At 53.5% G+C, this 60,948-nt stretch overlaps 1 long non-coding RNA gene across 2 annotated transcripts; it reads left to right on the forward strand.

Annotated features, from left to right (window-relative positions):
• The first annotated feature begins 23,546 nt into the window (after window positions 1–23,546).
• LOC309867325 lies at window positions 23,547–59,221 on the forward strand. 2 transcript variants are annotated; one of them, XR_014313109.1, is made up of 5 exons: window positions 23,547–23,588; window positions 24,242–24,309; window positions 27,646–27,838; window positions 44,045–44,097; window positions 57,652–59,221. It is a non-coding gene; the product is annotated as an uncharacterized lncRNA (long non-coding RNA). The 2 variants fall into 2 exon arrangements; XR_014313110.1 differs by lacking the exon at window positions 24,242–24,309.
• The last annotated feature ends 1,727 nt before the right edge of the window (window positions 59,222–60,948 follow it).

Consider the following 60,948-nt stretch of genomic DNA (forward strand, 5'->3'; position numbering starts at 1 on the left):
TTTCTTGTCGAAATCAGTGTGTGTGTGTTTTAGAAGGATACAACCCTAGAAATAACATATTTTTAAAGTACTTGTCAAAGTTGTAGGAGGGACTGTCTTCATGGAAGATCACTCCAGGTCTTTGAATGGAGCCCCAGGTCCTTGGCCACTAGAAGACTCTCCGTGGCAGTGTCTTCCCTCGGCTTCTGTATGGACTGGCCGACTGCTCTCGTGGGCAGGATGACCACACGTGAAGCAGGCTTCCCTCCGTGGGCGAGTAGGAAGCAGGTAGTGAGATACAGAGTAGTTCTTGACTCTGCTTCCAAACCTTCCGCCTTTCCGCCTGGGAACCCAGAGGAACTCGAGAGAGTGATTTCCCAGGAAGATGCAGCGAGTGACCAGGCATGGTTATCCAGATGCTGGCCAGCAGTGGGCCTTTCCTACACTGGATGGCCTCAGTGCCCTTCTGGCTCTTCGAGAGGGAGTCTGAATGAACGTCGTACGCCCGGAGACTGGCCTTGGGTTTCTGTTTGTGTAGCCAGTCAGGCTTTAGTGGTGAAGCTTCAAGGCTGACCTTTCCTCCAGGACAGAGTGCATGCGTGGACTCCCATGCCAGCCCCTGACGTGCCTCTAGAGGAGAAGCTAGGGGCACGGAGGTCCTGTTTTCCTCTCGTGTTCCTTCTGTCTCCTCCAGGACACAGTCCAGAAGCTGAAGACAGGGAAAGGAGAGGCAAGAGGCCTGGAGGAAGAGTGGGAAGGTGGGTCCTGGCCTGACACAGGCCGCAGGCTGTGTGTGTGTGAGTGTGTGTATGTGTGCGTGCGCGCGGTTCCCTAGATCATTCTAGTGGCCGCAGCAGGCTCTATGCACGAGGTAGTTAGCGGCTGTAGGTGGCGGGTCCCAGGTTGATTTGGGTCTTGGGTTACTATTGTTTTTTTTCTTCTTCAGGAATAAAATAACCCAGTTTGGGGAGGAAATAAAAAGGAAAACCCCCCGATGGTTCTTAAAACCAGCTGCCTATTAGGTTGACCTCTATGAAATTTCTTTCTTCTAGATCTAGACTAGTCGAAGATTGATAATTTTGCGTGGTTCAGCCTAGTCCATTTCCATGCCTCTGGGCCAGCGGAGAGGGAGTCACCACTGAGTCATCCTGAGCAGCATGTTTTAAAGGGTCTCTGAGAGGTAAACCATTTGTGTTCCTCTTGGCCCTCCATACCTTGCTTACTATTTTAACTGACGGAAGAAATCACCCCAACCTGTGGATTCTGTTGCATGGGGAAAGGACACCAGGCAGCCTCCCCTGCTCCCCTGGCTTTAAGACACACCGTCTTGAAATGCAGGGTAATTAATAATGAAACACCTATGCTTCAGTATTGAAGAAAAAAAAATTTCAGAGCAATTCTGACAACCCTGAGAGCTGAGAACCCTTCCAAACTTTTCTGTCTCAAGAGGTACCTGCCTCCATCTGGATGCGTGGAACGGCGTTTTACTCCACCTCCTGCGTGGCCAGCGGTCCCGGGAGACGGGGCGAGGGAGGAGGTGGGCAGGAGCTAGCGTGCAGCCTCTCCGTAACCTTTCAGCCACCCTGGTGCTGGGCGAGCCGGACTGTGGGCTTTCTACTGAATGCGCTCTGGTCCTGCATTCATTACTCCATTGTCAGCCTGTGTGTCTGGGGCTGCCTCCGGGTGTGTGTGTTTCTTTTTGTGTCTGCGTGTCAGTGTCAGGCTGTGTGTGTCTGTTTACATCGGCCTGTCTGGGCTGCTCAGTGCGACAAGGAGCTGGGGGGGGGGTGTTGGTAGGAGGGAGGGCATTTCAAAGCCCCAGACCTAGCCCCTCGGGGATCTCGGGAGATTTATATAGATGTGTGTATATATGTACACACACACGCACGCACACACATATGTATATGGTGTGTGTGTGTGTGTGTGTGTGTGTGGTTTTCTTAATGATGCTCATTGTGTGGTGCTGCCTGAGAGGGTCCGACCAGGTGTGGTGTGAGCTAGGCTGGGTGAGCCCCATCTGCCGGGAGCCCCCAGACTCGCCCGCCCGCCCCGCCGTCCATGGGGAGCCAGTCCCTTCGCAGCTCACGGTCTCCTCTCTAATTTATTAGCTGGGAAGGAGGAGAAAATGAAACGTTGCCTGAAGACAATGGCCGAGACAGCAGGTCCCACCCCGCACAGCCGCCAGCACCTCTCCCCCCCAGCCCTGTATCCTCTGCGTTGAGGATCTGTGTGCGACACTGCTCCGTCGACAGTACGAAATGAAAAGAACCCCCAATCCTGTCTCTACAAAAACGTGTCTGGCCGTGGACACGCAGGGGTAGAACTGTTGAAGGTGGAGGTTCGAGCCGGACTTTGCTGACCACTGGCCCCGCATCCACTCTGGGGCCCCCACCTTGGAGTCCCGGGACTTCTCCCCAGCTGCCAGCCAGGCGGGGGATCGGAGGGGGGCCCAAGCAGCTGCAGGGGCTGTGTTAGTAAACACTTTCCTGGGTTCCCATTTTCTTCACTCCCCCCACCCTTCTTCTCTCCCGATGCCCCGTTACACCCCCGCACCCACCCACCCCAGCATCCCCTTTTCTGTGGCCTGCACAATGAGCTCATTGTCCTGGGTGTGATTTGAATAAGGGATCGGCGGGCCTGTTCCCAGCATTGTCCGAGGGGCTGGGAAAAACCCCAGCGCAGGCAGGAGGACCAGGCCAGACAGAGACAGATGCCTAAATTAGCAACAAAGCTTTGTGCACGTTCCCCGGACAAGGGCTCGCCTTGTTTGCGTGGACTCGAGGGTGTGGAGCTGGCCGGCTGCTCGCATGTCTCCCCATGTTAATTAGTTTTGCATGCATGTCTGAGAAGGTGCCGGGGGAGATGTGTTTGCCTTTCCCTGGGAGGGGGACCTGTTTGTGGCTGTGGGGCTGAGCGAGGCTGGGCCTACCTGGGGAGCCAGGCTCCGAGGCTGGGTGGGAGTCCCGGCTTCCTCATCCTGCTTTTCTCTCTCTCTGCCCTTTGCGGGGTTCGGGGGGAGAAGGGGGTGGCTGGCTTTGCTCCCTGTAACCCCTCCCTTCTTCCCCCACTACTTCTGAAAGTTGGTTAGCTCTGACTACAGGGAACTCACTGGCTTCTACCCAGACCCAGGCCAGTGCCTGTCCATCTGGCAGTCTGTCTCTCGTGACACAGGGCCCCCCGGGACGGGCAGCAGAAGCGGCCAGTCTGGGCTCTTCTCCGTCCCCGAGCCAGATGGCCAGTCTGCTTATCGCATTATGGCCTCCCTTGGCCCCAGACCCCTGCCGCCCACATTTGGGCCGGGATCTTATTTGGGATATGAGGGAGAAGCCCTCTTTTAGGCGCCAAACAGGAGAGGTGTCTGGTCGACAGGCACGAGGCATATCCTTGCCTCTGGCTGGCTTTGTGGCCTCGGGCGGGCCAGTTCTCCCCCGCACCCCAAATCTCAGTGTTCTCACAGGCAAAATGAGTGAGTTGAACTCAGGAATCTCTCGGTTCCTTCTCGCTCAGAAGGTCTATGACCGTGATCAATGCAAAGCTGTGTTAATGTCACAGTCCCTGGACTGTGCACAAGGACAGGAACGGGACGGGACTGGTGCCTTCTGGCCCAGGGTGAAGAAGGGTAGTGGGATTTCCTTTCCCTTGACACTGGAGTGTGGGCCACTGTTTTTGGAGTAGGTAAGGGATTGGGAGCTGGCAGAGTGTCTCTGCGCAGGCCTTCCAGACCCCCTGTTAGCAACCCAAGCCCTTCTCCTCCCGCCTGCCTGGCAGAAGGGAGCTTGGCAGTGGCAGCGAAGGAGAACTGGAGTGAGAGCAGCTGCTGGCCAGGGCCCTGGGTGTGTCCTGGTCATCCCCTACAGGCCCTGGCATGGGGGACGGGGCTGAGAAGGGGCTGGGTGCCTGCTGAACTGAGCCTTCAGACAGCTTTCTGGATCCTGCCTTCACATCTCCAGCGCTGCACAGTGACGCTGGCACGTGCAGGGGGACACGGGGCACAGCCCCTCTTGTCCAGGTACAGGGGTCTCCGGATCCAGTGACCAGGGTTCTGGCCTTCAGGCGTTTCTTCGCCTTTCCCCCTGCTCAGCCCCACTGGCCCTTCTGCCACTGCTTCCCAGTAATTGAAATGACAAGCCTGTGGTCCTCACAGTCTAGACAGCCCCGTGCCAAAACCTCCAGTTCCTTCCTGTGGGGTCTTTATCATGGATGGACCCATCCCATCTCATTTCTTACAGATCTGGTGACAGCATGCATACAGAAGGCAACCTCTTTTCCTGTGTTTGTGATTTAAATGGTTCATGATGACTTTGGTTCAGGAAATACTGGGGTCTTGAGGGAAAAGCTTTGGATGTCCCAATTCCTCCTCTCTTCCTTTGCCAGCCTCCCCCACCTCTGGCACTCCGCCCCCGGATGCCCCTCACTCTGCAGTCAGGCAGCTGGCCAAGGGTCCCACAGGGAGCCTCTGGGATTACCCTTGGTGGTGCCCAGTCCAGGCAGGGAGGCCCTGGGCCTGCCTTCCAGTGCTCACCATCCTTCCCTCCCATGAGGCTCCAGCCGGCCGCCCCCGGCCTGTACCCTTACCATCGCTGCTGCCCCCCCATCCCCTCCCCACCCAGTCTCCTGGGCTGCTCCAAGCTCCAGCTGGGTATCTGGAGGGGGGGGGGGTGAGGGGTTCGCACGAGCTCAGTGAGGAAGGGTACAGGGATTAGAGCTCATGGCAGAACAGAGAATAGGGCCCACAGTAGGAGTGGGGGAGAGAGGGCAGGGAGGGCCCTGGGAGGCTGCCCGCTGCCCTCCCTGCCCCTCCCCTCCTGGTTTTAGCTGCCTCAGCTGTAGCCTTGAGCTCCTTAATCTGGTGATCAGCGTGGTGGTGGGGGGCGGGCTGGCAGAGGCTTTAGGAGGTGACAGGGGATCCTGGGAGTCGCACTCCGCTAACCGAGCGTCACGCAAAGCCAGGGAATCACATTCCAAGCGCGGCTCCCGGTCCTGAGGCTGGACCCCACATGAGTGGTACCCAGTGGAGGGCCGGTGCACAGGCCCCACAGGCAGCCAGTGTCACCTTGTCCTTTGTTCCTCAGGAAGAGAACTCCCAAGACAGGTCCTCCGCCCTGTCTGCTTGGCTATGGTCTTAACTGTCCCCACCCTTGCCCAGCCTCCTAGTCCTCTGGCTCTCTTTTCCAGGTGGAAGTAGAAATCTGCAACGGGTAGGAATTCCTTCCTCTGGCAGCCTGTCAGGGCTGGTCAGAAGAGAGGGATTTGCTCTGGAACGAATCAAGTAGGCGGGACAGTGCGCCTTCCTGGCTCACCAGCTTTGACAGAGCAGCCCTGAGAGAGCCGGGGGAGAAAGGAAACGGAGGCAGGGATGCAGAGCCCGAACCCACATGGTTTGGAAGCTTCGGGTGCATCAGGCCAGGGTGGCCCCAGCCTGGGACTTGAGCTGGAGAGAGGGCACGGGAGGAGATGCCACGGGCCGAGGCCCAGATCCGAGCTCTGCTTCTGGCATCCCTGCGCAGCAGCGCCCCCCTGACTCTCAGAGTCTCTCAACCCTCATCTGTAAAATGGGAGGAAAGATCCTAGCTCGGAGCTGCTGTGAGGAGCGTTAAGTACATGGGAAACACCGAATAGTGTTCATTTTCCTTCTCCCTTTAGAAATGGGGCAGGTATGAAGGCGTTGAGCTCCTCAAGGTCAGTTAATACAGCTAGATTTTGAGGACCAAGGACGGTGACGATATACAGAATATTTAACCATGGGCACCGGCCAGTCCCCGTGGCAGCAGGCCCAAATCATCAGCCCAGGGGAGGGCACAGCTGGGCCGGAATAAGTTCATTTGTCTTTGTGTCTTTCTGCCCTGTCACGTGTCTGTTCATCAGCAAAGCACGCAGAATTCCCTCGAGGGCAGTCCCTGACAAGGTTGGAGGATGGATCCCCCAGTTCGCCTTTGCATTCGGAGCAGCTCAGGTCGGCCTGATGCGGGGCCCCGGAACCCCACCTGGCAGAGGACCCAACAACACAGGGTCATGAGCTGAGGTCCTTCCCAGCTTCCGTCCCTTGTTTCCTTGGGTGAAATCCTTGCCTTTGAGGGCCCAGGTGGCCTGGTAGAGTGACGAGGGCCTAGGAGGATGCGGCCCTGCTCACCTGGAAGTCAGAGACTTGGACCCCAGCCCGTGTTCCTGCTGAGTATGAATAGCCTTGGGTGTGCTGGGCCTGGACAAGGAGCACTGGATAGAATGGCATCAACGGTGCCTTTTAGCTGGGACATTTCACAATCTGGAAGTTGGTTCTGCTTTTTCTCCTCTGTTACCAGCAGTCTGTGGCCCCAGCCCCTGGGGCTCACAGGAAACACAGCTCCTGCTGTTCCCTTCAAGCTGCCCTGGGATGCAGGGAGACCCCCTTACCCGGAGGCTGCGAACAGGAAAACCCAGCTCTGTGCCGGCAAGTGACTTAAAGCTGGGTGGGGACCTGCCCTGGAGCAAGACTTGGGCCCAAGAGCACATCTGAGCCAAGTCTGTTCCCAGCCTCTGATCTGGAGCCCCCTTGGCTGTTTCTCTTTCCTCTGACCCGTGTTTACCCTGGTGGCTCTGTTTGTCCCCGGCTGACCCTCGGGGTGGTTTTGCAGTATCCTCCTTGGGGCTTAGCCCACCGTACTCCCCTGGGGCCTTTAGTCGCTGATACTCTAAGCCCACAGAAACAAAGCTTGGGGGAAAGGCTACTTCTCAGAGCCCGGCCCCTCCCCACAGCACGCCCAGCCTGGGGGCTGAGCCCTGGCGTGGGCATAAGTGTGGGCCATGGAGTCAGGTGGCTGTGGGCCTTTTATGGCCAGTGTGACCTGGGGCTAGCCCTTTACCTCTCTGAGCCTCTTTCCTTAGTTCTAAAATGAGATAACCACACCTTTTTCATCAAGTTGCAGCAAGGCCTAGAAATAATATAGGTAAAACACCTTGAAATTATAGGGTTACCCTATTTTTTTTTTTTTTTAGGGTTACTCTCTTTTACCTCCCAGTGCCAGGTGAACCCGGGGGTTCCAGAGGCCACAGACATAACCCGTTGTCTTTCCTGACCTCTTGTCTTTGAGTTTCAGGCCTGCCGTGCTGGGAAGGCTCCAGAACAATCTCAGGGGAGCTCTTCCCCTAGCCCCAGGGAGCAGAAATACCTACTTCCAGCCCTAATAATACCTGAATGAGATTTATAGGACACCTTCCTCCCCAGAGTGCAAAGCTCCTTCTCACATATTATTCTCTTATCTTTAGATCTTCCCCTGTAGTGTGATGGGACAGCCTCTTTTCAGCATCTCTGAAGATGGAGACAGAGAGGAGCTGTGGGTCTTGCCAAGGTCACAGGATTGGAGTCCAGAGCCACGTCACTCCCGGACACGGGAGGTCATCAGCAGGGGAAAAGCCAAGCAGAAGGGGAAGATGCAGGATCCGCCTTCCCAAGGCAGCAGCAGTCCGGGGCCAGGATGGATGAGGCGGCCGTGGGCAGAGACGCAAGCTCCTCCTCTCCCATCCCTGCCCATCTGGGACTTTGCAAAGGACCTGGGGAGACATACCCCGACCATCCCACAGGGTGGGGCCTTGGCCTTTGGCCTGTGGGCTCCTGTCTTTGCTGTGGTCACACCGGGTGCCTGTTCAGGTCTGAGGGCCTCTGCCCATGCCTCCAGCTCTCTGCCATCCTTATTTCCACCCCATAGGGGCAAGGGCAGCGTGCTGGGAGGTTGCCAAAGCTAGGGGCTCCAGCCTTCTAGGAGTTAACGACTCCCTCTCCCCAGCTGTCCTCCCCTTGGTGCTCCTCTTCCTCCCTCCTCCTGCTCACAGCAGGCAGGGCCTGGACCTGGGAGCCACGCCGCTGTGCTGTTGCCACGGGAGCCGGGAGGCAGACCTGAGCTATGCAGGGGAAAGGCCCGGCCTGTCAAAGTGTCTGAGATGAACCGCCGCCGTCCCTGTGCAGCTGGGCTCAGACGTGTCTCGGCTCTTGTTCTGTGCCTGAGAATGGCGAAGCCCAGTGAGGTTCAAGGGCAAACTCACTATTCATTAGTCAGGGGTTCTTGACGTCCCGTCTCTCCCAGGGATGGGATCCCCCACTCCTCTTTCTCTCCCTCCTGTAACACATTCCTGGGTGCCTTTGGTGAGGACTACACCCTCTGCCTCTGCCCAACCTTTTCTCCAGAGGCCCCTAAATAAACTCCCCCCAAGGAGACCAGGCAGGGCAGAGACAGTGGCCACAGGAAACCAGGCAGGACTCTAGCCATGCCAGCCTGCCCTCCCCCCAGCACCCCGTGGGCCCCATTCCCCTCTGACTCAGGGTACCCCTGGGCCACCGGCACACACAGGCCCGGACAGGAGGAAGCCACTGGCTGCTGCCCCGGGGACAACAGGCCCATTCTCTGAGGGCTCCTTAGTTGGCCTGCACAGCCTGAATTTCACAGCTGTCTCTTCTGGTGCCTTTCTCTACCATCACGTGTCTGTTTTAAGACACTCAAATACTGTTGGCTGGAGAATGTCAATCGTATATTCTGTAATGTGGTTGTATCAGAATGTAAAAGACATACAGACTTAGTCACAAACTACACCGTTAGGAATTTACTCTTATGGTTCTATATGTAAAATTTCCAAAATAAATGTGTACAAGGATGTTTGTCAGAGCATTTTCTTTTTAAGAATGTAAGAACATGGAAATGAACCTATGGTCTGGTCATATGGTGGAATATTATACAGCTCCAAAAAGCACTGTGGTAGGTCTCTCTGTGCTGATATGGAAGGTTGGCCAGTATGTATTGATGCATGAAGAGAATAAACTGCAGAACAGGCCACAGAGTATGATTTTATTTACATGTATTTAAAGGTGGCTCTGCCTTGGGCTCAGGCCATGATCCCAGGGTCCTGGGATAGAGCCCCGCGTCAAGCTCCCTGCTCAGTGGGGAGCCTGCTTCCCCCTCTCTCTGCCTGCCTGTCTGCCTACTTGTGATTTCTCTCTCTGTGTCAAATAAATAAATAAAACCTTAAAAAAAAGTCCTAATTGTGCTTGTATCTGAAGAGTTTCTGGAAACTTCCAGAGTTGGAAGATGGATAGATGCCTTCTTCTGTACTGTTACTTGTTCCTTCCATGCCTATGGAATGTTTTCATTGAAAAATTTAAAGACACTATTTAATATAATGGGCTTAACTTCTTTTTTGGGGGGGGCGCTTAACTTCTTTTAACCAACTTAGGATAAGAGCTCTAGGAGGATGCTGGTGGTGTTGCAGGGAAAAAAATCCCAGAAACTCTGCCATTGGCTGTTTTCAGGCCTAAGAAGCACACATCGTCGTTGTCATGTCTACTGCGGTTAATTAAAAGCTTTACTAAGTGCCAGGCTTAGTATCTCTGGGTCTTCCTTCGGTGGCTATCATTCCAATTTGACCATGTGGAAGGGTAGTTGACTGGTTGGTCTGAGCTCCTCAGCAGGGAGGGGGTGGGGGGTTCCCTGTTTTCATGGGAGCAAACCTTACCCCTCTGCCTTCCAGAGCTGCCTTTTTGGGAGAAGACCTTGGAAGCCCCCGCCTAGCTATCTCCTCCCCTACACCCCAGCCAGTCCAGTTGTGGGACTGGGCTGGGACCTATTGTTGGGGAGGGGCTGTCTCTGCTGCCTAGTAGAAGTATCATCAAGCTGGGGGGCTGGTCAGGCTGGGGCCAGCAGGGGGGAAGGAAGGGGCTGTGAAAGGCCCAATTTGCATAAGCAGCATGTTTCATGAGAGAGACATCCTCAGGAAGTGCCCAGTGCCAATCGCCTCCTCTATTTGCTTCGCCCCTGACCTTCCCCCCCAAAAAGGAAGTGGACCAGCAAGTGTCTCAGAGGAGGCAGCACGGGGTGGGCTAAACCCACTGGAGGCTGGGGCCACCTGGGCTCCCCTCAACCTCGCTCCCCCTGCTGTGGCCTGAGAGGGGCAGGGAAAGGATTGCGCTGACCCAGATGGCACAGCTGCTCAGGGATCCCTGAGGCCTGGGTGGTAGCAACGGTCACCCTGAATCAGCCATGGAGCCAGCAGAGAGAGGAGGAAAGATGCATTACGAATGACCACATGAGGAGTGGGGACTCCTTGGAACTCCGTTGGCCGTCAGTATTATTGGCACATTCATTTTAGGGGTGAGGATGGTGAGACACAGAAAAGCTAAGTCACAGGTCCCAAGCCACACACACAGTGCCAGAACTGAGGTTCCAAACCAAGTCTCTTTGATTCTGAGGTCTGTATCCTTAACCCCACGGCAGTCATGTTTGGCTGGGCCACATAAAGGAAGCCCCCAAAGCTGCAAGGTCTCCTTGCCAATCCCCATGCACAGAGACATTCACCCTTCTTCTGCAAGGTCACCACAAATGGTCCTTTGCCTGAGGTCCTCCCTCAGTTTCACCTAATGCCATCTGTCTCCTGCAGGGTGCTCAGCCCTGGCCTGGACAGTGGAGTGGAGAATGGGGTGGAACTATAGAGCCTTTCACAGTTGGGGCTTTTGTCTTGTCTGGTAGTATAACCTCTCCTCCAGGGCTGTCCAAGGGCAGTACGGTTGTCCAGATGGGCTTTCCTAAAGGTGGTGGTCTGGAGGCAAAGATGCTGCCCCAGCTGGTCAAGACAAGCCTAGCTGAGCACTGGAGAGCTGGGGCAGAGTCCTGGGGAAGGTCCAGGGTCTCCACCTGGTGGAAGTGGGAGTGGGGGAGGTCTGAGGGTTAATTAGATGTCACAGACTCACAGTCCCCTGGTTGCGGGTCATCTCTTACTCCATACTCCTACTCCTACCCCATACTCCTACTAGAGTGCTTCTGTTCTTCCTTGACTGGAAGGGGCCTACCAGGGACACGAGGATCCTCCCAGGCTCGCCCCCGTGCTTCCCAGAGGCTGACCTGATGGAAGGCTGAGGGAAAGCTGAAGGTACAGATACAGAAATGGGAGGAAAGAGGCCTCACCCAGGCAACTTGAACCACTGGGACACTCCAAGCCCAGTGGGTCCCCCTGGGTGCTCATGAGGGAAAACTAGGGCAGATTCTGGAAAAGGCCTCTTGCTATCCTGTGGACCCCCTGAGTCTGTCTTCCCAGCCCACAGTGAATGAGGTTTCTTTGCAATATCCGTGTCTCTGGTCAGTTTTTCTGGGAGGACATGAATGAGGAAAGTATGACTTAGCCACTAGCAAAGAAAAGGTATGGTGTGTGGGGATGTGGAGGGGACCTGGTGTAGACGGGAAGAGTTGGGGAAGGTCTTGGAAAGTCTGCCTCCCTGACTGGGGCAGGGTCCTTTGGGGAAGAGGATGAAGGCTGCTACCTGGTCCAGGACCTGCCTCTAGCCTTGAGGGTGGCCCTCAGAGGTACTGCTAGGTTCCAGAGAGTGAAGCCGAGCACGGTGGCCCATGGGTGCAGCTGTGGGTGTAGCCAAGATGCCCCCACGATCGCCCGTCCAGATGCCAGGCACTTAACCACTGCCCACACTGCCTCCCCGAGGGTTCCGCGGGCCACTGGCCTCGCCCTGCCTCACGCCGCCAGCGAAACGTCTCTCACACGGGCCCCACCGCAGCGGGGGCGCTTTCGGGGCCACGCGCGGCGCGGCGGGGTGTGCACCTCTGGCCGGCAGGCGGCGCTCCCTGGGGTGCCCGGCTCCCCCCTCAGACTGAGCTCCGCCGGGCAGCAGGCTCGGGCCTCAGGGCCCCGGGAGGAGCCAGGACCCCGGGCGGGAGGGAGAGGACGGAGGGGCGCGCGCGGCACAAAGAGCTTTTTATTTAAATTTGTTTAGAGTTTCGCGAATTTGCATGAAAAATGTGTGAGAAAAGCCAGCTCCGGTGACCTCATCCGCACCTGCCATTAACGTTCAATTAGCGGCTGAATAGCGGCCGCCGACGCGACGTGCAGAGAATCCGGCCAGCCCCGCGCAGCCACGGCTGCGGCCCGGGCCCACAGTGGGGTGGGAGTGGGAGGGGGGTGCGTAGGGCCCCGGCCCACGGCTCCGGGCTGGAGACCCAGAGGCCTCCTCCGCACCCCGACTCTCCCAGGGGACGCGGGGACACCAGGGTCCTGGGCTTCAAGGCACTTTGGAGCGCACGGGGCCCGCGGGATCCTGGGGATGCCAGGCTCCCATCCGGCGCCGAGGGGGACGGGCTCGCCCCCTTCCCGGGACGTGAGGTGAACGGCTGAGCCCCCGTCCTAGCTCAGATGGGTTCCCTCGCCACCTTCCGGACGAAGTGTCAAGTACAAGTTCAAGTTCAGGGCCAGGCCCGGGGGGCTCCGAGCCTTCCCCGGCTGCCTTTGTTCTTCAGGATAATCGCTCCCAAGTCCCCTCCGGGCGGGGCCCGGCAGACGCCCCCGCCCCGCCCCACCGCGCCCCGCGGGAGCCGCCTCCTCCCGCCCGCGCGGCGCCTGTCCCCTGGTCCCGGCGCCCCCGCTCGGGGCCACCGTAGGGTCTGGGGGCTCGGGGCGGGGGGAAGCGCGAGCCGCGTCCGTGGGAGCCTCCCCAGCCCCGCAGTCCCAGCAGCAAAGCAAGCTTGGTCGGACGGACGCTCGCGCTGAGGTAAGAACCCTTGGCGGGGTGCGCTCGCACCCCTCGTGCCCCGCCCCCCGCCCGGACTGTGCGGCCCGGAGGGCGGGGTGCTGCAAAGTGGCGGGGGGACTGGGCAGCCCCACTGGGCCTCCGGGGGGCGCGCTGCCGCTTCAGGGCTCTGGTTGGGGGGTTACTAGGCCTGGGGCGGGGGGCAGGGCACAGAGCAAGGGCGCCCCGTGACGGCCTGGTGAGGTCGCCGGCCTTTCCCAAGAGCCTCTAGCTCATCCACGGTCCGTTAGCCTCTTGGTCTCCACTTGGTGCGCTGCTAGATCTGGCTCTTCCTCGACTCCTCTCAGATTCTGGCTGGAGGAGCTCCCAGTTAGAATCTAGCTCCCCAGGCCCTGAGGCTCCTCCTGGAGAGCTGGAGTCAGAGGGGGGTGGGTGTTGGAGAAAGAGAGTGTGCGTGTGTCGCTCAGCTCTAAGGAGAATCAGCTGTGGGCACTCCTCGCTCCCATCTCTGGCACCAAAATTAAGGCCCTGGTCCAAACGGTGTCAGCTGGGGTGAAGGTGGGTGGGCTGTGATTTAGTGGCAGTGCAAGGGGCCAGAGCAGGCGCTTGTCTCTGAGCATAAGATCTTTTTCTGTTCCTGTGTGCCTAGCTCCTGAATTGTGTGGGGAAGGTGTCAGCCTGTACCCCACCCAACCAAGACACTGCCGGTCTGAGCCACACACAGAGCTGCTTTTGAGTGGTCTAGACCCTGTCCTCCATACCTGCCTTGCACTCTCAGTGCTCACTAGGAGGTCCTGTATGCCCCTGTGCTTTATTTTACACACAGTTCCAACATCCCCCATATTTGGTTTCTAAATGGACAGCCAATTAGAAGGAGCAAATTAAAAGGGCGGGGAGATGGCCTTTTCCCTGAAGCCACATTGCTCCCCTCTGTGTTCCTTCCCATCTTCTTGATGAGAAATCACAGATCTCTCACCTGTGGGATTTTACTCATGCTAAAGTTTCTGCCTCCAAGAGTACAAGGACCTCCTTCTCCAGGAGGTCTGCCCAGATTTCCCCCACATCACATCTCCTCCTAGCACCTTCAGCCGCACTGCCAAGTGCTTAGTGGGCACTCAAGAAATGAAATAGTTTCTGAATTAATAAAAAAAAAATCAAACACACATAAATTTGAAACGCACTGAAGATTGAGATTTTTTTTTTAAACATTAGCTCAAACTGAGATACCATCTCCCAGGGGACTCTCCCCCTCTGTTCCATTACATAAGAGATCTCATTCATAGGCAAAAGCCAGCAGGGAGAGGCTGCTCCCATGTACTCTTGTTATTTGGAAAAAAAAAAAAAAAAAAAAGACAAATTCTATGCAAGTTACTTTAAAATTTTAAAAATTTTAAAAAGAAGAGAACCCCTCCACTTCCGTAAGTCTCCTCTGTCCATTTGACCGGGTCCGAGGGCCTGGAGGGGCTGGTGTTTTGGGCACTGCTTCAAACCTTGTGCCCTCCTACAAGGCCTCAGTGGGGCCACCAGGAAGTTGACTAAAATTGGAGACTGTGACCTACCTAGTGTATGTCTTCACGCTCCCGATGATTCATCACTGACAGGCTGATGTCAGACGAGCCTGGGAAGATGTTTACATCCTTTTTAAAAAGGGAAACTGAAACGTTTTTCTGCAAAACCGTCTGCAAGCGCTCCTCTTCCTCGAGGGAACTTCTGGCCTGAGCTCTCCTCTGATTCTCCCTGAGTTATTGTGTCATCTTGGACAAACTGCTGTTTTTCCTTCTACTAGCCGAGGTTCCCAACTCGTGGAACTGGGTAGAATGAGAAAATATAAGGCAGCAGTTTGTAAAGGGCAGTGAGTTAAATTCTGCTAAATACTACACTGTCATAGACTGAGGGGAGGAAATGATATTTTATTATTAATATATAATGGCTCAGTCATTCCAGCTAAAGGAGATGGGTTTTGTTATTGGCCCCCTTTTACAGAAGGGGAAAGAGGGCATTAAGTAAATTGCCTTCGGTGCCAAACCTAGAAAAGAGGTCCCTGTGCCTTTGGCTTAGACTCAGTGTGCATGGCTAAACTACCAACATTCTAGCTTTGTTCCTAAGCTGGTTGCGGAAAATTCCTCCCAAATCACAGTCCACAGGGATTCTGCTCTCCTGGTCACCCAGAGGCAGAAGGAAGGGTGGGGGTTAGTGGTGAAAAGGATTTGGAATGTCGTGTTCAATGCCTGACTGCTAAATTAGGAGATTCAGCAAAAGTCAACCAGTTGGTAAAACTGGTTGACTTTTGCTAAATCTCCATTTCCTCATCTGTAAAATGGGCTTGCAAATGGATCTCAGGAGCTCTTTGTGAAGAAAAAGGAAGGTACTGTAATCAGCCCGTGCCTGAGATACTGTCAGTGTATCCACAAATGAGAGCTATTATTATTTTAACAGCAAACACCTTTAATGACAATGTTACCGTCACTTTGCATTTTCAAAAAACAAGGTCCTCCTCCCTCAGAAAAGAAAAAACTGACACCAGTTGGTCTCCTCGTGCTTTAAACAACAGCCAAGGAGGGACCTGGACTGTGGAAAGACGTCAGCTCTTTTCAGGAGGCAGATCACCGAGCCCCCAGGAGGTCACATGGATGCCTCAATGTCTTTGAAGGTGATCAATTAAATACAGACCCTTGCACTCTTGTCTCTTGGAGCCTAAGCACTTAGAGGTGTGTGTGTTGTGTAGAGGAAAAACATTAATAGTTCTGGGCAGTACTCTATCTCCCTCAAAGCAGGATCCCTCTTGGTGGGGATGGTTTTCATGCAGCTGTCTCATCTCTGGATGGAATTGAGGAAAGAGAAAGGGAGAGACACTGATTCCACTTCCTTCCATATCAGAAAATAAGCAAAGCGCTGGCACAAAGAGATTCCTCAAAGTGTTCATCAAGAAGGCAATATACAGGCGTCCTGCCTGCCTTCCTCCATCCCATTCCTGGGGTGCTGGCACTGGGGCAGGGACAGAAATGGTGACAGTCAGCGGAGGAAAACTGAGAAGACTTGCATCCAGGGGTCTCGCCACCCCATAGGAAAAGCCACCTGTGCCAGGCATGCTTCTAAGTGCTTTACGCGCCTGAGCCCAGTTAATTCCGCCAGCGCCCTGGAAGAAACGGGGCCGTTATTAATCTGTTTCAATGATGAAATTGAGGCACAGAGAGACTGAGTAAAGAAGCCTGAGGCCACGTGGGTAGTAAATGGCAGGTCTGGGTCCGATTTGAGCCCAGCGAGCCTGGTTCCACGGTCAGTATGCCTAACTCTCCTACCCACCCGCTTATCAAAGGACCACGTTTCAGAAAGAGATGTGCACCTTTCTCAGAGTGAAACCAAGTGCCCCCAGTGCCCTTCGAAGTCTTCAAGAGTCTCCCTGTGCTGCCTTCCCTCATGCTTCTTGGAGCCCCGGGTTAGAGATGTTAGGAGACTTCTTTACAATCCTCCTCCCTTGGGCAGATGAGGAAACCGAAGAGAGGGCAGGATTTCCCCCAGTCACTGAAGTGGACATCAAAACGGTTTCGTTGTTTTTTTGTGTGTGTGTGTGTGTGTGTTTTGTTTTTTGGCGGAGCAGGGCTGCACGTCCAGGACTTGGGGGCAAAGAACTCCTTCCCTTACTGGAGACTCTTTAAGGGTCCTGGGCCAGAGGAACCTCAGTCCTTCCTTCACAAACCCAGAGACAGCATCAGAGTTGATCAGGGAATGGTGGGCTTTCTCTCAGTTTCCCCCACGCAGGCTCCATCTTGAGGGCTGCCTTTGTCCTACTCCAGAGAGGGGCTCCCTGCGATGAGGAGGAAGCTGGGGACCGGGTGGGCAACCACACGCACCACACTCACAGGTCAAGGAGTCTGTCTTCTACCCAGAAGCCTTCTGGTCAGAACCAGTAGAGCCCACTTTACCTCAGTTACAGGCCTGGGGAGGAGGAGGAGGCCAGCTTCATGAGCTCTTCCTGGTTTTTCCAGGACGCAGAGATACTCTCAACAACCAACTGAAGTAAATGTTAAGGCGTTTGTGACATAATAGCTGGAGTAACAAAAATCCTTTAACCAGATAAGGCTTGGCATGGGTCAAAGGGTTGTGTGTGGGGCGGGGGTCTGAGTCTGAGGCCGGAATTAGGACACCCTAAGGAACAGCTCCACCCAGGCCTCCGGGTCTAGTGAGTTAGGCCTTTGGTCCCTTGGTCAGTGGGACTTCGCAAGAGTGACCTTCATGAATCAGAAGCTGGGGACGCCCATGGCGGGAGGAGGGGGCAAATGCATTTGCCCAAAAGGTTTTCCTGGAAAGAACAAAACAGACTTTCAGCTGGTGGAAGCGGACACCAGGAGCCCAGGGCCAAAGATTACATCTGGGCTTATCTGCTTCCCCAGGAATCTTATTCGTTATATCCTTCTTCTTCATCCGTAAGGTGAAGAGAATCAGTCGTGGAGTTGGTCCTGATGGCCCTGCTCCTGACCCCAGCTGCATCTTTTGGGCCGTGCCTTCAAGGGTTTGGGAATGGAAAATGTAAAAACTCCGTTGCGACGCGGCGTCTCCAGTCCCCCGACCGCACCCCGCCCCCGCCTTCCCTGCGCGAGCGTCGTTCACTTTCTGCCTAAATTCGGAGGCGCCCGCGGCGGCCGGCGGCCATCTTGCGGCGGAGACGGGAGAGGCCGCGCGGGGTCGGTCCCAGACCCAGCACGCGGTTCGCTTGCAACGCCCGGCGGTCCCGGCTCGGCGCCTTGCGGGTGCAGGGGTGGGCACGGCCCTGTCCCGCGGCCCTCGACCGCCCCGCGACATCCACCCGAGGCCGTCGTGCGGGGACGCTGCGTTCGCCGGCAGCGCCGCGGCGCCCGGGAGGGGGTCTCGGGCCCTCCGCGGCCAGCGGGTGGGTCCCGCCGTCCCCCCCGGTGTCCTCTCGGAGCAGGGGACGCAGGCTCTCGCCCGCGAGAAGCTTCCCCCTCCCACCCGAACTCAGCTCCTGGCAGGAGACAAGAGGGGAAGCCTTGCCTGTCTTGCGAGCCCTTTCCACGGAGCGCGGCCGCCCGGGCGTCCGGCCTGGGTCGGCCCGGCTGGCGGCTGTCCCGTGGAGGCGCGGGCACTGGGCTGACCTCGCCCGCTTCCCCGCCCAGCTGTTGGGGTTACCGCTTTCGGTTTGCGCTCTCGCGCCAGGGGTCGGATGTCCCCGGGAATGGGGATTATTCTATGTGCAATTTTATTCGAACCCTAAGGTTCCAAGAAAAATCGATAATGAACGTTCGTATCTACAATTTACTGGTCCGCCTGATCGAGTACGAAAGTCCTCAGGTTCTTCGTGGTGGAAAAGGAAAAAAACTGTCTCGTGGTGGGTCGTATCAGGTCCTTCTCCCTTGCTTACAGCCATGTCCGAAAGAATTTTCTTCCCGGGGCGAGGTGTGTATTGGGGGGGAAGCCCACTTGTTTGCAACACAGATTTCTCCTAATTTTGTGGACCGGAGAGAAATGATCTTAGTCGGTTCCTTCTAAGGATTAAAAAAAAAAAAAAAAAAAAAAGCAATCCGTATAGGCCCCGGGGATCAGGCGGAGAGTGCTCACCCCACGAGGGGCTCAGACCGCCCAACCTTACGCACACGAAGCACCATCGAAGCTGCTGGGGAGCAGGGAGGGGATGTCGAACCCAGGTTGTCCCGCTGGGCCGGGAGGGAAACTCTAACGCGTTCTTAGCGCAGAGGACCGGGTTCTTGGCCCCCCAGGGCCCGGGCGCCAGCTGCACTCTCTCTGCGAGCGCCCAGCCGAGGCCGCCGGTCATGGGCAAAAACTGGGGGTTCTTAAGGATTCTGGAGCCACTCCGAGGGCGAGATCGAGTTTGTCCCACGACCTTGGCGCCAGGAAGCCGTGGAAAGAGACAGACCCCAATTTTCTCCCCTTGGAGTTGAAACAAAACCTGAAAGCCCGAGGTTACCCGCACGGCCAGAGGTGGCGCCTCGGCGGCGGGGGCGGCCAGAGCTGCGTGCCCGCGTGGTTCCCAGGCTCGGGTTCTGTTTCTTTCCTAGATGTTGAGTAAGTGACTTAGCTGGTTAGCTAATCGCCTGCTCACAAGCAGCATTTACGCAAACGCCGAACCTGGCCTCACGCTGCGTCCCCGCGTCCGCCAGATCGAAAGTTGCCCGGCTGGGCTTCGGCAGGAGGGACGGAGGGAAATTCTTGGTAATTAGAGGGGAGGTTTTCCCGGGACGCCCCTCGGTGAAGTGGCCTTGGCTTCGGATGTGGAACAAAAGGCTAAGGTGCCTGCGCGCCGCGCGCCCTTGGGGCCCGGCGCGGCCCGCATTCACGCCCCTCCCCGCGCCACGGCGGCCGCGGGCTTTGTGCGCTCGGGCCGCGCGCAGCGCTGCACCTGCCCGGCTTTAAGTACCTTGGCGAGGCGGCGCGGGCGGCTGTTCTAATCGCCATCTCCAAAGTACCTGCTCATGAATAAACACCAGCCCCATTTATCAGGTACTTAGCGCTCATTGTGAAGGGGAAATTGGCCCTTTTCTGAAAGTGTCTATCCTCAGCCCATCTGCACAGTCGTGGCTGCAGAATTTCCCCCACCCTTTAGTCACACACACGCAACACGAGGCTCCTCCAGGCTAAGATAAACTCGCTTTTCTTTCGGTAAATGCGTGATTGAGCCGCCACAATAGACGGAGAGGAGGAGGCCGCTGGGTCAATTGCCCACGTCTCTCCCATTGGAGAGGAAAAGTCAGCACGGGGAATGCACGGTCTTCACAAAGCCTTGTCCTGTGCTCTGGCTACAGCGCCTGAGGACACATGTGCACAGAACCCCTGGGTTCCCCCAGACATTGGGCAAAATATTGGAAATGGTGACCCAGCGTGTCTACAGTGTCCGTCAACTTTGGCTGAATTGGTCCCAGCTGGCCTCTCTTTCCCAGCCCTTCCCTATCCTCGGCTTCCCTCTCTCCAGTAGGGCTCCACACCTTGGTCTGACCGTTAAGGAGTGGGAACGCAGGAATGCAGGACAGCAGGGATGTAAGAATCCGGGCAACTCAATTTGCAAAACCCCGAGGGCCAATGCAAGGAAAAGTGGTTCTTCTGGCTGGTCCGAATGGTAGCTTCTGGCCCACGCAGCTAGGGTTTCTCTGCCCGGAGGAAGAGACGTGGTGGCCGCCCCATGGAGGGTATAAAACTGGGGAAACAGGCATAAATGTGTAGATGTCCTCAAAGTCGCACAAGGGAGTTTATAAAGACGTTTGCTCCAGAGGGTTTGCTTGTTAGAGGACTAACTCATCCATTCCTTCCAACACATGTGCACGAGCTTGCGTTCCCAGGGCTCTGTTCCCTGGGTGGAATTCGCCTGGGAAACACAATCGATTTTCTGGACCTGCCTATGGCCACAGGCAGCTCTGAAAATGAAAGTGTATGCTAACGGTGGAGATTTTGCCAACGAACATTTTAAGATGGCTTTGTCTTCATTCGGCTTTCCCTGTTTCATTCTGAGAAGCCCGGAGCTACTGCCAAGAGCCTGGCTCCACAGCCCAGTCCTCGCATGGCTCCTGGCGGTGGTCATGGGGGTTCAGGAATCCGGAATGTTTAGAAAACCTCTGCGTATGGGGGTTTCCTAGCTCATGCCCTTCATGTCAAAGGCGGGCAGCCTCTGAAAATCCGGCCTCCAGTCTCTTGCCAACGACTATGTAGGACCCTTGGGGTCTTGCTGTCGCGCTGGCTAGTGTGCCCAGCTCCGTCCGCAGCAGGCCTGCAAAGGGAGACTGGATTCTCCTTGAGCAGCGGGTGGGCGCGCAGGGTCTGAGCGCAAGACCGGGAGACTGTTGCAGGGTACACCAAGGACACTCTGCGTTGCAGTCCCCTCGCCACCCCACCAGAAACGCGGGTGCCCCCAAGGCCCCAGCCCATCCCGGTCTCCACCACCGTGCCAGTCGGCAGCGCCATCATGCTGAAGAAAACAAGCTCATTCCCGCTTACAATTCGCCCAAATACAGCCGCTCATTTTTGGAATGTTCTAGAAAAACAACAACAACAACAACAACAAACCAAGATCCCATTTCTCTTCATGAATAAAAGGGGTTAATTGGTGGGGTGAGCCATTTGTGTGAGGGCCGACAGGGGAACTGTGAGGGTGACTTAGGGACATACACGTTATACTAAAAACAACTTGAAATTCTGAATCTCCAGCCTTTCTGGCTACACATCGGACTGGGGCGGCTCCTGTGTTAGGAGAACTCAGGCATTTCAGCATCTCAGCTCGTGACCCACCTTCAGCACACGCAGGCTCGTTTTGTGGCCATGGAATCCATGGGGCACCTCCTTGCCTAAAGTACACCCAGAGAACGGGCGCCAGGCCACGGGCAGTGGGGCATCTCTGGAAGGCCGGCTGGAGGGGTTCCCTTCAGCCCTATAGGGTAGCCAACAGACATCTTCTTCAGTGCCTCCTCCCCACCTCAGGGTCTAGAGGCTGAGCGTCACCTCCCAGAGCTTTATTTTATTTGGAGAAAATTCTGGAATTTGAATTCGTTGCTCTTGTATGCTTGTGTTGAGTGCCTCTATGGAGTGCGCTTCCTCAGGAGTGTATGGATTTCAGGGAGGCTGGCTGCGAGGGGCTTTGGGGATCGGGGAGAGAGGGTGCCTGGGTGTCCTCCCCAAACACAGGGACTGGCCTCTGAGGTGCGGCTGGAGACTGGTGGGACTAATTAGGGCTTCAGTCGGTGGGCACTTGGTTTTCAGTCTTCTCGACCACACCCTTGGTTCAGTTGCTGCTGTCCCTGGGGCTCCAACCCCACTTCTCCCAAAACCAGGGAGGAGCGGAAATGAGCCGAGCCTGAGCAGGTCAGGGCAGCTCCCCGGCGGGGGCGGGCTTGCTTACCCGCAGGGCGCAGCCACGCTGGAGGCTTGGGCAGACATTGGGGAAACGCTGGGGCCCCCCAGGCAAGGCCTTCCAGGCTAGACTTGGGCTTTGGTGCTGGGTGAGAGCCGGGCCAGAGCCGGGCCCACTCTACCCAATGTGGCTTATCCTCAAACAGCCCATCCTCCCACATCTCCCCCCACCCCCATTTCATCTTGGTTCTTCCGGACCTGCGGGAGTTTCCTGGTCCTGAGGACAAGTGCTAGTGTGCGAGGCCACCTGGCCTGGAGTTGGGAAGCCCAGTGGCGGTTTGTGGGGTTCATCCGAGCTCTGATGAAGCTGGACAAGTTCCAGACAGGGGAAACAGCCATGTGAACGCTTACTTAGGGCTTGAAGTCTGCTATTTGACCTCACAAGTGGGCTTCAGCTGCCCCGTGCTTTCCCACCCAACCTCGGGAGAGTACTTGTGGCCCCAGGATATTTGCATTTGCAGATACCTTGGTCCCCCTGGAGGGGGTGGGTCAAGATTTGCTGTTCTCTGTTGGTTGAAACAACCCAGACTATAGGACTGGCCTCCATTAAAGACCCCGCCTTTAGTCCCCCAGCCCCCTGCTCTGCCTCCCAGATAGCACTTAGAAGTGTCTGGGTACCCAAGCCTGGGAGATCTGGATGGGACTTTTTCCCCAACCGCACCAGGGGCTGTTCCCCTATTCTCAGCAACTAGCCACGCTCCAGGGAGGAGGGAACAGTAGAGGCCTTGGCTTACCTTGAGGGCCCCCAAGGGAGGTCTTCTGAGGGTTAGGGGTCCTCACCTTCTCTGCATGCGGTGGGTGGAGAGGTACCTGGCCTTACTGGGGCTTCTCCTTCATTAACCATGGTTGCCCAAGACCCTGCCTCGCCCACAGTATAGAAGGAAATGTCCAGGCCCATTGGCTCAGGTTAGCCAGCTGCCAGTGGGGGACCCAGGGTGCGCCTGCCCCCGCCCTGGCCCCCTCCACACATCCAGGTGGGACGATGGAAGGAGCGGGTGTTCCCAGAGAACATGGAGGAGCAAGGGGCAGTGAGGTTGGGCCTTGTGGTTCCCATGCTCTCTTCCCAGTTTACTCTCGCAATCTCTATGCCAGTTCAGCCTGAGGTTCCCTGACTCCTGCAGTGGAACAGAGTGCAGAGGGGTAGAGGAGGGTGTGTGGCAAGGACGAGTCAGGTCCGAGGGTCACGTGTGTTCCTCCAGGCACTCCTGTTCCTGTTCCAGATCCACCGGCAGAGGGAGCCCCAGGCTGGGGAGGAGCGCACATTTGGATGGTTCTCCTGGGTTCTGGGCGCCACACTGTGGGGCTCTGTGGCTCAGATCTGTACCTGACTCCGCCCACACCTGTCGTGTCTTATACTGGCAAAAATCACAAGACAGAGCCACAGATGGGTGAGGCTCAGGGTGGGTGGGCGGGGCAGCTGGGGCCACCTGCTGGGGGACCTGCACAGATGCAGGCCACTAGACTCCTAGACCTGCCCTCCAGTTTGTAATAACACTGGAGAAAATCATTGTTGGTAGGCTGTGGAGTACGCACGCGCACAAACCTACGTGTGTAGGGGCAGGGAGGGGCAGGAGGAGGAGCCAGACGCGGGGCCCCTCCTAGTTTCGGAGCTGGAAGGGGTTTTCTATACCATTTAGTCCAAGCATCTTGTTTTGTTGTTGTTGTTGTTTGTTTTTTTAAGTAGGCTTAGAACTTGAACTCAGGACCCTGAGATCAAGACTTGAGCTGAGCTCAAGAGTCGGGTGCTTAACCAACTGAACCACCCAGGCAACCCCAACACTTCATTTTTTTTTCTTTTTTAAGATTTGTATCCATTTCTCAGAGAGAGAGCTAGAGCGAGAGCGAGCCCTTGCAGGGGTTGGCAGAGGGAGAGGAAGAAGCAGACTCCCCGCTGAGCAGGGAGCTGGATGGGGAGGCGGAGCTCGAGGATCCCAGGACCCAGAATCACACCCAGACCTGAAGGCAGACACTCAACAGACTGAGCCATCCACGTGCTGCCCCAAGCACCTCGTTTTTTTTTTTTTTTAAGATTTTATTTATTTATTTGACAGACAGAGATCACAAGTAGGCAGAGAGGCAGGCAGAGAGTGAGAGAGAGGAGGAAGCAGGCTCCCCGCGGAGCAGAGAGCCCGATGTGGGGCTCGATCCCAGGACCCTGGGATCATGACCTGAGCCGAAGGCAGAGACTTTAACCCACTGAGCCACCCAGGCGCCCCGCACCTCGTTTTAATAGCAGGAAACTGAGGTCCAGGTAAGAGAGAGGCTTATCTCGGTCTTTGGGCGGAAATAGGGATGACCCAGGTGGTGCTGGGAAAGGCCTGACCCTTGGCTACCTTCTGAGCCTCAGTTTCCTTTGCTGTAAAACACTGAAATTATCCTAGGTACCTGGCTCTGGGAGCACATCAGAAGGGATGTGTGTGTGTGTATGTGTGTGTGTGTGTGTGTGTGTGTTTTCGTGCCCAGGAAGCACATGTGGCCACCTGAGAAGGGCTGGGTGTCTGTGCACTGGCATCTGTGAAAGTGTGGGGAGGCCTGTGTGTTCCCCCGAAGAGGGGTACTTATGCCTACACATAAGTATTTGTGCAAGTGGAGGAGGGAAGCGTTTTTGCATCTGCAAACAGCGTGTGTCCTTGTGAATATCTGCACCATCAGAAGGGTAAGTGTGTCCAGGGGCCCAGGCTCCAGGGTGTGTCCCAGCCCCAAACCCCAACAGGCTCTAAGGGGACTCTAGTTAAGCAGCACTTCTCCTGGGGTGGGGACAGGAGCAGAAGGAGAAGGATTATGGCAAATTCATTTCTATTTTCCAGCTCACTAAGCCTGCGGTGTGTCCCTGGCGTTAGCATGAGAATGGGCTAGGGCTCTGTGAACCCCTCCCGACCTGCTGACCCCTCTCCCCCCCCACAGGAACAGTGGGACTCTCTGCTTCCTCCGCTTCTCCAACCAGCTCTGCAAAGCCACGACTCCTAATCAGGGTAATTTAATATATTTTAAGCCCCCGGCGGCTTTATTTTCCCTCCTTTTCGAGTTTGTTTTAGGCATTCACAGCTCTCACCCCGTCATTAGACAGCCTTATTTGACGGATGGAAGGAGCCTGCTATGAGACCACAGCCCTTTGTGTCCCCTACATAAGCTGGGCTTCCCTGTAATTAGAATGGTATTCCCAGCCATTGAGGCCTTTCATGAGGCGGAACAAAAACTCCCCAAGATGAATATCCCCCAACTCTCAGCCCCCTGGCCGGGAAGGGGCTGTGAGTTAAAGGGACTCCTTAGGGAAGGCAGTCTGGGAGCAAGGACAGCCAAGATCCTGCCAGGGTGAGGAATTTCGGGGCCATAGGGAGTGGGCACCAGACAAAGGCTCTGGCGAGGTTGCCCATAAACACCAGTCACTTATCCACGCTCCCCTGGCCAGGCTCAGGGCCTGCCTGGGCTCCGCCTCTGTGATCAGAGCACCCAAGTCTGTCCACAAGGTCAGGGGGTTATGGAACAAGGCTGGGGGTGCAGGTGAGACGCTCACACGCCCCCCCCCCCCCCAGAGTCATGCAGACCCTGATTCAGGTATCACTTCGCATCTAGGCACACAGACAGTCACGCACGGATAGATTTGGGATTCCATTGTAAGCACACATACACACACAAACTGACCTCCATGCACACTCAGCCATAAGATCACAAGAACCAGGGCGGGAAATGTTTGTAAATAGACAGCGTACCACACACACTGTCACCCAGACATAGAAACAGACTGCCGTTTGTGTACACACACACACACACACACACAAGCACGCCACACAGACTGGGCTTTGTTTATGATACACATATACTCCTGCACACTCGTATATATACATATATCTCTAAGATCATCCGGATCCCACTTCTTCTGTGGCTATAGGATATTTGCCAGCTTGTACGCACTGTGGTGCATACACCCCCCCACACACACACCCTCAGGATGTAAGCTTGCTTCTGGTCACATTCTTGGGTCCGTGCTTAGCCTGTGTTCAAATGCAGAAATTGACAAACACACATATGCGTGGACACACACATCTCCCAGCCCACATTGACACATGAAAACTCAGGAAAATACTATGGAACCGAAATACCATTATGGCATTTGGGCATTTCTAGGCCAGCCTCTCCTAGACTAGATATACCTCAGGATGGGAAGGATTAGCCCCATGCAACTACACACTGTGCCGTGAACCCCAGAGAGCCTGGAGTCCCCTGTGCAGCACAGGTGGGTCTCCCCATGCCGCTTGGGAAGAGAAATTTCCTTTTTCTTGATTACCCCTTTGGACTGGGCTCCAAAGACAGAAGGCTGCTATCTGGGTCTCTGGTACAATCTGTAGTCTTCCCCAGGTCTCAGGAAAGGCTCAGAGGCCAATGCTAGGTCTGCGAAGCTACAGAAGGAAGAACCCAACCTACCAACTGACCCACGGGAGAAGAAGTACTATGGAGAAATAGTGAGTGTTTCCTTTCCAGGAGGATTCAAACAGGGGCAGGACGATCACCAGTTAGGGACTTTATGGGGAAACTGATTTCATTCAGCCCCTCCTCTGTGCTCAGAGCTTGGAGTGCAGTGATGAGTCACATATAAGTCTGTCTTCAAAGGAACTTAGAGTCTTAAAAGGGGTGACCAGACACATATGATGCACAGACCTGGGCAGGGGATGAAGATGGGGCTAGAGCATACTGGAGACTAGTGGGTTTCTAGTTTCCACACTGGAATATTGGTATCAAGGATTAAGGTAGCCCATTTAACTTCGGGCACCCGTGTTGGATAAATGATGGATTAGCTGGTCTCCCAGTTCTGTCTCCAAGATCTATCTCCATTCTACGATTCTTAGCCTTCTGGACTGGGTCCGTGGCTTTCTCACCAAGGCATTCTTTCCAAGTGGGTGTTGCCCCTTCACTCACTTTGCACAGGCTCTTATGCCAGGCACTAAAGCTGTGCTGAAGCCCTGGTGGGGTTGGGGCCTAATTCGATGTCCCCAGGAACAAAAGAGAGGCTCATAAAGAGCGGGATGCACTTTGAGGTGGGGAGAGCTGTAGGTCAAATTCCTTCAGGATTCCAGGCCACTGAATCTTACTAAGATTCACTCCCTTCTCTTCTGGAAGGAAGTACAGTTTCAAACGGGTGGGATGGGGATCTCAAGCTGCTGGTGATTTGCCTGGTTTTATTTACAAGTATAATTGTAATTGCTGAGGCAATTACAGATACCCAGGCAATGACCAGCAAAACTCCAACATCTCTCTCTGGATAAAACATTCATCTGTTTCTCTTTCTAGGAGAGATTCCCCAGGGAAATTAGAGAACAAGGAATGCTTTGAAGCCACGTCCAATGTCTTTTTTTTTTTTTTTTAATTTTACGACAGTGTTTTTCACAATGGTGTAAAATAATGGATGGGGCTTGGGGCTCTGGAGACGGAATCAAAGCCATTTACCAGTTATGCCTGATCATGGGGCCTGAGTGTCTTTAACTGTAATGTGGGGGTAATAACAGTACCATCCTAATAGCAAAGTTGTGAGGGTTAAATGAGCTAATACCTGTAGAAAAGCCCAACAAAGCGTTGCAGGCAGTAAGTGCTCAGTGTTGGCTCTGGTGGTTAATACGAGGTGTTCAGTAAATATTTGTTGAGTGAATGAGTCCATTTTTTCATTTTACTTGCGTTTATGATAAAATTACCAGAAAATAAGATTTTCCTGGAAGCCTCTCGCATGTACTTTTGGAGGAAGTTGGGGATGGGGCCCAGGTAGGAAGAGGATGATAGGCGGGTTCCCTATAGTTAAAAAAAACAACAACAACAGCTTTCCAGCTTTCCCCGGTAGTGGGGGCGCAGGTCATTACCTGAGTGAGCCAGCAGGGGGGGCCCGAGCCGCCGCAGCGCGGAGGGCTCTAGCGAAGGGAAGCGGAAGGGAGTTACTCTTGACAGAGCACCTACTGTGTACAGTGTACCGCCTAGGGCTGGGCGGCGTTGCAAGGGCAGGACCGCCGGGAAGTTGGGGGCATGGGTGGCGCAGTGAGCTGCCCTGGAGTGCAGATGTGGAGGTCGGCCTTTTGAGCACGAGGGTCTCTTCGCTATGGCGTGACCCGTGTTTGGGTCCTGGTGGGGACGGTGCTAGGGAAGCCCGGCTGGTGGAGGGCCGTGCCTTCTGCTTCTCCGCTGAGGCCCCAGCACTCAGCTCGGAGCACGCTCCCTGTACTTCTCGGGTAGTGTGGTGGAGAGACTTTGCATGTAGCCTAAAGGCGTGGGCATAAGGGATCCCCTTCAACGCAGTTTGGAAGTGAGAACTGTACCCCTCTTTCCAGCCCTTACTGCCACCTCTGCGCAGACCCGGGAAGAGGTAAAGCCCGGATCCCCCTTAGCCTGAGGTGGCGCGCCACGTCGGAACTGGCCTTGATCATGATATTCCTGATTCTGCGGCTGGCCGCACCACGTTTTCTCCAACACCGCCAGGTGATGGGTCCGCACCGGGGAGAACAGCTAATTCGATGAGCCCTGGTATGTATATACGTTTGTGCGTAGTAGCAGTTGTTCTCCTAGATGGTGTAAAATATCAGAGCTGCCAACAGTCCATCAGTGCTGCTAATTAAAAACCAGTTTGAGTCTCAGCTTGAAAATGCAGGAATCAGAAAGACGTTGAGGAATGAACCACTGTAGCTGTTCTCCTGCCCCAGGACCAGAGGGATCCCCCCCCCCCCCCCAATCAGGGTGTGATTGGGTGGTGGGATCTGCACAGGGTGGGATCAGCCTGGGACATGATCCTTCTGCTTCCCGCGCTCCTGAGAGCCTAGGGATCATGGGAGCCAGCAACCCCAGCACGGGTGTAGGCAGCCTCGACAGCCCTGCGGGCTCCCCACCTTTGGCTTTTGGATTGGAACCTGGCTCCTGCCCTCCAAAACCCTCCAAGAGAGGCTGGCTTGGAGTCGTGGAGTGCCACATTTCCAATGGCGTGACACTGGTCCATTTAAACCTCTCTCAGCCATTTGGAACCATAAGGGTTGGCTCTGGGCCATGTGGGCTGCTTCAGGGAGATGGTAAGTCCCACAGTGGACATCTGTAGAACCAGGTGCTGGAGGCATTGCTGGGTTTTTTAATTTTTAAATCCCATTTAATCCTTACACTCATCTGCAGAGTTTCATCGTTCTCATTTTATAGGTGAAGGAGTTGAGGTCTTGATATATGGGGAGGTGAACCCTCTTGTTCCTGGAACAGCCATGGCTCCCTACGCTCCTTTAGAAATTCCTGAACAGGTGTGCTGGGACTGGGGGAGGGAAGAGAGGCACATAAGGTAACTGGCTGAGGGCTAAGGCCCTCTTCACTTGGAATCCTGGTCTGAGGAACTGAAGGGGGACCCTGGGCAAGGCAGGTCCCCTCCCGGGTCTTACTTTTCCCATCTATAAAATGTATGTGAACATGTCTACCCAATCCTCAGGGAAGGTTTCAGAGGGTCTAGAGAGATAGCAGAACATGCACTGGTTGGGAATGGGGGAAGTCTCCCTTAATTCTGGGAAGTCTCCACAGGTACTCCCCTTTCCAGGAGGGCACCTATATCTTTTTTTTTTTTTTTTTAAGATTTTATTTATTTATTTGACAGATCACAATTAGGCAGAGAGGCAGGCAGAGAGAGAGAGGGAAGCAGCCTCCCTGCCCAGTAGAGAGCCCAATGTGGAGCTGGATCCCAGGACCCTGGGATCATGACCCCAGCCGAAGGCAGAGGCCTCAACCCACTGAGCCACCCAAGCACCCCAAGGCATCTTAATATCAGAACAACACTTATTGGAACTATGATAAGAGGCATACTTTTGTCTCAAGGACTCCTAAAATAGTAGTCTCTTGGGAGGAATTACTCCCACCACCCCCGCCCCATTTCACAGGTGGAGAAACTGAGGCTGAGAGCAATAAAGTGAAAAGTGACTTGCCCAAGGTCACTTGGTGAATGAGGTAAAAGAGAAGGAGCTGGGCTGTCAGAGGTCAGGATCTGGCCCCTGTTCACACTAAGAAACCTTGTCCAAGGGCCAAGTAGGAGGAGTGAGGGCCAAGTAGGTGGCGAGATGACCTTGTGGACCTGGCAGGGAGCTGGGTCACCTCAGGGTGTAGCCATGTGTCAGGCACTGCGGATGCCCTGATGGGCTCCTGTTGTGGTTAGCTGATATCCCTAAGGCCAGGGTCTGCCTGGGAAGCTGAGAGGAATCTCCTTTTTGGGGGAAACCAGAAATGCAGAGGTCATTTCAAAGAGAGAAATCCTGAGGCCCCACTGGTCTTCCCTGATCCAGCAAAACTGAGCCTTCAGAAGCCTGAATTGGCACAGCAAGGTCCCTTCAGTCTGCTGATCCCGAGTGGTGCTCTTCAACTCTGGGAGTAGGAATCCTGCTGAGTTCCAAATAAGAAAATCAAACCAGTTTGAACACATCAAGTGAAACTAGATTTGGTTAGGGTGGCAGGGGTGCGGGCAGAGGCAGGAACAGCAGGGTGCAGGACCAATCCATCCCAGAGAAACTCTGTTATCACAAAGAGAAAATCTGCGCTGGGTCTGGAAGGATTGTCCAACTCTCGGGAGAAGCAACTTAGTTCTCCAGCCCTCTGTCTGCAGAGACGCCACACACAAGGTGCTGGCCACCAGGGTCTGCGGGGGGAAATGCCAGGACAATAGGTTTCCAACAATCCCTTAATCCAACCTGCTGCAAACTCAGCTTCATTTTTTTTTTAAAGATTTTATTTATTTATTTGACAGAGATCACAAGTAGGCAGAGAGGCAGGCAGAGAGAGAGGGAAGCAGGCTCCCTGCCGAGCAGAGAGCCCGATGTGGGACTCGATCCCAGGACCCTGAGATCATGACCTGAGCCGAAGGCAGCGGCTTATTTTTGATCACCCAAGTCGGGGAAATAAACTCCGGGTTCCGTGACAAACTATCTTAAGAGGCTCTTAAGGGGGCTCTCTCTCTGGCAACCTCTATCTTTGGTGTTCCTACAGTCCGTGGGTGGCTATCTTGTCCACACTCATGGAGCCCTTGTGTGGCAGGGCAGCTTCATTACTGTTGTCTGCATTTTTGAAGATTGCAAATGCAGATTTCCAAAGAAAGGGTATTCCCCTAAGCCTGACCACGGACCCGGCCCCTAGCCACAGGCTTCTGTGGGGCACGCTGGGCAAGGGCTGGACACCCCCGCTCCACTATTAGGCGTGGTTGGGGCTGGAGCTGTCCATGCTGTGGTGCTGAAACACTGGCCCCCTCTGCTGAGGTCATGGACAAAGTGTGCTCACCCAGCCACCCCCAGGGCCCATCTTCCTGCCTCTGAAACAGGCTCCTGGGGGCATCGAGGTGGACGATTCTTCATAGAAGAAAAGTAATCCACACCATCATCATTCCTACTCCCAACCTCAATATCCACCTAATTGGTCTCACCATCTCTAGTCTCACCCCCTTAATCCATTCCTCACTCAGCACCAGAGTGGTTTTTTCTTTTTCTTTTTTAAAATTTTTTAGAAGATTTTATTTATTTATTTGACAGACAGAGAGAGATCATAAGTAGGCAGAGAGTTAGGCAGAGAGGGAGGGGAAAGCAGACTCCCTGTTGAGCAGAGAGCGCGATGCCTGGCTCGATCCCAGCACCCGGAGATCATGACCTGAGCCAAAGGCAGGGGCTTAACCCACTGAGCCCCCCAGGTGCCTCCAGAGTGGTTTATTCAAGAGGCAAATTCCGTCATATTTAAACTCTTCCTGTGGTTTCTCCTATAATTCAGAGTAGAACTTAAAGTTCTTGCCACCGTCAAGAGAGCTCTCCTGCTCAATGACCTGGCCCCTGCCTGCTTCTCCCACCTTGAACACCTATCAGGATGGCAGTGATTGGTGAGTGAACTGGTTTATTACTTACGTATTTTGAGGACAGAACTGCTGTGATTTACTGAGGGACTGAAGGTAGGATGTGAGAGGAAAACTGGAGTCAAGGATGACGTTGGGAGTTTTGATGTGAGCTCCTGGAAGGACGGAGTTTGTTTTTCAGAAACTGGGAAGGTAGAAGGAGAAATCGAGTTTTGGAGGTGAGGACATCGGCTTGGCCCTGGACATGTTAAATTAGGGAGGTATATTAGATAGTTGGGGGCATAGTTGGTTGGGGGGAAGCCCCAAAGGCAACTGGATGTATAAGCCTGGCATTCAGGGGAGAGGTCCAGGGTGGAGGTTTTAACCTGGGAGTCGTTACCCTATGGATCTTATTTAAAATCATGAGGCAAGATGAAATCACTATGGATTCAGTGTAGAAGGAAGAAAAATGTCCTAAGGCCTGAATACTGAGATAGCCTGATTTTGAGGGGAGGAAGACAAGGAGAATCAGTAAGAGGAGATCAAGAGGCAGAGTCTTTAAGTAGGAAGAGAACAGAGGAAGTAGTGAACTTGAGACCAGGGGCAAAAAGTCTTAAGAAGGAAGGAGGATTCAAAAGGGTCCTATATGCCTACAGGTCAGCTAAAATGAGGATTTGGGAACTGAACCCTTGGATACAGCCTGGAAGAGGTTCTTTTTTTTTTTTTTTTTTTTAAGATTTTACTTATTTATTGGACAGAGAGAGATCACAAGTAGGCAGAGAGGCAGGCAGAGAGAGAGGGAAGCAGGCTCCCCACCGAGCAGAGAGCCCGATGTGGGGCTCCATCCCAGGACCCTGAGATCATGACCTGAGCCAAAGGCAGAGGCTTAACCCACTGAGCCACCCAGGCGCCCTGGAAGAGGTTCTTTTTAAGAAATGGAGGTGCAGGGGGTGACTAGAGGAAAGACCAAGAGGCAGCAGGAGGAAATAGTAGCTGGTGTTGGCGAACTCAGGCAGGCTAAGGAAGAGGAAGGTGGACTGGGAGCCGACAGGAAGGCCAAAGGGAGGGAACCCCAAGAGGGAGCGAGGTGCTGGGCTAACTATTTTCAGTCAGAAAGGTGCCCTGTTGGCAGACTACACCCTTAGTCTTCCCATATGCTTCTAAAGTCCAGTTCTAAGGGTCAGTCTTTGTCTTTTTTTTTTTTTTAAAGATTTATTTATTTATTTGTCAGAGAGAGAGCGAGCGAGAGCAAGCACAGGCAGACAGAGTGGAAGGCAGAGTCAGAGGGAGAAGCAGGCTCCCTGCGGAGCAAGGAGCCCGATGTGGGACTCGATTCCAGGACGCTGGGATCATGACCTGAGCCGAAGGCAGCTGCTTAACCAACTGAGCCACCCAGGCGTCCCCAGTCTTTGTCTTAATAAGATGTTCAGGGTACACATGTTTAAGGGAGCTTTTAAGAAGGTCGTCTTTTTCATTTGAGCTCAAGATCTTCTTCATTTGAGCTGGGGAAATGGTTTGATATTCACTCTTCTGGGATCAGAGCTTCACAGCCCCTTGCCCTTGTGGGGACCAGACTGGGACTGGTGCTAGAAGCATCAAGCTGTTCTTGCCTCCTGCCAGCCAGCGAGTCTGAGTCCAAGACCTTGGACCCTGTACCCTTTGGTAAGCCGTGCTCCTGAATTCAAGGCCCTCCAGGGTCACCTTCCTTGCCCAGTCTGCCCTTGGAAAAGCACTGGACACCTGTTTTTACTTTATTTTCAAGTTGGGAAAGACATCACACCCCCAAATGTAGCCTAGCTCTGTTTGCCTGGTCATTTATGCAGATGGTAGTGGACTTCCTCTCAGGCACCTGGGTTGGGAGAGTGCCATGTCCCCGACAGCCTGTGGGGACCCTAAGACCAGGGTAATCCCCAAGCAGCCACGAAGGGCAAGCAGTCTTGAGAAGCAGAGGCAGGCTGTCTAGCTCTGTGTCTGCATTTGGAACAATGTCTGGTGGGGAAGGGTGATGCTCCCAGTCTCAAGCACCAAGGGCAGGGACAAAGGCAAACCTTGTGCTTCAGGTGCCTGAGGCCACAGTAGGGAAGTGGACTGAGGACAGAAGATTGATTCATGTGGTCTTGGATGCTTCCTAGCCTCCTTGACCTCTATTGAGGTGTTCTGGGCCCCCTCCCAAGGTCATGGGAGAACTATAGAGCCAGGCTAAGTGCAGCTCCCAGGCCCCAAGGGTGTGTGTGTTGTCCTGAGGCTGCCAAGGGAGCTGCTGAGAGACTAAGGCCTCTGGGCACATCCTTGCCCATCGTGTGTCTGGTGAATCACACCTCCTGGTATGATGACCCCAAGACTGTTCCCTGCCCTATAAAACATCTATATATACAGGCTACAGCCCTACGAATGCAGGTGTAGTGTGAACACCAATGGGGAACCAGGGGCCTCTACTTTGCCACTGTGTGACCTTGGGTAAGTTACTTCCTGCCTCTAAATTTCAATTTCTTCATTTGTCAGATTGGGGTCTAAGAAAAATTGGTATCCATCATCCTTTCCTAGGTCAGAGGCTGAAAGGTAGCTCAAGTTTGCCTCCTGCTGGCACACGTAAGGCTGACACATCTCCAGCTCAGGCCTTTATTTTAAGTTTTCTTAAAGGGAAAAAAATTTTTTTAAGAATTTATTTATTTATTTGACAGACAGAGGTCACAAGTAGGCAGAAGGGTAGGCAGAGAGAGAGGGGGAAGCAAGCTCCCTGCTGAGCAGAGAGCCTGATGCGGGACTCGATCCCAGGACCCTGGGATCATGACCTGAGCTGAAAGCAGAGGCTTAATCCACTGAGCCACCCAGGCGCCCCCCCCCCATTTTTTTTTTAAGATTTTATTTGGGCCTCCTGGGTGGTTCGGTCGGTTAAGCAGCTGCCTTCAGCTCAGGTTGTGATTCCAGAGTCCTGGGATTGAGCCCTGCGTGGAGCTTTCTGCTTGGCGGGGAGCCTGCTTCTCCCTTTCCCTCTGCCTGCTGCTCTGCCTACTTGTGCTGTCTCTCTGTCAAATAAATAAATAAAATCTTTAAAAAAATTAAAAAATAAAAGATTTTATTTATTTGACAGAGCAAGAGGGCACAAGCACGGGGTACAGTAGGGGGAGAGGGAGAAGCAGGTTCCCCACCAGGCAGCCTGATGCAGGGCTCACTCTCAGGACCCTGGGATCATGGCCTGAACCGAAGGCAGACACTTAACCATCTGAGCCACCCAGGGCGGCCCTCAGGCCTTTCTTCAGCCCTGGACAGCAGAAGGCTCCCTCTGCCTCCAGCCCAAGTCGGAATCTACACCCCTTTCTGCCTACGCAGCCCATCCCTTCCTCTCTGTCCCTAAGAAGGCCCAAGAGTGGAGGTAGATGTTCTAATTAGATGGAGAAGAGAAAATACGGGATTCTGAGCATGGACAAGGGCACGGAGTCATGGAAGCATGGTTCAGTTAGAGAATGGCCCGTGGCCTGGTGTGGCTAGAATGAAGGGCCAGTGGGAAAGCAATGGAGCCAGATTCTGTAGTGTCTTTAAATCCACTCATAAATTTGGAGCTCATGCTGTAGGCAGTGGAGAGCCATTGAAGGATTTAGACTTGGCCAGAAGTTGCGTTTTGGAAATATTACTCTGGGGTGGTATGAAGAAGGACTTGAAGGTTTGTGGCAAAGCCTGCAGATCATTTTTCTTTCCCTATGGCTGCCCCCAGTGAACACTGCAATCCCATCCTGTCTTGGAACTATGCATGCACAGGCGCGAACTTCTGGCCCCTTGATCGTAAGCAGAAGGTCTTGTGCGCCTTTTAGGGAGCGTCCCTGGGATGTGTGTGTTGTGTGTGTGGGGGTGCCTGTTAATTTTTCTTGCTTCCTCTGGCTTAGTGCACCTTGGTGGCTGGCACCTGGATCTCTCTGCCTGCCTCTCTGCCTACTCGTGCTTTCTCTCTCTCTGTCAAATAAATAAAATCTTTTAAAAGAAAACAATTTTCCAAAAAGAAAAAAAAATAAAGACAACAGGAAGGTTCTGGTGGATTCGGGCGTCTTCAGGGAACAGAGCTAATGAGGCTCTAGGGCCCCTGCTCCCACTCCTGACCCAGTTTCATCACCTTCCCTGTTCTAGATGAGGAAGCAGGCTCAGAGATGTGAAGTAAGTGGCTCAAGGTCACCCAGCTGGGAAGCCGCAGGTGGGAAACTCCAGGTCTTTACTGGGCTCAGGAGAAGCGGGTGACCCTCTGAACTTCATTCATTTCTAGTGGAGGGATTATAAGGGTGGCCCTGGATTACCACAGTGCCTGTGCTTTTTTTTTTTTTTTTTTAAGATTTTATTTATTTATTTGAGAGAGAGAGAGCGAGAGCACAAGAGCCCAAGCAGGGGTGAGGGGAGAAGGGAGAGGGAGAGGAAGAAGCAGACTCCCTGCTGAGCGCGGAGCCTCAGTCGAGGCTCTATCCCAGGACCCTGAGATCCTGACCTGAGCAAAAAGTCAGACCCTTCAGGGACTGAGCACCCCACGCACCCCCACAGAGCCTGTGTTTAAATCCCAGCCCTGCCACTTACCGGCTTAGTTTCTCCATGCCTCAGTTTCCTCCTCTGAAAAAGGTGGGTGGTAATGGTGCGTCCCTCATCAGATTCCTGTGAGGATTTTAAGAGTTATTGCATAGAAATTGCTCGATCGTATGCATGATAAATGCATGCGTTGATATGCTCTATTACTACTACTACTGCTGCTTTTGCTATTGTTAGTGTTACCATGGGTCCCGCCCGCCCCAGCCCTGCCAGGAGGGGAGAATTGGGAGGTAAAGAAGAAAGCCCCGCCAGAGGCCAAAGGACAGAGGAGGGGCCGCGTGACTGCCTGGGCTGGCGGGCAATTTACTGGAGGAGCTCATTTGGTGACTCCGACGCCAAGTTAATTAAAGATGGCCGCTAGGGGTCATTGCCATGGCGACAATTAGGCTGGGAAGGAGTCTCATTAAGGTGCGGGTTTTAACAAGGCCTGTTGTTTTTAACCTGGCCTCTTGTGAAAGAGGAATTCTTCAGCTCGGTTCCTTTCTTGCCTTTCTGTTTTTCGGGTTGGTTTCTAGAAACTCTCTGAGGAAGGACGAGACACAGGAGAGTTCCCGCGTTCAGTCCCTCGGACGAATCAACAGGGTAACAGGAGCTGCTTCTCCCTTGTGCTGACTTCGAATCTGAAAGGAGGCCCCGGCTGGGGTGGCCCAGGTGTGGAGAGGGAGGGGAGGGTGGCGGCGGTGACGTCAGAGCAGGTGAGGAAGGAGGGTTTTATTAAGAATGGAAGTAGAGGCCTTTCCTGAAACTTAGAAATGTGGCTTCTGCCCCTCAAGCTGCTGACCAGTGGCCTAGGAGCGAGCGCCAAGCCTGTTTCTGTAAAGAGGAAGGAAGGAAGGAAGGATAGATGGACGGACGGAGGTCCAGGGCTCTCTTAATTCTGAACCCTTTATATAGACTTTTGGGATGCCTGGGTGGCTCAGTTGGTTAAGCCGCTGCCTTCAGCTCAGGTCATGATCCCAGTGTCCTGGGATCAAGTCCCACATAGGGCTCCTTGTGCAGCAGGGAGCCTGCTTCTTCCTCTGCCTCTTCCTGCCATTCTGTCTGCCTGTGCTCGCTCTCTCTCCCTCTCTCTCTCTGATAAATTAAAAAAAAAAAAGTATATAGACTTTTCTTATTTCCATAGTAATATAGGTATATTTAGAAAAAATTAGAAATTTCAAAAAAGCACAAAAGAAACCACCCCCTGTGGTCCTGCCCCCAGACTCCCAGACTCTTACCAAATTTTGGAGAGAGAAGAACTGAGCAGAGGCTACAGGCAGCTGAATGGAGGGAAAGGGAGTTATGTTTTCGTTTATACCCTTTCTTAAAGTTTGATTTTTTTTTTTTTTAAGATTTTATTTATTTATTTGACAGAGATTGATCACAGGTAGAGAGGCAGGCAGAGAGAGAGAGGGAGGGAAGCAGGCTCCCTGCTGGGCAGAGAGCCCGATGCGGGGCTCGATCCCAGGACCCTGAGATCATGACCTTAGCCAAAGGCAGCGGCTTAACCCACTGAGCCACCCAGGCGCCCCAAGTTTGATTTTTTTTTTAAGATTTTATTTATTTATTTGACAGAGAGAGATCACAAGTAGACAGAGAGAAGAGAGGAGGAAGCAGGCCCCCTGCTGAGCAGAGAACCAGATGTGGGACTCGATCCCAGGACCCTGAGATCATGACCTGAGCCAAAGGCAAGGTCATGATCTAAGTTAAAGTGGTACATAATGCAGCTCCTCCCTTCCCCCCTTCTCCCCTTCCTCACTTCCTCCCAATCTCTGCACCCAAGGTGGGGCTTGAGCTTACAACCCCAAGATCAAGAGTTGTGTGCTCTACCAACTGAGCCAGCCAGGCGCCCCAACATTTTTCTGTACATTGAGATGTAGTGTACTTTTTTTTCTACAAAAATAGGGGTCCTATTGTACCTACAATTTAAAAATCTGAATTTATTACTTCCAGATAACAAGGTGTCTTGAATGATCTCCTGGATGTTACATTTCTTCCTGACTTTTTTTTTTTTTCCTAAGCATGTTGTAACAAATATTTCATCTGGGCAAAGGGTAGACAGCATGGTAAATCTCCTATGTGGGGCCCCAACCCTGGCTCCCCCGCTCAGAGGCGGCCGCTAATACCAGTTTGCTTTGTGTCTATTTAGAGAGATTCCACCTTGTGTACAAGCACACATATTTCCCCCCAGGATCTACTTTGTGCAGGAAAGTACACGATACACCCTGTTTTGCACCTCAGTTCGCAGTGTATTTGGAGATGGGTCCATACCAGCATGTACAGAGTTGACTATTTTTTTTAAGATTTTACCACTTTATTTGACAGAGAGAGACACAGCGAGAGAGGGAACACAAGCAGGGGGAGTGGGAGAGGGAGAAGGGGACTCCACACTGAGCGGGGAGCCGGATACGGGGCTCGATCTCGGGACCCCGGGATCATGACCTGAGCCAAAGGCAGACGCCCAACGACGGAGGCAGCCAGGTGCCCCAAGATTTTATTTATTTATTTATTTGACAGAGAGAGACACAGTGAGAGAGGGAACACAAGCAGGGGGAGTGGAAGAGGGAAAAGCATGCTTCCCGCTGAGCAAGGAGCCTGATGCGGGGCTCCATCCCAGGATGCTGGGATCATGACCTGAGCCAAAGGCAGACGCTCAACGACTGAGCCACCCAGGCACCCCCCCACCCCGATTTTATTTTATTTTTAAGTCATCTTTCCATCCAACGTGGGGCTCAAACCCACAATCCAAAGATCAAGAGTCACATGTTCCACGAAATGAGCCAGTCCCTGTTCTTCTCTTTTAAAAAAGAGAATTTTTTTTCTTAATCTTTTTCTCTTAAATAAAAAATATTGTATTTATTTCTTTGATGTGAGAGAGCACCAGTAGGCAGAGTCGCTGGCAGAGGGAGAGGGAGAAGCAGGTTCCCCACTGAGCAGGGAGCCCCATGCGGGGCTCGATCCCAGGTCCCTGAGATCATGACCTGAGCAGAAGGCAGACACTTAACTGACTGGGCCACCCATGCACTCCCCCCGCTAGCTTTAATACCTGCATTCTGTGCAATTCTGGACTCTAATGCATTTGACCAGTACCCTCTTGGTGGACACTCAGGTTATTGCCGTGGGTAAGCTATATCGCAGCTGGAATAATTTCAAAGGAGGCGTGTTCATTCAAAGAGTGTTACCCCATCATTTTTAGTATTTTTTAATATTCCAGAATAGGAATACCTGTGACCTATTTAACAATTCTTTATGGTTGAACATTTAAATTGTTACCGTTTGCTAGAGAGAGTTACCCACCATGATCTTGGAGGAGCCTGCGGTCTGCTGGGGGAGACAGACAACCGAACAAGCCCCGTAATAACACATCGCGGGGGTTTGGGAGGCTGCTGTGTGCCGGAGTGACACAGCCCTGCCTGCGGAAGTCAGGAAGGATCCAGGCTCGAAGTGGGAGGAGGAAGAATGGCAGGGCTTTAGGTAAAGCCCTTGAGGTATGAAAACCTTGGCGGGGGGCTGCTGATCTGGGAGTCTTTAGGTACAAACAAAGGTGGTTCTGGCCCCGAGGGGCTCACAGGATTGGTCTTACGTATGCTTTCTTGCCCAGAATTTGGCATAGTGGTCAGCATTCAGTAGATGGTTATGGATAGATGACTAAGTGGGGGATCAAGGGAGAGGAGCCCAAGAAGGGGACCAGGACATGGCTTTGATGATCAGGTTGACAGTCTGAACTTGGTCTGGTCAGGGATGGGGTCTCCCAGAAGGCCGTCGGATGGAAGCATACACAGTTAGATCTGCTCCCACGGGAAGGTTCCTCTGGGAGCCCAGGTAGAATCAGGATGGCCCCAGAGGCTGCAAACCAGATGTGGGACATGTCATAGGGTTCCCCCATATTCAGTGTCCCCGTCCCCGTCACTGGTTCTTCCTACAGGAGGATTAAACATCCCAGCCCTTTGTTGCATGCCTGGTGAACACAGGCATGGCCACAAGACTTGTTTTGGCCAATAAAATATGAATAGAAGAGGTGTGTGACACTTTCCAGAACACCTTTAAGGGACAATTAGTTTAAGCTTGGCCATGTTCTTGGTAGTTGTGGAAGTACAGGTCCATATGGAGATCCCTTAGGCCTGCGTCCCTGAGTCATTATGATGAGCAGAGACCCCTCACCGAGCTGCAGTGGGCATGTAAGCATGAATGAGAGATAAATGATGTTGCTTCACGCCGCTAAGATTTGGGGTTGTTTGATACTGCAGCATGGCAATGTTATGCAGACTGATCCACAGGAGAACTGGACCAGATAATTCCCAAGTTCCTTCCAGATGTGTGTAACAGGCCGTGATTCTGCCAAGCTGGCTTTCATGTGGTTTGTACTGTGTCCATTTTGGTTTACCCAATCTTAAGTTCTCTCTCTCTCTCTTTTTTAAAGATTTTATTTATTTATTTGACAGACAGAGATCACAAGTAGGCAGAGAGGCAGGCAGAGAGAGAGAGGAGGAAGCAGGCTCCCTGCTGAGCAGAGAGCCTGATGCGGGACTCGATCCCAGGACCCTGAGATAATGACCCGAGTCAAAGGCAGTGGCTTAACCCACTGAGCCACCCTTAAGTTCTCTTTTTTAAAAAAGATTTTATTTATTTATTTGACAGAGATCACAAGTAGGCAGAGAGGCAGGCAGAGAGAGAGAGGGAAGAGGCTCCCTGCCGAGCAGAGAACCTGATGTGGGGCTCGATCCCAGGACCCTGGAATCATGCCCTCAGCCTAAGGTAGAGGCTTTAACCCATTGAGACACCCAGGCACCCACCAATCTCAAGTTCTTATGGAGACCTAGACTCGTGGCTTTTCTGCTAGACCCACTTTGAGTCCTAAGAATATTTCTCAGAGGTGGAGAAAAACCTATGGCTGTTGTCCCTTCTAAGTCATGACTCCTGGTGGCCTTTAGAAGGTCAGAAACATCAACAGCCGTGCTGGTATCAACAGTAAGATGAGAGTGTATCCTTGGTCCCTGGGATTCCCTCTTTCTGAAGAGGAAAGCACGGCTGCAGTGCCATTTTAACCAAACGCTTTATGCCACCGTACCCAACAGTTGGTTGGAAGGCTGCTGCCTTCCCAGTAGAGCTGGAGGTCCAGAGGAAAGAGTCCTTGAATGTCACAGCATCAAGGCTCAGGGAGGTCACCAAGGTCCCAGTTCGTCCATCTTCATCTTCCACACTGGCTTTGTCCTTGGGAACATTCCCCTTTCACGGTCACAGGGCGGCTGCCAGTAACCACGAGAGCCATATGATTGCCTGCTTGTCCATGCCAAAGAAGAAGAGGAGAGGAAAGCGCTCCGCCCAGTCCGTGGAGTGACAGATGGCTCCAGCCGGTCCAGACCAATGGTTCCCAGTCCCATCAAGCCTGGTGCCTGCTTTCCATAGTAAATATTACTATCCTTATGTAATATGTAGAAAACAGAACCCACTGGGGCGCCTGGGGGGCTCAGTGGGTTAAAGTCTCTGCCTTCGGCTCAGGTCATGATCTCAGGGTCCTGTGATCGAGCCCCCCATTGGGCTCTCTGCTCAGCAGGGAGCCTGCTTCCCCCTCTCTCTCTGCCTGCCTGTCTGCCTACTTGTGATCTCTGTCAAATAAATAAATAAATCTTAGAAAATAGAACCTGCTTGGGCATATAATCACAACCCCCCAAAACCCCCCAAAATCCAGTAATCCAGAGCCCTAAGTATAAAAGGAAAATAAAGTGAAATATACAATAAGAAAACATGTTTTTCAAGATACATGCTCAGGTGCAAGTATTCTAGAGGACAAAACAAAACAATCAAATGCCTTCACCTGCATCTAAAATCTCCATGAATGTGGCAGTGATGGATGGCGGAAGATACAGGTGGATTGTTCTGGTGGCTACACTGCCACCTGGTACATGACTGTGTTGACATAATAACTCTTGGGAAGATTCTAGACACCACAGAACACAAGGCTTTTCAATGTACCCGGTGGTTGCTGTGCTGTGGAATATAGTCTGTATATGTACTGAAGCTGTACGGGGCGTCTGGGTGGCCCAGTGGGTTAAAGCCTCTGTCTTCGGCTCAGGTCATGGTCTCAGGGTTCTGGGATCGAGCCCCGAATCAGGCTCTCTGCTCAGCAGGGAGCCTGCTTCCTCCTCTCTCTCTCTCTGCCTGCCTCTCTGTCTGCTTGTGATCTCTGTCTGTCAAATAAATAAATAAAATCTTAAAAAAAAAAAAAAACCTGTACAAAAAACTTCTCTGTTAATATGTAAAGTAGGATTAGATTCTAGGCTCAGATTTTGCATTTGTGTCTCTATTCAGTGGAACATTTGAAAGTCTGGTGGGATTCAGGCCAAGGTTTTGTTATTGCAAGTGTCAGACACTCTAGCCCCCACCCCAGCTTACCAAATATCTGCAGGGCCCGAATCACTGTGACAACCGGAAATGTCCCACAGAAGTGTCCGTGCTTGTAGGGATCCTGCTGCTCCTCTGGAAAACCTCTAGTCTGGTCCAGTCAGGAGTCCTTTATTTGGGTGGACTGGAATATTAGGCAGAGAGGCAGGCAGAGAGAGAGGAGGGGAAGCGGGCTCCCCGCTGAGCAGAGAGCGGGATGCGGGGCTCAATCCCAGGACCTGAGCCTAAGGCAGAGGCTCTAACCCACTGAGCCACCCAGGAGCCCCCAAACTGGGATTCTTTTAGAAGGAAGGAGGAGGGCTCTGTCTCTCTATCTCTGACAAATAAATAAATAATCTTAAAAAAAAAAAAACAACAAGAACCAAAAAACTCCTTCCCTGCTATCTCGCTTGCCTTCTGTGGGTTACTCATCTTTTAGAAAATTAATCTGTCCTAACTGTCTATTATACTCTTCCTCCTTTGTTTATGTTGTTTTCTGCCAATTGTCATTTTTAAAAAAGATTTTATTTATTTATTTGACAGAGATCACAAGCAGGCAGAGAGGCAGGCAGAGGGAGAGGGGGAAGCAGGCTCCCTGCCGAGCAGAGAGCTCGATGCGGGGCTCGATCCCAGAACCCTGAGATCACGACCTGAGCCGAAGGCAGAGGCTTTAACCCTCTGAGCCACCCAGGTGCCCAAATTATCATTTTTTTTTTTAATATAACTTCAAATAAGGCTTTTTTTTTTTTTTTGGCCACATGTGATTTTTAGTTGTTATGTAATCAAATCTGAAAATCCATTACTTTGTGTACATTAGGGTTGTAAGGCTGGATGAGCGGGTAGTTTTCGTGTGTTGATATGAAGGAGGCCTGCCAGGGCATGGAAACTATGCGGTGGGGAAGGCTAGCTCACAGGTCTGCGACACAAATGGTTCCTTGAGCCTTCCTGGGTCAGGCAAATATCCAGAAACCTGTACCAGGACCTCCTGTCCACTCCTCTCCCCAGAAGGTACACCCGTGTGCCAGACCTGGGATTTGGAGTTGCCTCTGAATCCTGCCAACACCCCTTACAGAGCATGACTGGCTAACAGTTCTGCCTGAGGAGGGCTGAGGGACACCCTAGCGGTCATCTCCTGGCTTTGAGAGTAGAACCTCCAGGACATCCGTGTGGCCAAGTGAATGCCACCAAGGGCGGAGAGGAAGAAGAGGTGGGGTGCGTCTCAGTTCTGCAGCTAACTGGCTGTGTGGCTTTGGGGCAGTCTCTGTCCCTCTCTGGGCTGAGCTTCCTCCTCTGCCCAAGGAGGGGGTTGACCATCACGGTCTCAAGGTTCCCTTTCACGGCAGATATTCCACCATATTTGCCCATATATCCCTTCCTTGAAAGAGCCCCACTGCTGGCAGCTGCCTCCTCCTGCCACTGCTCAAATTTCTTTCCTGGTGCAGGAGGAGACCTCAGTGTGAGCGTGTCTGGGAGTATCTGTAGCTCCAGAAACTTGCTCCAGGTCTGGGCGTGATTTCTGAATCTCCCTGGTGCTTGACTTCGGTCCTGGAAATGTAGAATGGAAGCCGGTCCCGTAGGGCTCCCTGGGACATCCCTTTTCCAATATCAAACCTACTGACATGCGCTCACATTGAACAAAATTGTACTCTATGAGTTGTATGGTGACTGCTGGTTAGCATGAGTTCTATCCCACAGACAACTAATTCAGCATTTGTTCATTTGGATTTGCAGTTTTCTTTTAAAGATCCGCAAGCGAAACTTTTGCTTTTCATGCCCCTTATATCTTAGTCGTCTCAGAAAAGCTCATAAGCTGAACACTGGTCCTGTCACCAGGCTGGAGACTCAGCCCCCTGCTCACACCCAGCCCCAGCCCCCCTGCCTCTAGTCTCTCCAACTCATCCTACACAACACAGCCAGAGTCATCTTAGCTTCTTCTTTTTAAATTATAAAGATTTTACAATTTAATAATTTTTTATTTTTTTCAGAAAGGTGATTCATTCCGTGGCTCCAAATTCAATATGAACAAAATGCACACAATGTAAGTCTCCCTCCTCCCTGTGCCCCCCACCCCTAATGGCCATCATTGTGGTATATCTTGTAGCTATAGTCTGTGAATATTTATGAGTATATACATACATATTCTTAATGGGGGGTGGGTCTTCTCCATTTTTTTAAAAAAGATTTTATTTATTTATTTGACAGATAGAGATGCAAGCAGGCAGAGAGGCAGACAGAGAGAGAGAGAGGAGGAAGCAGGCTCCCTGCTGAGCAGAGAGCCCGATGTGGGGCTCGATCCCAGGACGCTGGGATCATGACCTGAGCTGAAGGCAGACCCTCAACCCACTGAGCCACCCAGGCGCCCCTCTAAGTGTATTTCTAAGCAGACCTTTGGGTGACTCCCTTTTGTCTCAAATGGGAAAGACCAAGGTCTTTTTTTTTTTTTTTTTAAGATTTTATTTATTTATTTGACAGAGAGAAATCACAAGTAGATGGAGAGGCAGGCAGAGAGAGAGAGGGAAGCAGGCTCCCCGCTGAGCAGAGAGCCCGATGCGGGACTCGATCCCAGGACCCTGAGATCATGACCTGAGCCGAAGGCAGCGGCCTAAACCACTGAGCCACCCAGGCGCCCCAAGACCAAGGTCTTTAGGCTGGGACTAAAGACCCTCCATGACCAGTGCCGCCTCTGACTACTCCCACATCCTGGCTCACTTCCAGGCCTGTGCATACCTCTGTCTCCTGTCAAAGCACTAGTCGCCTGCTCCTGGCTCCTATGTTTCCTCCAGGGCTCAGTTTGCCTGGATCTCCCGCTGTGCTGGAGGGATCTCTCCTACTGATGGAAACATACAGTGCAACCATTGGCCAGTCCCCGTCTGCTTCCCCCGCCGCCAGGCTGTGCAATATTTGGGGACAAGAGGTTGTACCTTACTCATCTGGAATCCCCAGGGCGGGGTACAGTGCCTGGCATAAGGAGGGCGCCCCGCAATCTTTGCCCAGTAGTCTTGGACGGTGCCTGTAGGCTCTTTGCCAAAGCGGCACCTCGTGGTAGACCTTGGAAGTGCAGCGAGGAAGAGATCTTTGGGGGAGGGGTGAGGGTTCTGCAGGCTCCAGAGATCCCCTGGGGTCTGAGTAGGAGGCGCTCCCCTGTCTGTCTGCTCCAGACCCCATTTTGTCCAACAGCACCCAACCTGGGCACAGGCCAGTGGGCAGTGACCCACCTTTCCATCACCAGGACTGCTGTCCACTGAGACCTACCCTCCCCATGATCAGAGGCTTGGGGCATTTAGCTGTGTGCGACGTTCGTGTTTGTTTCCGGGCATGGCTAGCATATCTCTGCACAGATACTTAACACCATTCCTCTTCTATAAGACAAAATTATTGGCAGTCATTTCAATAATCATGAAATGAATAGCAGTAGATAAATGGCAGGCAGCCAAAATTTTCTTTTATTGAATTTTATCTATAAGCTCACGCCATTTCAAAAAGAAATGAAATTACAGATACAATAATCATTATAGTACAAAAAGGGAAAACATGGACACACACTTTTACATTATTTTTTTAAGAGGGAGGGACATATACCCATGTATTGGTGTGTCCCGGTATTGAATAAAATTACATTAGAATTAAATAGGAACAATTTAAAAAGAAGACACTTCATTTTATTTTTTTAAAGATTTTATTTATTTATTTGACAGACAGAGATCACAAGTAGGCAAAGAGGCAGGCAGAGAGAGGGGGGAAGCAGGCTCCCCGCTGAGCAGAGAGCCCAATGCGGGGCTCGAGCCCAATGCGGGGCTCGAACCCAGGACCCTGGGATCATGACCTGAGCCAAAGGCAGAGGCTTAACCCACTGAGCCACCCAGGCACCCCAAGACACTTCATTTTATTTATTTATTTATTTATTTATTTTTTTTTTTTTTTAAGATTTTATTTATTTATTTGACAGAGAGAGATTACAAGTAGGCAGAGAGGCAGGCAGAGATAGAGAGGAGGAAGCAGGCTCCCTGCTGAGCAGAGAGCCCGATGCGGGACTCGATCCCAGGACCCTGGGATCATGACCTGAGCCAAAGGCAGCAGCTTAACCCACTGAGCCACCCAGGCGCCCCAAGACACTTCATTTTAAATAAGTTGTTCAAATTCAGTAAAAACACTTCCCGTTTAATCTAAAATTTGCACTTTCCTAACAAAACTGCTATGTCCTTAGAACTTGCTCTCTGGTTCACTGTTTAAAATTTTTTTTTATTTTATTATTTCAAAGATTTTATTTTGGGGGCACTTGGGTGGCTCAGTTGGTTAAGTGTCTGCCTTCAGCTCAAGTCATGATCCCAGGGTCCTGGGATTGAGCCTCACGTTGGGCTCCCCGCTTTGTGGGGAGTCTGCTTCTCTCTCTGCCTCTCCCTCCCCCCGCTTATGCACGCTGTCTCTCTCTCTCTTAAGTAAATAAATGGAATCTTTTAAAAAAAGATTTTATTTTTAAATAATCCTTACCTTCCAATGTGGGGTTCGAACTTACAACCCTGAGATCAAGAGTTACATGCTCTACTAAGCCAGCTAATCACCCCTGTTTAAAATTTTAAATACAAAAAAAAATTTTTTTTTAATACAAATAAAACCAAGTGACTCAAATCCTGTTTCTCCAAGTTCACTATGGCAGAGGTAGGGCTTGGAGACACAAACGACACTGGAGGTCACTTGGACATTTCCAACCATTGGAACCTGCCCATGGGGCCAGTGTAGAGCTAGGAGTTGTTGGAATTCATGCCCATGTAGAGCACGGAGTTAAGGAGAGGATAAGTAATTGAAATGTGCGGGGTTGAAGCCTACATTTCTTTTCTTTTTTTTTTTTTTTTTTATTTGACAGGCAGGGATTATAAGCAGGCAGAGAGAGAGAGAGAGAGAGAGAAGCAGGCTCCCCGTTGAGCAGAGAACCCAATGTGGGGCTCGATCCCAGGACCCTGGGATCATGACCTGAGCCGAAGGCAGAGGATTTAACCCACTGAGCCACCCAGGTGCCCCAAGCCTACATATTTATTATTAAGGCCAACGAGTGAAGATGCAAAAGGACTCATATTGTAAGATTCCACTTATATGAGGAGTCTAGAACAGGCAAGTTCATAGAAACCAGAAGTAGAAAGAGGTTACCAGGGGCTGGACAAGGGGGAATGAATGTTATCAAGAGTCACAGAGTTTATGTTTGGGATGATGAGAAAGTTCTGGAAATAGATGGTGGCGATGGTTGCACAACATTGTGGATGTGCTTAATGCCTCTGAATTGTTTAACTTAAAAATGGTGAATCCATTCACAATGGAAAATTCACAATAGAAATTCACAATAGAAAAAAATGGTTAATATGGTAAAGTTTGTTATCTCTATCTTACCACAATGAAAACAACATGAAAATTAAAAACCCAACAGGTTAGAATTAACAAAATAATTTGGGGAGAGGGAAAGAGTATGTTAACACAGACATGGCTGAAGAGTTATTGGTGCAAAGAGATCATTTTTTAAAAAGATTTTATTTATTTATTTGACAGACAGAGCATAAGTAGGCAGAGCGGCAGACAGAGGGAGAGGGAGAAGCAGGCTCTCCGCTGAGCAGGGAGCCCAATGGGGGACTCGATCCCTAGTCTCTGGGATCGTGACCTGAGGTGAAGGCAGAGGCTTAACCGACTGAGCCACCCAGGTGCCCACAAAGAGATGATTTTAAAAAAGAGACCGAAGGGGCACCTGGGTGGCTCAGCGGGCCCCAGCACAGCCCCACACCGGCCAGCTGGGTAAGCCCCCCTTTTGGGGCCCGTAGGCTGAGCTCTGCGAGAGGCCTCCAGAGCGGCTGGAGAATGGGAAGGGAGGTGTGGAGGCAGTGCGCCAAGCAGGGCTGGGAATCCTGTAGCTTCAGAGTCAGGAGGGAGCTGGCCTGACCCGCAGTGCGGGTGACACGCTTCCCCGTCCAGCTCTGAGGTTCCCAAGCGGAGGTTGGGTGAGGGTGGTGGGAAGCCGGTTCCTGAACAAAGGTCAGCCCCCCTTGCCGCCGATGCTCTTTTGGGAGCCTTGGCTTTGGCCAACGGGAAAGAAAGGCTCCTTCTCTCTGGGCGGTGGTGGGCCTGGCACAGGGCTGCCCGCGAAACAGAGCCCAGTGTCTGGCTCCAATGGGCATTCAGAAGCTCAGGGCCTGAAAGGCTCTGCCAGCTGCCGGAAAAAGGGGCCATTGTCCCGTCCTCATCTGAGCCAACGGGGCCTTCCCTCCATGGCTTTTGGGGGCCTGGCCAGCTCCGGGCTCCCAGGGGGGGCTGGGACTCAGAGGTGCCCACCATCAGGTGCCCTGACTGGGCTCCTTGGGAGGACTCACACGTGTGGGCTCGAGGAACAGTCTGGGACTTGTGACTCTCATTCAAGTCTGGATGCAGAGCCGCCCTCTGAGCTCCAGGAAGGCCTGGCTTAGGGCTGAGGGGTGTGTGTGTGCCAAGCAGCAGAACACGGAGCCGCTCCGAAGCTTTGGGGGGTCCCCCTTCCCATCCGCGCGGTCTAGCACAGTTCCAGAATTCTCCCTGTGGACCTCCAAGCTAGCAAGAAGCCACCCCTGACCTTCCTTCCTTCATCCAGAGCTCTGCCCCTCTGTGCACTGAGGCGCTCAGCAAACCCACTTCCTGGCCAGGGAGACCCCGACGCACCAGCACGGGGGGCTTGTGCAGATCCTCTGCCCGCCGTGGAGACAGCCTTGTTAAGAGCTCTGCGTCGGGAGGGCCCGTGGAGCTGATGAAGAATGACATTTCTGTCCTTTCATCCATTAAAAAACATGGGGCTACGGGCAACATGGTAGCCTGCACTGGACCCTGGAAGGAAAGACATTGGTGGAAACACTGGTGAAACCCCAATCAATCTAGCATTTAGTTCGTGGTGCGGTAGTCGCCCCTTCTCTGTGCTTTGGCTTTCCACGTTTCCGGGGCTGGAGGTCAGCCGTGTCCTGAGCAGACGATCCTCTTCCTGCTGCATCATCAGTAGGTCAACAGTAGCCTGATGTCACATCCCCGTGCCTGTGTCACCCACCCCACGTCCTCCCCTCACGTGGCCACGATATTCTCTCACCTTATCAAAGAAGAAAGGTGAGTGCAGCACAATATTTTGAGAGAGAGACAGACCACGTTTCACAAAACTTTTTAAAAAAATTGTTTTTATTTATTTTTTAAAAAGATTTTGTTTACTTATTTGACAAACAGAGATCCCAAGCAGGCAGAGAGAGAGGAAGGGAAGCAGGCTCCCCGCTGAGCAGGGAGCCCGATGCTGGGCTCGATCCCAGGACCCTGAGATCCTGACCTGAGCCAAAAGCAGAGGCTTAACTGACTGAGCCACCCCGGCGCCGCCATGGAACTTTTACTATAGTGTGTTGCTTTGAAGTCTCTATTTTATTTTGTTATTGTTGTTGTTAAAGTCCTACTGTGCCTAATTTTTAAGCTAAACTTTATTATAGGTATGTAATATAGAAAAAACATATTTTTAATATATTATATAAATAAGTATATATTAGGTTCATACTATCCGTGGTTTCAAGCATCCACTGGGGGTCTTGGAATCTACCCCCCGCAGATATGCTGGATGACTGTATGGTAGGAACGTTTCCTTGTGAGTTTGGACAAAGGTACTGTGGTTATCTAAGAAGTTAATGTTCGAGAATCCGAGTAAAGGGTCTGTGGGAACTCTGTACGATCTTCAGCTGTTCTGTAAGTCTAAAGTTGTTCCAAAATAATAATAATAAAAAAGTTCCTTTCAGGGCGCCTGGGTGGCTCAGTGGGTTGAGCTGCTGCCTTCGGCTCAGGTCATGATCTCAGGGTCCTGGGATCGAGCCCCGCATCGGGCTCTCTGCTCAGCGGGGAGCCTGCTTCCCTCTCTCTCTCTGCCTGCCTCTCTGCTTACTTGTGACCTCTATCAAATAAATAAATAAAATCTTTAAAAAAAAAAAAAAGTTCCTTTCAAAATGTGGATACTTGGGGTGCTTGGGTGGCTCAGTCGTTAGTTGTCTGCCTTTGGCTCGGGTCATGGTCCCAGCATCCTGGGATCGAGCCTCATATCATCTCCCTGTTCAACGGGGAGCCTGCTTGTGTTCCTTTCTTGCTCTCTCTATTATAAATAAATAAAATCTTTTAAAATAAATAAATAAATAAAGGTAGATACTGGAGAAGGAGCCCTTAGTGCCTGTCCTCGTCACCCCAGACCACCTCTTTTCCCGAGACTGCTGGGAGCCCCATAGCCGGAGCGGCAGAGCCCAGGGCTGCGGACTCGGACTCCCGGGGGCCTTCAGACTGCTTCCCCCAGGGGGAGGTTGCTTTCTGACAGCTCAGCTGGCGAGGGACACAGGTCTAGTGGGTGTGACTAACCTGCGGGGTTGGGGGGAGGGCTTCAGAAGAGGGGCTCTCTCCAAGCCTCCTGGGGCAGCACCCTGTTTGCAGACCAGCGGCCCCTCAGGAGGCCCATCGCTCCCTGGAGGCCCGAAGGCCTTTCTCGTCAGTCACCCGTCCCTGTGGCTGTCCTGGCAAGTGAGAAAGCCTTTTAGCTGTTCCCCACCCCCACTCCTGACTGGCTCTCTTCTGGGACTTTCCAGGCCCCCCGGGGAGTGGGGGGACCAGGTTCCCTCAGCTTTCATCAGTCCCTAACACAGCTGCCAGGCTGTGGGTGGCTGGGGCCCAGCTGGCCCCCCGTGGTGGGGTGGTGGGGCGGTGGGGGCGTGTTGAGAGGATGCCTGGGTGGGCAGCTAGTGAGAACGGGCTTCCTGGGGCCTCCCCGGGTACTGAGCAGCGTGGCCACTTCCGAAGGCCCCTTTGTTTGCCTCTTTATCCAGAAGAGTGGCTGTAATTGTGTAGGGCACAAAAGCCACTGCGGGCCCTGACTTCCCACCCCTGCCTGTGGCCCGGGAGGGAGAGGGTTTCCCAGGCTCCCGGTGAAGGCCGCCTGCTACCCCTCCCAGGCAGCCAGAGAGACCCAGGCCTTCTGCATCTGGGCCCGAGACCTGCTCATCTAGCTTGCCTCGGCTCCTCTGCCTCCCCGCCCCCCAACCCTCTGCCAGGGTCACGGCCATTCGTACAGGACACGGGCTTACTGCTCATCCCCAGACACACACAAGTGCTAGACGCTGGGGGAGACACCACTCACCTGTCGCCAAGCATCTGGGGGGGCAGTTTGCTGACGTGCGGGTAGCCTTGGCCACCTGAAGAGGCAGCTGGCGAGTGGGGTAAGTGGGGACGTGGGCCACAGGGTTCTTGCTCCTACCATGAATGAAGAAGAGGAGAGGAGAGGAGGAAGAACATGTTTTTACCCTCCGTGCCCCTCCGCCTCAGCCCTTTACACACTGGTCCGCTAAGCGCTGTCCCCACATCACAGTGTTCAATTCTCCCACGAACTCCCCTCCTGTGGATGACTAGGACTGAGAGAAGTAAGTGACTTTCTCAAGGTCTCGCAGCTCTTAAGTGAAATTCAAGGCCATGGGTGTCTGACTCCTTAGACCGCGCTTTGAAGCATTCTTCAGGGAGCCGGTCAGGAATGCCACCCAGGGAGGAACTCCATGGCCAAGGCCGCAGAGGCTGCTCTTGGGCCGGCTGCTTTGGCCTCCTGTCGGCCCAGACTTCCCAACCCTGGTGATGCCCGGGGAGTGGCCACGCTTGCTCAGTGGGGGAGGCTCTGGTCCTTCCAGAAAGGAGACAGCAAAGCTCTTTGCCTTTGTCTCTCTAGCTGTCCCTCACCGCCAAAGAGGGACAGAGGGGACCACGTCTGGGCTCGTGCACTACACCCCGGAGCACTCAGGGAAGAAAGAATGGCTCACCTGTTGGCCAGTACCTCTCACCGAACCTGCATTCCGCTGGGTCAGGGGAAGCAGTGACTCAAGGTCTTGTGGTCCACTCTGGAACACAGAGGGTCATCCCCAGCCCCAGGGGTCAGTCAGGCTCTGGGCAGCAGCCCTCCAGGGAGAGCCACCCCTACCCACCTGCAACAAGCCTCAAATCTTTCGGTGCCCCGGGGAGCCAACTCGCTGGTGTTCTCCTCCCCAGAGACTGAGGCAGCCCAGCTGGATCTTCCCTCTCATTCTTCCCCCTCCCTCGGCTCCCCTCCCCTCCCTCTGCCTTCCCTTCTCCTCCCCCATTTTTCTTTCCCTCCTCCTCCTTCTCATCCCTCTTCCTCCTCCCATACCCAAATCTCTCCAGGGGTCCAGGACTTGAAGTTCCTATAAACGATGCAGTGAGCACAGCCCCCTCCCCCACCAACCCACAGTGCTCACAGTGTTCATGGGAATAAAAATCATTGCACCACCATTTATTGAGCACCTACTAGAGGTTAGGTGCTGTGCTAAGTACTTTATATGGATTCCATGAGAGCAGCCTGTTAGAGGCACTTGTTCCTTTTATTTTGCACCAAGGAACTGAAACACTGAAAAGTCCAATGACTTGTCCACTGTCCCACAGCTAGGACATGGAAGACTATAGATTCAACCCAACTCAGACCACACATGAGATCTCTTAGGATCATTGGCTCCAACTTCCTCCTGCCCAGGACTCACTGATCACTGATTCCCCCAGAGGTTGCTTAAGGCCCCATAGCCCCCCCCCTCACATTATACCAGCCTGTCTTCTGCCAGCCAGTCCGGGGGCCCCACCGCAGAACTCGCTCTGCCCCGGATGCCACCATCAGTTCATCTCAGGGACTCTGTCTTGCTCACTGCAGCCCTGCAGATGAGGGCAGAGGAGCATTCTGGGGAAACGGGGGATGGGGGACCTGCAGCGACTCCCCCACCCCATCTGTCCGCCCATCCAGGAGCCCTCCCTCTGAGATGTCACATGAACTCATCATTAACAAAAGCTCAGGGCAGAGGTGGGAGTGCAGCCACGGCTGTGGGAATGGAGCTGGGAAGGAGGGAGGCAGCCAGCCAGAGATGTCCCCAACTTCCGGCTGCCCCTTGGAGCAGAAGGAGGCCTGTCAGATGTGGGAGGACACGGGGCAACCCCCAGCTGAGGAAAGACGCTAAGCTTGGGCCTCTTGCCAGGCCTAAAGAGGGCCTGACCCTGGCTCAGCCAGTCTGGGACAGAGCAGCTGACTTGGTCAGCGATCGGGTCCTTGCCCATCCCCTGCATTTGCGGGTCGCAGCCCCCCTAGGTGTGGTCCATTAGGGGATCAAGAAAGCAGAGAGCCTGGGGCGCCTGGGTAGCTCAGTGGGTTAAGCCTCTGCTTTCAACTTGGAGGGTCCTGGGATGGAGCCCCACATCGGGCTCTCTGCTCAGCAGGGAGCCTGCTTCCCCCTCTCTGCCTGCCTCTCTGCCTACTTGTGATCTCTGTCAAATAAATAAATAAAATCTTTTAAAAGAAAGAAAGAAAGAAAGAAAGAAAGAAAGAAAGAAAGAAAGAAAGAAAGAAAGAAAGAAAGAAAGAAAGCAGAGAGCCTCTGTTGCTGGCCTGCTGAGCACCCAGACTACATGGGTGTAAACACCAGGGACCGAGAGGAGGAGGGTAACAGATCCATTTCACAGAGGAGGAAACCGAGGCCCAGGGGGGAGAAGGGGTTTTGTGAATATAGGCAGTCAGGGCTTTTGGTTCTTGGAGGAGAGGACTGGGGGGGCAAGAGGGGATCCTCTCCTTGTCCCCCCCAACACCGGGTCACCAGGCCAACAGGCTCAGAGTCTAGAGGACTACTGTTGGGAGGTCAGGGGACACTCCTTCCTGGGACAGGGGCCCAGGTCCAGAGGGAGTGCTCATGGGAGTTCCCCTGCAGCACCAAAGCTAGCCCACTGGGCACCTCGCTTCTGCTTCCGTTTGAATTAAAAAAAGAGGACCCCTGTCCTTAACCCCTACTTCTCCATGCTGGTTGCTGCCACACCCTGGGGCTGGGTGTTTCTGCTAACCTGGCCCCCTCTCGCCCTGTCTATTCCCTTGTGACCGTCCCCCTCTCTCCGTGGCACTTCTCTTCACTCCTACCCTCCCATTCTCCACTGTCCCCAAGCCTGCTGCCTCCTCCGTCCACCCGTGCTGCCATATGTGAGCGCACCCGCCGTGCACCTGCTCTTTCTTCTGGCGGAGTCAGAAGTCCCCCTTCTCCACTGGGACTGCTCCTGAGCACGCCCGAGGTCTTGGAAGACATTTCTTTGGGGGCCTCTGTGGCCCCATTGGCTGAGTCAGCTGCCCCTCCGTGGCCTTCCCCTGGCATGGGCCTCGGCTCCCTGTATGGCCACACAGTGGCTGTCTCTCCCTCCGTGGACACAAAGCTTCTGGAGGGGAGGAGCCTATGTGTCTCCTCGCAGCTGTGTCCCTGGGTCCAGGCCCATAAGATAAATTGCTACAATGTAATAGTGAGTGAGTCTTTCCTGCGAACCAGCTTCTGTGCGAAACCATATTACACGCAACTCTTTGGCGCATTTTCACAGATTTGCATTTGGATTCGATTAATACTACTAATAAATACTAATAATAGTCAATTCTATTATTAATTAATAATAATTAATTATAAACGCCCATTCCACAGGCAAAGAAACTGAGGCCCAGGGTGGTTAGGTGCTTTCCCGCTAAGCCATGTGTCTTGAATCTTCTGTTACACATGCTGCCTGGGGGGGAATGTGAGTGGAATGATTGGTAAAGAAACAGCCAGGGTCTGCTGGGTGGGCAGGGACTCTGCAGCTCTCATCAGAGCCTGGCACCCGGTCCCAGCTCAAGAGGCCCCAGGACCCTCTGAAACGAGTGCTGGGCCCCAGCTTCAGCTTCGCCAGGCAGGAGCTGGGTGAGCCCCATTCAGGGGGCATCTGTAATGAGGAAGCTGCCGTCACGCCCAGCTCCCCCACATGCTGGAGTCAGGGGCTCGGCCAAGATCCTGCAGGAGAACAGGCTTCCACACTGGTAAAACTTCACACAAACAGAAAACGATGTTTAGTCTTAATAAAAGCTACCTGCCTCTCTGTGGCCCCCTCGTGAAGGGTCCAGAGCTCCCCGGACTGCTGGGGGTAGGGGCGTCTGGGCTGTTGGGGGGGGGGCGTCACCTGCTCCCTTTCCTAGCTGGGTCCTCATGTCCCCCGAGGCTCTGTGGGGTCTGGTTGGCAGTCTAGCAGGGTGTCTTCCTAGGAGATGTAAGACAATGGGTTTTAGGCCCCTGGTAGCTCTGTGTCCTAGAACGGGGGCCTCAGTTTCCCCACATGTAAGATAACAACCCTCCTGTTTCTGGGCTTGTGAAGACCCAGAGGCCAGGGAGGGGCGAGGGCGGTGAAAATCTACATCCAATCCCCAAGCTAGGTGCCCTGCAAGGACCTCACTTATCCCCAGGAAGCACACTTCTTTAATTTTCACACAGGCTCTTGTGGGGCCGCACCGGAATAGGGCGCAGGCCTCTGAGGCAGAGAGCAGGGCCGAGCATCAGAAGCCCTCCACGATTCCCTGAGGTCAGAGCACTTTTCCAGGCACGGACCTTCAGCAGGTCTCTGAGGCAGGGAGGGCGGGGCCTGTGTCCCTGTGACCCCCCCCCCCCCAAGGGCCCCCTCACTTCTGGCACTTGACTGCGAGGGTGGAGGTGCCCCTGGTGGGCTCCGGGCTAGAATCCATGGTGTGGCCTCTGGTCTGAGCATACCCTGCCGAGGCGGCTTCTGGATGTTCTGCCCTCCAGTTCCCTCTCTGGGGGAGAAAGAAACAGAAAATAAAGTTCTTTCCATCACATCTCCGGGTCTAAGTAAAGAGTGACAAGCTAAACACTGCTGACTACTGTGGCTTCGAGGCAGCACCACGGAGAAGTGGCCACGTCGGAAATAAGGTGGTCCAGCCTGTTTTGGGGGCCTCACCCTGCAATTAATCAGCACTGAAAGGGGGGGGGCAAGGAAAAGATGGGGGAGGGTCTGCACACTCACCCTGGAGAGTGGGGAGGCCCACTGTCCCTTCTCTTGGGGGGGGTGGTGGAGGGGGTCTCATGATGGAGGAGACCGCGTCCAGGGCAAAATCATGAATCTGGTTTGCTTATTTTGAATTCAAACCCGTATTGTGAAGCTTCGGTGTGGGTGTCCTCCCGCCCTCCCTCAGAAATCCCTGGGATTATCATTCAATCCGATTTAGCCGCTGCCCTCTGGGGGCCTAAATGTTAGAACAGATGAGGCTGATGGACACACACACACACACACACACACACACACAGAGAAGCATTTAATCAGTCTGGCAGGAGGGACTGTTTATAGAAATGATTTCATTTATTTTACTTCTAGTATCAAGCAGGCTTGGCAGGGAATAAGCCTTTCCTCTGGGTAGGCTGGTAAACTTTGCAACTTGCTTGCAAGCTTGTTTTAAACACAGGGCCTTGTAGGAATAAGGATGGTTTGGGGCCTGGTTGCAGCCCCCGCTTCCCGTTTTCGACTCACCTGAGTCATTAATTTTTTTTTTTTAAAGATTTTATTTATTTATTTGACAGACAGAGATCACAAGTAGGCAGAGAGACAGGCAGAGAGAGAAGGGGAAGCAGGCTTCCCGCTGAGCAGAGCCCGATGCGGGGCTCTCGATCCCAGGACCCTGAGATCATGACCTGAGCTGAAGGCAGCGGCTTTAACCCACTGAGCCACCCAGGTGCCCCGAGTCATTAATTTTGAAGGTGCTGAAGAGCCATGCCACAAGCATCTGGGTTTCAGGATTGGCATTACCGTGGCTGCTCCTGTTCATGGGGGACGGGGGGAGCCCCTCGTGGCCGGGACTGTCTTCTGGGATTGAGGAGCTGCCGGCCAGGGCTCTGGAGGAGACCCGGAGCCCAGATCCAGCCCCCAGGGGACAGGGCAGCTGTGCCTCCCTCGGAGGTGGGCATGTGCCCAGGCTTCTAGCGGGCCCAGATGAGGAAGCACTCTGATGACGGTCCTCTGAGGCCCTGTGGCAGGGGTGGGGACTTGATCCCTTGGTCTTTCAGGCCTTGAGGATCAGTAATTAATCCACTAAAGAGGCTTGGTTGTTTTGATCTGACTCAGAGCACTGCCCCCCACCCTCACCCAGTCCCCTTTGTACGCCCTGAGGGCTCAGAGACCAGACAAGACTAAAACCCACAGAGGGGTCAGAGGGGAGGGCCTGGCAATTAACCCCACATCCTGAGCAGGGTGGGGTCAGTGGGGGGAGGGGTCGCTGGGGTGGGGGAGGGGCTGGCTGCCAGCTGCCACGCCAAGGGGGAGGCTTCCAGGGGTACCCACAGGTGGCATTCCAGCCCCCAGCCCCCCATCATTCCTGCCCTGCACCACCTCCCGGCGGCACCATGGCCCAGGCCTGAGAAACATCATTGATGCCCCACGGCAGACAGGCCCGTGGGGTTCCTGGGGTTCCTGACCAGGCCTCTTCCCGGGTGGGACCCTGCCCCCTGCCCCCAGCTTGGAGTGGCAGCTGATTCTACCCCCACCCCACCCCCCACCCCCGCACCGCTCTTACCACCCCCCTCCCCCCGCTTTACGTTAGGGGGAGAATAACCTGTGATAATTTCTTCTTCTTTTTTCTGGCAACTAATGGACTCCTTAAATAGCAAAAATTGCGGCCTGTAATTAAGATCTTGCTTTTTAAATGATTAATCATTGTAACCCCTTTGAGCAGTTTCCTACTTTCCTCCCTTCTCACATTGAAATGCAGATCGCTGGCGCGGGAGGGAGGTGCTCCGGAGCCACGGAGGAGCAATTCAACCTTCCCAGCTGTCTCTCTCTACCCAGGCCGCCTCCCGGCCTGTCCAGACGCCGCCTGCCGCGGAGAACGCAGCCCCACTCCACCGCGCCTGGGGCCTGGCTTGGGGCACCGGCGGGTCTGCCTCCGAGCCTGACCCTGGTGTGGAAGCCCAGCCTCTGGCTCTTGGAAACTTCTAGAAAAGCAGATCACGTTTGGCGAGCACCTCTTACGTGTCCAGCCCGTTAGGACTAAGATCTCATTCAATGTTCACAGCAAGGAGATGTGAAAGAGCCCCGTTTCCACAGAGGGACAAAGGAGGTTCATATTCACCGAAGCGGTGAGTGGGCCTGCCACAATCTCAAACAAGGACAGGCTGATGCCAAAGGGAGGCTTGATTTACTGCCCCCTGGGACGGACAGGCGGCAGGGGACACCTTACTAAACACACAGGCACAGCGCGTGTGCACACACACACACACACACACGTACACACAATTCCTCCACAGTGGGCGAAGTTCTCTCTGGGTTGATGGTCTTTAAGCCATCCTGGCAAATAAGCACTTATATATGGGCCCACAGAAGTGTTTTCCAAGCCTTTCCTCCCTTTGGGCCATACACAGACGGACAACGTGATCTGGGGATGGTACAGCCTGAGAGCTAGCAGAGGACTTGGAACCTCGTGTGTCTGTACCCCTCACCTTACTTACTTACTTACTTCGGCCACTGCCCCAGCACCCCAGGGCTCAGAGGTGAGGGAATCTGGCGGGGATCACAAACCGTATACACAGAGAGGGCTTAGCAGTAGGCCAGGCCTCTCGCAGGTGCTCATAGTGTTGAAAGAGTCAACGGGCAGATTTCTTCCTTAAGGGCTTTGCTGAAGCATTTCTTGAACGGATTTGTGCGATTTGCGCGTGTGTGTGCTGGTGGCGGTTGGGGGCGGGGGAGCAGGCTGAGAAGAGGCACGAGAGAGAGAACAGACTCGATGAACTAGTGTGCCGTGTGTGTTTGGACAAGATCGCTGCACAGGGCACTGGGCTGGGGAGGCTGAAAGGCCCACGAACTCCTGGTGAAGCGGAGACGCGTGCATGGAAATCGCCAGCGACCCCTCCTTGTTAAGATCCTAGAAGCCATGTCTGGTGGGTAGGCGATGACACCAGCCCCACGGAAGGCGATTTGGCAAGATATGGGGAAATGGCAAGTTGCATATAAGCTTTCGTCCCACAATCCCCTTCTGCGAATTTATCTCACGGACACACACACTCACACTTGTGAGAATGGACTCACACACTCATAGTGACATTTGCAAAAGTGAAAGGTTGAAACAGAGCAAATGGACCCTTGAGAGAGGACCTCTTACGTGATCCCATGAAGCTGAGTAAAATGCGGGAGAAAATAAGAATACAGATTTGTAGGGGCGCCTGGGTGGCTCAGTGGGTTAAAGCCTCTGCCTTCGGCTCAGGTCATGGTCCCAGGGTCCTGGGATCGAGCCCCGCATCGGGCTCTCTGCTCAGCAGGGAGCCTGCTTCCCTTCCTCTCTCTCTGCCTGCCTCTCTGCCTGCCTCTCTGCCTACTTGTGATTTGTCTGTCAAATAAATAAAATCTTTAAAAAAAAAAAATACAGATTTGTATTGGCTTGTTTATGTGGCAAGAAACTCTGGGAAGATAACACAAGAAATGAACAGTTCATTTTAGGGAGCAGCGAGAACGGGGCGGACGTGGGACGAGGACCTGAAGGACACTTCTTACCTCAGAACGTTTGTATATTTGTCCTAGGTGAAAGTATTAGTTATTCAAAAATGACTAAACATGGATGACCTTTAACACCCTCACCGGCAGGGCACGTGCTGGCTCACAGGCTCAGGCACACGTCAGCCGCCCCATCAGTGGGCCGCAGGTGTATCAGGACACACGCCCACTGCAGCGGGTCCACAGGCTCTAAGGACATGCCCCGCTTTAGGCCTCAAGTGAAGACACCTGCTGGGGTAACCAGGGGTGAAGGCAGGGCAGGTCCGCAGCTGCCTGTCCTTCCTGAGGGAGGCTCCAGCTTCCTTGGCCTTTTGCTCTCCTGGTCTCACATTCGGACTCACCACACAATCTAGGCATCACTGCATGCCCACCTTTGTCTTGCCCTTTTAGAGACTTGGCGTGGTTCAAGGCACTGCTCAGGCACATGCGTCCGTAGTAAATATGCATGTGCAAACACACGCATGCACACACGCACATGGTCACACACACAGGCCTGGCCTGGGCTGATCTGCAAGTCATGGATGCTTCGGCTGCTGCCAGGAGTGAGAGACTGAGGAGCGCTGAGTGCGGACGTAGGGGAGAAGGAGCTGGAAGAACCAAGGGAACTGGGCCCTTCCATTCTCGGCCGGAACCTCCCAATGGCCAGCCCCTAAGCCGGGAAGGAAGGCCCGTGCCCCTTGGGCCCATGAGAAGTAGCAAGCATGAGTCAGAAGTCAGACCGCCCTGGATTCAAATCCCAGCCCCACCTCGCGGTCCCGGCCAGGTGCTGGACCGGAGTGCGTCTTTAACACCGGCAGGTGTGTGAAGTCAGGCACGCAGGAGTCAGCTGGGCTTGCTAAGGTCTGACTGCTGGTAAGTGGCCAAGCCAGGGTCCCACGGAGCAGGCTGGCCTAGCCCCTGTGCTCTGCCCTCCCCTACACAGGGGGCCACCTCTCTCCCATGATCGGCTTCTGTAGGTGTAGTCTGGGCGCAGGTGCCCAACAGGTGCTAGCAAGCGGAAGGGTCATTATCGAGGCTGTTTCTGCTCTTGACCCCTGTAAGAGGGCTCACTGGCTTTTGCTTGGGCAGGACACCCGGTGGCTAAAGGGTCAGTTGCCTGGTCCTACTAGGGTCCCAGGGAACCTGGGGGGTCGTCCTCGGGGAGTGCCTTTGCTGCCCGAGACCCCCTGGGAATGAGGTCTCCTGGGGCAAGGGCAGCTCAGGGGCCACCGCCCTCTGGGAAGGGACAGCCTGGCTCACTGTGCCCCAAGTCAAGGCTCTGTCCCAGGTCCTCATACCCTACCATGGCCATGCTGTCTCCCCTTCCCCTGGTTCTGAGTAGCGCAAGCCCTTGGTCATTCTGAAAGCTCATGACCCGGGAATATGAGCCCCAGGCTGTCCCACCAAGTCTGATCGGATTGTTTTTGGCTGCAAGGAAGCAACAGCCGGACAGACAGGACAGAGCCTCACCAATGCAGGCTCATTCACCTCACACAGCAGGAGGGCTGCACAAGGTTCTTCCCAGTTATGTCCCAGGAGCTCA

Source organism: Mustela nivalis, assembly GCF_964662115.1.
Source record: "Mustela nivalis genome assembly, chromosome: 6".
Classification (NCBI taxonomy): Eukaryota; Metazoa; Chordata; class Mammalia; order Carnivora; family Mustelidae; genus Mustela; species Mustela nivalis.